General features: G+C 30.8%; 2 protein-coding genes across 5 annotated transcripts in view; both read left to right on the top strand.

Moving 5' to 3' along the window:
- Nucleotides 1-4,195, top strand: part of msR (myosuppressin receptor) — a 12,523-nt gene extending 8,328 nt beyond the window's left edge. For all 3 annotated transcript variants that reach the window (XM_013326614.1, XM_013326615.1, XM_013326613.1), the window contains exons 2-4: nt 542-1,402; nt 2,519-2,714; nt 3,982-4,195. In XM_013326614.1, the coding sequence (XP_013182068.1) occupies nt 617-1,402; nt 2,519-2,714; nt 3,982-4,142 (1,143 nt within the window). In that variant the 5' untranslated portion in view covers nt 542-616 and the 3' untranslated portion in view covers nt 4,143-4,195. The remainder of the gene's footprint in view (nt 1-541; nt 1,403-2,518; nt 2,715-3,981) is intronic.
- A 31,568-nt stretch (nt 4,196-35,763) lies between these two features.
- On the top strand, nt 35,764-52,275 carry NGR-A13 (neuropeptide receptor A13). 2 transcript variants are annotated; one of them, XR_001228453.1, is made up of 6 exons: nt 35,767-35,987; nt 44,393-45,262; nt 46,419-46,602; nt 50,790-50,956; nt 51,295-51,367; nt 51,692-52,275. XR_001228453.1 is itself a non-coding variant. In XM_013327024.1 (5 exons), the coding sequence occupies exons 2-5, from the start codon at nt 44,501-44,503 to the stop codon at nt 51,740-51,742; spliced, it is 1,164 nt and encodes a 387-aa protein (XP_013182478.1). In that variant the 5' UTR covers nt 35,764-35,987; nt 44,393-44,500; the 3' UTR covers nt 51,743-51,828. The 2 variants fall into 2 exon arrangements, 1 of the variants encoding a protein (XP_013182478.1); XM_013327024.1 differs by lacking the exon at nt 51,295-51,367 and having other exon boundaries at nt 35,764-35,987; nt 51,692-51,828.
- The last annotated feature ends 19,814 nt before the right edge of the window (nt 52,276-72,089 follow it).

Below are 72,089 nucleotides of genomic sequence, written 5' to 3'. Positions count from 1 at the left end.
GTTCGATAAATGGAATAATCGAGGTTGCAGTATTTCATCTTAACACAAATGATGCCCCCATTCTAAATAAAATAAGTTGAGTTATGGGTTATTTAGCACGAACGCGGAAGTGGCTAAGCTTGTGTTTTATATATCTTCATGAAGATTTATAATATTTAAATTATGCTGTTGTTTTGGTAATTAAAATTCATAATGTTAATACCAAATCTTTTTAGAGTTGGCGTATGTTCATGAATCGTTTTACCTTTCGTGCGGTACCTTAATCGTTTACCGGGAAGTTACCTTTGTTCACGCGGACCCCCGCCCCACCCCGGATACTGTCCATTAACAACATGCAAGTTTAATGTTAATAGCTACCGTAAAACCCAATGCTAATCCATGTGACCTCGTAGTAAGAGATTCATGCCAAAATTTATAAGGAAAGAAAGCAAAATGTTCACATAAATTATGCATCCTTTCCTTCTGCCTCATTGATTTTTTATAACCAGTATCGTATTGAATTAATTACATCTGTAATAAATTAATATATTTTTGTTCACAGAAAATGAGTAGAAGATTTCTCAACCCTCGGTTTGAACAGCTTAAAGGAATTATAAGTAAACATTGAGCAGAGAAAATGAATGCAACAACTGACATTATGGAGGCGTACTGCGTGCCCGGGGGGCGAGAGTTCCAGCGAGTCTATATCAAGGTGCACGGCTATATCGCGCTAATTATCTGCCTCCTCGGCTCTGCGGCAAACTCTGTCAATATCGCTGTGCTAAGTCGAAAGGAAATGATCTCGTCGACTAACTCCATCTTGACTGCTCTCGCCGTGGCCGACCTCCTTGTGATGCTCGATTACATACCTCTGGCTCTGCACATCTACACCACCATCGGCTCGGAACTCCATCGAAACTCATACGGATGGGCTGTCTTTGTATACTTTCATTCCATATTCAGTCAAACTTTTCATACTATTTCAATATGGTTAACCATTACTCTTGCAATATGGCGATACATCGCTATCAAGTTTCCGCAGAAAAACAGACTCCTTTGTAACAAACGTAACACCAATCTGGCCATTGCTGTGGCATACGTCGTTTGTCCCATAATTTGTCTTCCTATTTACTTCGCTATGGATATACAAAAAATACCAAACAAGAGTAACAATGAGACCAGTACGATTGAACCAAACGAGACTTCGAAGAACAACTCACAAGATTTGGATATAAAGTATGCAATAACAATGACAAATAATGAGGATTTGTTGACTGCGATATTCTGGATATATAGCGTTTTCATCAAACTTATCCCCTGTATAGTATTGTCAATTTTAAGCGTTTGTCTAATCCTTAAAATGAAATCCAGCGACCGAAGGAGACAAAAATTATTGAAAAAATCAGCGCTTTTAACTAACGAGGTAATTTGTAAAAACTTCTATGATATCGTAATTTTTTTGTAATATTTTTTTTTAAATATATACAATCTTTTTATTTTTGATCGCCTCAATACTATGATCAAATTAAAATAAAAACAAATAGACTTTTCTGTAAGTTACTTACTGTTTGTCTAAAAACAATCATTTCTAAACTAAACAAAAATGTATACAACTGGTGAAACAAAAAAATGTTCATGAAAGTAGTAGGTTATTTACAAGAAACCTTTTAGTCTAAATACATTTTCTCTATTTACATTACACTATGCTCTATGTCATACATATATTTTGTTGTATATTTTATACAGATATTTATATGCGGCCTGTTACGTATAATAGGGTATCAGGTGTAGCGGAAATTAGGTTTCCTCAATTTGTTCTCGTTAGAATATGTCATTTTTAAATCGTTAACAGGTACAGTCAGCAACAATTTAAAAATAAAATTAAAATGATATAAAATAAAAATCATGTCTTTAATGTATATCCATGCCATTTAATACAAAGGTATAAGATCATTAAAAAACGAGGTAAACATTATTATCCACATTTACTTTATTTAGTATTCATATCACAATTTACCAATTAGATAACAATTGGACTGAATCATCTGGAAACTTTATTTTTTGTATTTTTTGTATCCGGATAAATAAAATGTATTTTTGTTTCTGACTGTACAAAATTACCATTCTAAACATCTGTTTCACCATCCCTCTACTTTAATGGTAATGTTTTATTTTTGTTACAAAATTTTGATGACATGTTTTTGATAAAGTTTTTTTTTATTTTATATTATCAGTAGGCGACGTCATTACGTATATTCATATTTTTAATTTATACGTTAATCTATTAACGTATAAATTAAAGTTATTACAATGACCTTTAGTCCTCTGTCTGACAATTATCGTGTAAATACACATACTTGCTAGTGAGTTAACTGCGATTAAACCTTTAATAGTGTCTTCTCTTTCATACTGTCTTCTCTTTGAAAAAACAAAGACTATAATATGTATAAATAATCAACCAATAATGCAAGCGTGACACTTGTTGAAACCTTAATAGATAATTAATTATAATAATACTAAAAATACTTATATAATGCAGGGTGAAAAAGCTCGATTAAAAGAGGACTCCGGTGGTGGTAAACGCGCTGCCAGTGGTGGAGGACGAACGGATCGTACAACGCGGATGCTTGTCGCTCTGCTGGGGTTGTTTTTAGCTACTGAGTTGCCTCAAGCATTGTTTGGCCTCCTTACCGCAATTGCACCGCATCTTTTCCAAGAATGTTACTACTCATTTGGTAAGATAGGTTAACATTAAACTTATTTTAATTATTAAATAGAAGTTACCTTCAATAAGACTTTTTTACTACACTTAAAATTTAATCAATATATGTATATGTGTTTAAATATTTATTTTGTAGCTGTCAATTATAGTAATTAATGTAAAATGTTAAGGGAATTTGAGTATTTCATATTCAGAACTGCTGACGTGTTTCGGTCGTTACTATAACATTCACAAGTTTGTGTGGATTGGCAGCTTGTTTGCGAACGTAAGGCAACCAATTAACGCTGAGTTTTATATTTTTATGAAATTTTTTAGAACGTTAGGTAATATTTTTATTTAACTTTTTGGAAAAAGCAAGGCATGGTGAGTTACGTAATTTGTTACCGATATGAAATATTCAAAAGACTGCCTAGTTTTTTTTTGAGCGACATGCATAATTTCTCATTTACTTCCTAATATCTCTAGCTACATTCAAAAGGAGTAAATTGAGTTGGGAAAAGGACGATGTTCCTAAAATGCACTCAACAGACAAATCGTAGAAGCAAAATTTTTTTACGACTATTTCCGTCGTGTCTATATTTTTATAATTGTTTCTGCTGCTCTTAACTACAGAGTTTGCTTTGTTAATAACACAGTTACTAATTTAACTTAATAACATTTTTCGTTGCCAAAATAATTCTTACTTTATTGTTTTGACTTTAGACAAACGACTACGGGATATAATAAGTGAATTTTCTTCACAAGTTCTCAAGTAATTAAAACATTTTACCCATTCAGATCTCGTTAAAATATCACGAGCTCTTTTATAAATCATAAAATATTTGTTTAAACAATTACGAAGTCTAGAATTTACGCAATATACATTTTTAATTAAAATGTAAAAATCGTAAAGTTGTTATTGGTACCAAGACACTTTTAATTTACGTAAATAATATTAATATAGGTACAGTGAGGTATGATTCAGCTTAATTGGTTGTTGCTTTACGTGGTTTTGCCGTAATTTATTTAAATACTGCATGGTAAAAACAAAAGCAAAATAGTACATCTAGATAATGTAAAAATGATTAAAAAATAACAACATTCACTACTTTTAAAACTAACAAAGGCAAAGAAATAAATCTTTCATCTTGCTTCATAAGTATAATTTAAAATTTCTTCTTTATTCGAGTAGCATTTAGGAGAGCAATTATAACATCTGCCAACTAATATATCACAGGCAATACAATTAGATTTTACATGCACGTATTTTAAAGACAAATAGTGATATTTTGTCTCCACAGGTGAGGTGATGGACCTCATGGCGCTGGTGGGGTCCGCCGTGAACTTCGTGCTGTACTGCAGCATGAGTAGGCAGTTCCGTAACACATTCAGACGGCTAGCGCGCAAGTTGTTACCGTTGCAACGTAGGACTTCGGAACTGGGAACTGTGAGGAAGGCGTAGCAATCACAGTCCGGCCCTGCCACTTCTGTCACATACCTATGAACTGTTTTAACCAACGACTTTTGTAGTCGACATTTTTTTACTGTCAATTGACTCGTTTTGGTGATATAATTTTTTTTCGCTTTTTGGTGAAATTAATAATTTTGCAGTGTTGAAGTGAAAGTACGAAAGTAAGTGTTAGTATATTATATAACAATAACAGTGTTTCCGTAATGCATTTATTGATGGTAAAGTAAACTATTTGTTTTAAAAAAGTAATCGTTTAAAGTGAACTTGTTTTCACAAGTCAGCTGTGTCTAAAGGATTTTTAAATGTTAAGAAAAAAAATCTTATATACGAGTATTTAATTAGAATGTTAAAATATGTGGGATCATTGTCTATTAAATAAAATAAACATAATTTTATAATAATAATAATAATTTGATTATAATATAACATGGTGCTTATCTCTAAGTCAAATTATTTCCATTTATAACGGCGCTTCACATTATAAATGATCTGACTCCAAGCTTGGCTAATTAATTGCTAATTACACACATCAATGTATGCAACACGCATTCGTTATAACGATTTTAGTCTTAGTCTTCCTCCTTCATTGTTGTCCTCTTTGAACGTGTTCAAACAGGATACAAGGTGATATTGACTTTTGGACGCAATTGTTTATGGCCAATACTTGTCCAACATAGTCCAATACCGATTCACACATTGGCGTGTTGGAACCAAAACGATAAATTGTGCCGCGCGTGCGCCGGTACGATACTTATGTATGTGCAATTATTGGAATAAAAATAGTAATAATAATTCCTAGTCATTGTATACTTTTAGTTTAAATACGTGTCGCTTGGAAAAATATATATGTAAATTTAAACATAATCACTATATAATTTAATATTAATAACAATGTACATAATAGACGTAAATAAATGTAGTAATATAAATATCATGTATAGATTATAAAAAATATCAGTATCAATTAATTTTTATATATACAAAAAAATTCTGGGAAGGCAAAATACAATTTTAAATGTCGAGAAGTTTGTTTTCTTTTTATTTGTTTGGCATTTTACTAAGTATAGTGCAATTTTAATTATATTTTTTTATATATCTAGAGTAGATAACATCGAAAACTATTGTATTATAGATACGATTCAGTATTTACATATACAAAATAATAAAGCACTGTAAATATTTTGAGGCGAGTCAATCACATTTGATGTAAGATGTAACATGACCCTATTATATAAACAAGTTGCGTCAGTAATCTTGTTCAGATTTCAACGACTTGTAAAGTGGAAACAACCCAAAACAATTTATAAGTGGATGTAACAAGTTTAAGTTTGGGTTATGTCGATTATTTGTTTGCCTTTGGGTTGTTGTATACCTAATACTAAAAGTTAAGTGTAGTTATGTACTTTTATATAATAATAGTCATAACATGTGTTAGGAAGAAAATCTGAAAATGTCGCAGTGTATTGACCCAACACTAGCCTTACTAAAATGTCGACGTTTGTGTCCCCTCACTATTCATTCTGAAACTAGACTTTGTAACCAAAGCACGTCATTTGCGCCAAATGTTAAAATTAAAATTAAAAATAACAGATGTCGACAGTTTTAAGAGGAATTCATTACAAGGTAAACATTTTGAAATCGATTTTTGTATAATTACAATGTTAATTCCGATATAACAATAATAAAGAATATGTCTAAATATATTTTGTTTTAAATAATTATATTTTAAACTATTATATAAATATTTTTTTGCTTTTAATACGAATGATTTCAGTATAAAAAGTCATGTATGTTGCCTTTATAATTGTCAAGATTAAATATTGTTTTTTATAATATGATTTTAATATACTATTTATATTGGATCAGCCTATAAATCTTAGCATAAAATTTTGTAATATAGAGTATTTATTTATGAAGTAAAAATTAAAAACTAATACTGTCTAACAACGGAAATAAAAATAGATGTAACAGTGTACACAAAATTAGAATCGTCTTTGAACTTTTTTGATTGATGTGGATCTTTGTTGTAAAACACATGTTCACAACAAAAGAAGTTTTTTTTTTATTAGAGATTATGTAGCTTATTCTATAACTAGCATTTATTACTTTTTTCAAATATTTTATTTTATTATTTAGCGGAAAATTTATTGCAATTAAACTTTATTTTGGATATTGTAAATCTTTATATGGGAAGACTTATAGTGAAAAATACATATTTGACTGTAAATGTAGCGTCTGCAAAATATGTATTTGCTATCGAACTGTAATATAATAGACTATTCGATAACTTAAGTAATATTTTACGATTAAAGTGATTTTTATTATGGAGTTTTTTTTTGTAACTCATTTCATTATTATTTTTTATGAAAAGTAAATCTTTATATATATATATATATATATATATATATATATATATTTATATTTACATTATTTTAACCTACATTATTAAAAATCTTAAGTTAAACTAGTAATAAAATTACGCGTATTTTTATAAAAAAATATTTTACCATGCCTACACCCATTTGTTCAATGTCGGATGTCACAGTTTACTGAAAAAAGATCGCATGGAAAACATGTCTGAGTCCGGAAATTGGCATTTTCGTTAGATTTTATTACGAAAATACATATATCAAATATTAGCTTTTGCCAGCGACTTCGTCTGCGCGGAATTAAAAAAAAATAATGTATAGCTCATGTCTTCTTCTATACTTTGTTCTACATCTGTGCAAAATTTAATCGTGATCCTTTAGTAATAATCTTGAGACATGACTTAAGATAATAAACGATACAGACAGATTAACCTAAACATCTGTACCTCGTGAAGCAAACAAGGTTGATATTGCTTTCAACAGAGTATTTTTTCCTAACAAAAAGGGTAAAGTAGTATATCACGTAGCGTTGGCATGTTATACACTTACGGAATCCGAAATTTATCATGTCTTGCATTTCGAGGCATAAAAGTCTGAGATACGGCGGCGGTATGAAGCGTCCAATTTGATACATTAGGGAGATAGTTGAGAAATTATGCTCTGCTTGTTTGTAGTAGACATACTAATATATAACGCTATACGAATGTAACTACAAAAAATCCTACAACCCAGGTCTTATGTTATTAGTGTTACTGTTATATTTTACTTTACATGTACTTTATAGAAATATAGTTATTCTAATCTTACTAATATTATAAATGCGAGTGTTTAGATAAATGTATGGATGTTTGTTAAAAGATATCACCGACACATCTCAACGGATCTAAATGAAATTTGGCACAGCCGTAGAACATAGTCTGGAGGAACACATAGGCTACTTATTATTCATTTAAAATCATCGGACGAAATCGCGTTTGACCGCTAGTAGTTTAATAAATTTATAGTAACGTAGTTAAAACATATGTGTCGACGATTGCGTTTATAAATATTTTTAAAGTCTAACGAGGGACACCAAACGCATGAATAAGATAACGCACATAAAACGACGACGAAAAGGGACACAAATCATAACACTTAAGAGCATTTACGATTAACATAATGGTATTATCAATTTCAACATAACTGTCCATAAAATAGATATTTTAAATATCGGGGGTGGATGAGAAATTTCTAAAGAAATTATGTATTTATGTTAAAATGAGAAAACAACCTAACCTAACTTAACCTGTATATATTTTCATATGCGCCAACACAAGCACAAAACGACAACTACGGCATGTTTCGTTAAAAGAAGTTTTAAAATTATTTTATTAGACCTTTTTTAACGTTATATGCTTTCATTATTTATTTTCATATAGATTGGGCAAAGCTAAATTGTTAAATTATACGCATAATATATTAAAAACCATTTATGGATGGCACTAGTTTATCAGTGTACTTGATACTTATAATCCCAAAGTATCAAGTGAAAAAAGACGTCACATCTTGGCCGTGTTCGTCCCTCGTAAATCTTTTCCTGTGAGAATTTATTAATGGAGATATTCTCGTAGTCACCACTTACTTAACAGCAATAGATGAAAAGTATCCAATTTTGTGAAACGCGTTTCAGCCTCGTAAAAAGTTTTTAGGCCGCTCGGACTTTATCGCGGTTACTGTTTATTTATATTTTCTCACCCAATAGCGTCGGAAAAAATATCTTTATTTCATCTTGCTTAAGTTTTTTTTTGCAATCTATGAATATTTACATCTGTTTTCATAAACTCTCAATTTAATATAATAATATACATTATTTTATTAATATTATAAATGCTTAGATATAAATGTTTAGACGGATGGATGAATCGGTTGAAGGTATATCCAGAACGGCTGAACGGATCTCCATGAAATTTAGAATACATATAGAACATAGTCTAAAAGAACACATAGGCTACTTATTACGTTTTTTTTGTATAATAATTCCGAGCGGAGAGAGTCGCGGGCGACAGCTACTATTAAATACGGCTTTATTATAACTTTGATGCCTCGGATATAACGCTTAATTTACCGCTAAGATGCTTTTAATTTGAATGCTTATAAATGAACTTTGAATATGAATTTTGAGATAAGCCTACACAAAAAGATTTGTTTAAAAGATATCATTTCATTTTCTGTTTATGCAAATAAATAAAAATGACATAAATAAAGATGCCCTGCTCTTGTAATACTTTTACTCTTCCTTTTCCTTCATAGTGCATTTAATTGGATAATATTTTTTTAACAAAATAAATGTTGCAAAACATTGTTCCTTTAATAGGAAAGAAAAGACAGATCTCTGTCGCGACGTTCGAAGACTAAGATAAAGAGTTTCCATCTTGTACAGAGGCAACATGAAAATAATGCTTTAAAAATGTAAAAATATATTTGTCTCTCTTATCTTACCAATTTAGAGCAAGTCCCCTAAGTACCTTGATGGTAGGTAACATTTCTTAAGTAAATAACAGATCATTTAACTTTACTTTGAACTAAAAGAAAAAAAAATATTATGTCTAAAACGAAATTGACGCGGAGGAACACGCGGTCCCAAAGGTTACTGCTCATCTCTAATATCTCTTTTACTATTGCTTTTATCAATCTAATTTGAGAAAGTTAATATATCAAAACTCCATTTAAAATAACGTGATAAAAATTTGAACATCCATAATAAATGTAATACACTAATATAACCGTGTTTTATTAACAATTTGTAATAACTATGAAATATTAAGCTTAATGAAATAAATTAACAATATATTTGATGTTAAAGAAGTAACAAAGTAAAAAAGACAACGGCAAAAAGAAAAATCACAAAATGACAAATGACGGTAAAGCTCGGCTACGCACTGCAGCAGTTACTGGGTTGCCCTAACAGTTATACACAATTCATCAAATTTAAAAGTTTTGTATAATAAAAAGGTAATTATTTCCGCTTACATTCCGAAAAATTTAGAAGACATGACGCAAAAGTGTTTTATCTAAAGAATGAAAAGGAACAATTAGTGAAGTTAACTTTACTTAATTAGTTCATTGTTAAGTTCAAAGTAACTCAATCATTTTAATCGTATTCCGGTTTGAAAACTCAATTTAAATATTTTTCCTTTTTCACTTTCTTGAATCTTCCGTGGCAACGAACATTTGATGATGCCAACGTTATTAAACTTGCTCGTAAATAAATATTATGTTAAGATATAACAATGTAATGTAATGGAAATGCGTATATTGTAATTACTTGACTAGGTATTTTTTTCAGGTATAAAACGTTAGTAAATAAAACTCGATTTAATGTTTACCCACTAATATAATATATAACCATGTTATATGTTTTTCACACGCGTAAGTGTTTAGTTTGTATATTAGTTTACAATAATATCTCAGGATAGTTTAAATAATTTTATGTTTATCGAGATAGCGCACAAATATGCCGTTTATCTCGTATATGGAAAAATCCAGAGATCGAACGAAATCATAGTACAATCTTATGGTAATTCGATGTCTGATATTTTACATCTGTCGACCCTGCCTGTGACAGCTGGTGATAAAGAAAGGATGTGGTATTATTCTTTACACTTAAATATAAAACAATAAGAAACTTTACAATCACATTAACACAGTAACAGAGAAAAGTTATTGAATAATTTCGTCAAAGGAAATATTTTAATCTTAAAATTTCATTAATTAAAATTAATAACAGTCCGTCAGCAAACAATATTTTACTCGTAATGTGTTTGGCGCGTATGTACAGTCAGCTGCAAAAAGACCGTAGCAGACAAGATATGCCAATATATAGAAACTCCTAAAGTAATCAATTATATACACAAGTATAACAAAATTTGTCAAATCAAAAGGTACATTCACTCTGTACAAATATTATATATGTTTCAATCCTTGCTTGACCTTTCTTTATTCTGCTAGATTGCTGAAGCGTTTTATACAAAAAGGTGTTATTAGACGTCATTAATTTTCTCCTACGGAGTGTCATAGCTGATATGGTGATATATGATGATAACAAGACGTAAAGCTAATTTAATAATAGAATGTTGAATCTTCACAAAAGGGGGTTTCGTGAGACGTTTAATTATAGTGACACTTTAAAGCAAATTATGATTTGAATAATGAAAGCATTCTCGAACATGAATTCATTCAAAGTTCTCAGAGGAGAGCCACAGGACGTGCTCAAAGTTGATCAGTACCATTTCAATCATAAGCCTCAACATAAATACCATTTTAAGATAATTAAAACAAAGTTTTAATTGAAATCTTATAAAAATCTTATGACAAAAACAAACAGCAATTATTTCAAAAGATAACTTAATATACCCTTTAATAGATTTTATAGTCTGCAATATTTTGAATCAAAATACATTATGGGTTCGAAGTCCTCGCTAAATATTTCTATTAAATTATTGTTCAATCCAGTGTCATTGGTGGCGATGTTTTCTTTATAAAATATAGCAAGCGTATTTTTAATATCTGTCACTTTGTATTTTCTTTTATGATAAATGGTGCGTTATATATCAAAAATTAATGACGTATATATCCAATAACCGTGTTTAGCACATAGCTCGAGCAAAATATTTAAGTGTATATTTTATTAAATACGTCATACGTTAAATTGTTCTTGTTACAACAAGAATTCTTACATCTTACTTCATACTAATATTGTAAATGGGAATGTGTGGATGGATGGATGTTTGTTTGAAGGTATCAAGAGAACGGCTGTATGAATCTCGCTGATATTTTACATAGATAGATATAGTCTGGAAGAACACATAGGTTACTAATTATAATTTCTTTAATACGGCGCGGACAGAGTCGCGGGCGACAGCTAGTAAAAAATATTTATTGCTTTTATTGTGTTGTTTTTGCTATAAACGACATTTTTTATTTACTTTTCTTGTTTGATCTATTATAGCCGTAAAATATGCTCGTAAACTTTATTTGATTCTAATAATAATTAGTGTTATCGTAATCGGATATAAAAATAGATGATGAAATAGAATGTTTACCTTTTTTATTTCTTTTCAAAAAGTTTTCTAACTTTCTTTTTCTATTTCATATGTAATTTATATCTTTTGATTTCATTTTTTTAGGCTAGATCAGCCTACTCACCGATATATTAAGACAAATGTGGCGATAACGGTTTTACCAACTGATGGATTTATTGCCTTTTACATAATCCCTGTTGCCATATTATTGAGTGTTATAATTCATGCGGGATGCCTGGGTTTTTTCGTATCCGAATTTTTGTAACATTATTTTAACTAAAGAGATCTCAGAAATAAAAAGCGGAATCAATATTTTACCGATACATTGGAATCAGTATATATATTTTACCACTTGAGAATATTAAGTATTAAACCTTTAACTAAATTATTACTCTACAACGACGTCACAATATAAAAATAGTTACAAATGTTTTTTCTTTATTTTAAATGTTACAAAAACATAAAATTAAATTGTATTCAGTCGTAGTTTCGTTAGTAATAGTCGTTTGAAGCTGATACGTGTTTTCCCCCGATACTTGGTTCGATTTCTGCCTTCAATTTATTTGTGGACACAATGTCGCGACCAACACTCACTCAACTTCAATTGATGAAAAGTATCCAATTCAGTGAAACGCGCGTACAGCCGTGTAAAACTTTTTTTAGGTCAATCACCACCGGTCACGGACTTGAATTGTTGCTATTTTCTGATGTTAAGAATTTTAATCCTATAAACGTTAGGGACAGCGTTACTTTTTCAGTTATCTTACTTATATTATAAATGCGAAAATGTAAATGGATGGATGTTGGTTAGAACGTATCTCCGTAACGACTGAAGAGATCTCGCTGAAATTTGGCACAGATGTAGAGTAGAACATTGTCTGTAAGAACACATAGATTACTTAACATATATTTTTTTATTTCGCGCAGACGGAGTCACAAGCGACAGCTAGTTATGAGTAATTTTGAAGTTTTCCGTTTGTACGTTATCTCAAAAGTACAGTCGTATGATAGGATTAGGCAATAAATTACGCAAGCGGACATACATAAGTATATGTAAACGTCTCTCACGTAATTTTTAGTATATACAATGTAAAATAAAGTAAGGCATAAACAAAGTAAAATATATAAGAAAAAACAGAGGGAAATTATGGCCGAATTTTTGTGCCATCGTCACAATAAATGACTTCTCTTTAAGATTTCCGCTCGTTTTGAAGATTAGTTGTCGGTCAATTTACGATTTTTCTGTGATTTCAATACGCCTCGAAATCGTAATGCACTTAACGCATCGCAGAAATGCTTTCAGTTTGATTGCTTACAGACTTAAGTAAATCTGTTTTCTAATCAAGGTTTAAAGGGAAACGAATCTTTGGGCAATTGATTAACCTAAAATAAAAATTTTATCTTACGATTGTGCCTTATTCATTTACAATGTTAGGTCTGTTTATATTATCAAATTATTGTTACGAAAAAAACAATTTTGTCACGAAAATTTCATATCATCATTTACATAAATAAATGTTATAAATTCACTTTGCCTTAGAATTTATTGAAGAAAAACCCTGATGTTACATCTTCACTGAAATAAAAGAAAATATCCAATTTCGTGAAACACGTTATCACTCTTTGAAACTTGTTTAAGGATGACGACCTTACCCTACCTTGACTCCATATAGAATTGTCTCAAATTCGAAATTATTTATATTTAGATGTATTGTTGCGTTATCTACTAGAAATCGCCCGCGACTCTGTCCGCGCGGTATTAAAAAAAACTTAATTAAAATGTCTTCTTCCAGACTATGTTCTACATCTTCGTCAAATTTCAGCAACCGTTCAGGAGATACCTTCAAACAAACATCCATCCACGCATCTATCCATCAATGGATGCATCCGTCCATCTAAACGCAAATGCATACCTGCAAATTTATAATATTAGTAAGATTTAGAATTTTTTAACGTTCAGCAACATACCTAATGATTTTTCGTGGCCTAACTTTTACTAACGATCCGGTTATAAACAATACAAACGAGTTCGGTATAGTGTGACCTCATTACAGTTGAGCCGGACTCTCCCTAGTGTATTGCACAAACCATAAATAAAGCATAGACTTTATATTTTTTTTTCTTGTTATAGATGATATTCCAAAACGTTTTTTGCAACTGTATTAGTTACTGCCTCGTGATATGATGTATATGAGAACTTTTTACTAAAATTTCTCATGTCTTAATCTTGTTTTTTATAAATCGATCTGTTTGTTCGTTTTAAAATAAATTTTACTTTAATTTACACGGGTGTTTCTTTAGGATTTCAAAGTTAAGGAAGATCGTAGAGTTAAAACATGATTATCATCCTTAACGTATAAAGTCGACGGAAAATAAGAAGGAAGGAAAACAGCGGTTGGATTTTGATAAACTTTGGAACATAATATAATAAAGTTAAAAGAGAAACTAAAAATATTATAAAATAGAATAATGAAATAAGATTAGCACGCACTTTTTGTTTGATGATATATTTACGACTGATTTTAAATAGAAAAAAGGAAGAAATAATATATAATGTTCGAAATATAAAAATTATAAGTAAAAAGTATAAAGAGGTTACGTATGTGTCGGCAACAAGGTGGTAGTAATTTGTGTCATACTATTATATTAATAGTAGTAATGTATAAATTGCATGAAACATTAGAAAAATATTTTAGAAACAATTAATTTTGAACAGAAATGAACAAATCGATAGTGAAGTTTGCTCTAACGAACTGTGGAACGGCATTGGATGTTTGTTTACCTAACAGAATTGCTTGAAATAAACTGTTCCTGGGTTTGTTTGTAGTCGGCGTCACGTCTGCGTCGCCTGGACCCCTTTCTAAAGTAATAAATTGAATTATTAGTTTTAATTACCTAAGTAATTGAAGCTGTGGTTGAACTTCTAATATTATAAATGCGAATGTTAAGATGGATGGATGTTTGTTAGAAGTAATCTCCAGAACGGTTTCATGAATCTCGATAAAGTTTGGGGTATATGTAGAGGATAGACTGAAAGAACACATATGCAACTAACTATGTTTTTTTTTTAATTCCACGCACACACAGTCGCGGGCAACAGCTAATGGTTAATATAAAAAAACGACCTTCTTAAATCCTAGTTTAGCGTCGATGTAGACCTTAGCACAAAATGGTTGACGAGTTGAAACTCAATGTTTAAATACTAAATAAAAACGTACGACGACGCAAAACAAAAGATAGTAAACAGGAAAGGAAGCTTGCGTCTCTATTTACACGGCAAACAAATGAAGGGATTCTAAATTAGATTTTCCTCTGTATCAAAGTGACTATCTCCATTGTGAATATTACCAGGCTTTACCCTTATATATACATATATAAAAAATTTATTACAGCTATTATTGTGACACTCTATCGTTATTAAGGCAAATTTTAGTACACATTTATAGAGATGACAAAGTAAATATTTATTGACTCGAGAATCGTGATTATCTTTATTATAAGGATGCAATAAAGGAAGAGTTGATCTCAGTAAAACATGTGTACCTATCCTACTTACGTACTTACTAACCTTTCGTAAAGTAGATGGAATAAGTGAAAAGAGTAATAAATATTTAACAAACAAAAGCCACAAGTATTAATGCTTTATACATATTTCAAATTAAAAAAAAAGTCGTATAAATTATTGCCAGTATTAAATTAATTATCAACATGATAGATTTGTAGTTTTTTTGTGTTTGGAATAATGTTAAATATATGATGAAGTAACGTATCATTTAGGACGAATTATAATTCGATCTACATCAGAATTAGATGATTGATGGTGTTCATAAGCATTAGTACTGAATCGTTCATCATTGTGATCGACGTAAGTGGCCTGACAAAAGACGTGTCCGTTTCCTTAGCTTTACAAAAAAGGTGAATATAGGAGTAGGAGTACATCGACATATATCCTACAAGCTGAGGCTTACGACTCCGTCCGCACGGAATTATAATACTAAATTAGTAGTCTATGTGTCTTCCAGACTATCTTCTACAGCTATGCTAAATTTCATCGAAATCCACGAAGCAATTCTGGAGATACCTTCTAACAAACATCCATTTATCAATCCAAAAATTGTCATTTACAATATTAGTAAGCTAAGGTTACCAGATCATTTGTACATAATAAAAGTTCAAAATCTCTATTAGGCTTCAAGCCACAAGATTCTTAAAACATATGACCTAGATAAAATATTTGTAAGATAACAAGAAAGTAGGGCAGTGTAACTTTCAGTCAGAATTATTTGGTTGGCAATTTTGTTAATTGATTTTCTTTTATTACTACACTAGAAAATACACGTTTATTTCACGACGGCTTCGTACAGCTGTACTGATTTTAATTAAATGTCAACAATGTGCTCCTGTTACTTGTGACAAATTAAGTACATAAGTACATTAATTAAATAAGCGTGTGTAAATTGTAATCATACTATGTATTATGTACTATGAAATACAATATAAGCTCGATAAATTTAAGCAGCTATTTTTATAATCGTCTAATACAGTGTCAAATTAGGAGAAATGGAGCATAGTTATCTTATTGTTTACTATTTTTGTTAAGTTTAGTTCAGTATTAACTCTTAACTCGTTTGAGTAGAATAGGACTTTTACTTGAAATTGTTGGCAATGCATGGAACACCAACTACGTATATATAACTACGTGTATTCGGACCAGCGTATTCTTAATTCATTTACCATATTATTTTATCAATTTGGATTTTCAATTGAACTTTCTTTTATCTACTATTGAATTTGGTAATTAAATTCTAAGATATTTATCTCTATTTAAAAGACAAAACGCATGTTTTATATTTTAAAAGCGAGGGAAAGTTTTTTTCTTCATTAAACTACGTGCAAAGGAAGCTCGGTGCTGAGTAATTAATATCCATTGTTTGTGAGCATTTGTAGGTTTGCTCAACATAAAGAAAACAACAAAAAACAAATTTAATTACAATAAAAAGAAATACAGATATGAATTATATTGTTATAAATTTTTAAATATGTTACAAAAAGTTGTATATCAATTGAGATTCCCAGTAAAGATTCAAAGAAATATTAAAAGTATTAAGACCATTGGAAGTTGTTTAAACGAGCTATCGTTTGAAAATAAAGAAAAGAAAAGAAAGAATAAAATAATTTGTAACGCAACGCTTAAACTTCTACGATCGCCAAAGGTATATAACTTTTTTAATTTCCTTAACAATTCTTTTTAATGATAAATTACTTTGAATTAAATAAAAGAACAATGTTTTACTTTTGAGTACGACATACTTTTTGTTGAATTTGTGTTTTATTTTTTAAATTTGTTTTTAATTATACGTTTTTCATGCCTGCAGATTATGGACTACTTTTTGTAATTCTTTTCTTATAAAATCACCAATTTAATTTGCTCGCTTTTAACACTTATTCACACAATTCGTCCATACTTCTCTGGCTTGGTTTTACTATTACCCAGAAGTAATTCACATTGATTCTCATTATTATAAAATTCCAGGTGTAAATTTGATTTATACCACGTATGATGATTGAGGTTTTGTATAGAAAACAATATTGTAATTATAAGTAAAGTTGTTTTCCAGATTTCATGAATGATATGCCGTTTGCATAAGCCTTTGTACTATAGCCTTGAAAGTCAAAGACGGGCCTTGTATGGTTTTGTTTACGGCTCTTAGAAACCATTTAATGTCTATCCTTTGATGCTTTTGTACTTCGTTTAAATAAAGGAACGGCCAAGAAATATAATTAAAGTTGAACAATCGGCATTTCATCGTTTAAACTAAAATGGAATTCAACAAAAGATTTTGTTTTTGAATGCAATAATGTTTGAGTTTTCAATGTTTTTTTTTATAGGAGAAGGTGTCAAACGACCAACGAATCGCCTAAAATTATTTGATCCGACGCCCATGGACATCCGCAACGCCAACCGCAGATGTGGCCTTTAAGGAAGGTGTACGCTCTTTTCTTAAAGGCATGTAAAGTATAAGATGAAATATCTAGGTAATCACAAATTAAAGCATAAAATGTGCTAAATAACTTTATAGAGAAATATATAATCTGTGTTATTGTAAAGAGTATGCTGTGCGTTTTGTGTTACACATATTCACAAAAGTAATAATGTATGAAAATGGGAAATTTTAAGGTAAGCTTAAATATATGTAAAACTTTTCTTTTATATGTCGACGATATTTAAACAAACCTTCATAACTGAGTTTTCTAAACCAATTTCAAAAGATGACGGTGCATGTTTGAAGGAACTCGCTTTTGTTTGAGAATAGAAATTGAAAGGAGAAATTAGATTTGTGTTATGATAGCCTTTCTTCGTTTTAATAAAATTTTTCAATTTCATAGACAAAACGCGCTGTAAATTTACTTTAATGAGTGGAAAATATATTTTTGTTTTCTTTCTTTGTTATTCTAAAACTGTAGTGAAGACGAAATTACTGAGATTCTAACTTAATTTCTATGATTCATTTTTATGTTTTTAATGATTATTTTGTATTATTAAAATCGATTTAAATAATTCTAACTAAAAAGTTTACTTGAAAATTGGTTTCATATATTTTAATTTTAAACTGATTTTTAATTAGTAAAAACCTTTTTCTAATGCTATTATTTATCTCAAATCTCTATCAAGACCAGCTATTTAAATATAAATTGTTTTAAATATTTAATGCTAATGTAAAATAATTCGATTAGTATTCTAAGCATACACTGGAACATGTTTCCAATGTTTGGATTTGAGCCAAACTTTTGGAACATATTCTTTCGAAACGTTAAACCGCACTGAGGTAATAAAAGCATAATAGCATGCTCAAGCGTCGCTAGGGTCTACCTTTCTTGTAATAAGATCAGAGCTCTGCACATATGTTGTCAAATTATATTCGTTTGACAATATTTTTAATTTCTTGTGCTTAAAATGGATAACAAGAAATTGCGATTCACATAACTTTGCATTTGCGGCATTTTGCAGCGGTGATATTGCCTAAATAACGCATTTATGAAATTCAAAATTGTTTTAAAACTGAACTCTGATTACACTCGAATAGATTATTATTATTAAACTGCTGAATTGCTTTAAATCGATAATACTTTAAGAAAAATAATGTCTTAATAGAAAAAAAAAACTCATATCTTATTTAAATAATCTTTTATTAATGGCCTTAGTTCAGTGATTATTGAGCCTGATTGTAAAATAATAGTGTTCCCATTGTTACACTGTGTCGGAACTGAATGTTAAGTTCACTACATTTCATTATTCTGTTTTTAGGCTAGATGGCAGTGAGCGATATTTCTTCAGAGATTCTAGTATTCACTGATGAGATGTCGCTAGTGAGATATCATTTAGGAGAAAACAAAAGCAATATTTTCAAGAATATTACATTAATATCATAATTTCTAAAATGTAGTTTTAGCTCTAGATTTTAACTGAACCGATGAAACCAATACTTTTTGAATGACATTAAAAAAAATTAGCAAAACTAGTAAAACGCCTCGGGCCGACTTATATAATAGATTATTTTTAATTAACTTCAATTTATATTACGTATCACAAGTTAATAAAGGGTGGAATATTAACATATGGTTCTTGTGCACTCGACAGGTGGAGCCACAAGATGATTTATTACAACTCAAGTTCTCAACTATTAAATTACGCTGAAATTTCTTGGACAAGGTTTAAGTGTCTGATCCTTAATACGCTAGTTATTATATGTGTATGATTAATAGCGTAGTTGAAATTCAAAACTATTTACAACTTAGATATTTATCGGCAAGATATTTTCCATTAACTTTAGGCGATGTAATATACAAGACTTCTTAAGCAATACATGTTACATGTCTTCATAATAATTAATTCATAATAATAAACTAAAACTAACTTTATTTATTAGAAAATTTGAAGAAAAGGATTTCAGACAGATATCTCTTGAACAGGAAGTTATAACCAAGCTTACAAAGAGCTTCACCTATACTATTTTACATTTAAAGTAAGATGGAAAGGAAGAGAATCGTAGCGAAGTTACTTTTTACATTATTAATGTATAAATTCATAAAATTGATTATAAGAAATAAATATCTGTCGTAACTTTGTTCAAGAAATTAGGTTATTTTGAGCTTGACAGGATTCTTTGTGTAGATTTATTGGCATCTTCCATTGTTTGGTGTGAGGTTACATAGAACCAAAATTATTATAGAACAAGATATTTGCGCTTGTCATAAAACTTTAGGTTTAAGAAGTATTAAGGACTTGAATATTGCTTTACTTTTATAGTGTTTTTTAATGCTCTTAAACTGTGAAAATATTTTCATTTATTTCTAAGAAATTTTTATATAAATTAAACGTAGTACAAAGTGTAGTTCGTAAACGTAGTGCAAATTAAAAAACTCTGTTTTAATTGAGTTTCCGGTCATTAGACTGGTGGTACATCACTACTGAGCTTTGAAACCAAATAAGATTCTATTTTGCCAACTAGACATTAGGCAACCCTTATCTCGTAAGATCATGTTAAATTTTCGCCATTCCTCCCGTCAACCCTTTTCCTCACATATGTTAAACATTTGGAATTATTTTTTTCCATTTTAATTTATCTATCGGTGTAAATTAATAAATAAATAAAATTTGAGACTTAGACCTTTTCATTAGTGTTTGGCTTTGTTCAGGAATAAAGTTATTAAAGCAATATACCTGTACTGGATTCCCCGCGAACATTTTTAACGTATAGATTAAGTTAACTATGTTCAAATCTTACTGCAACAAACCTTACCTATATTGCAAAACGTGTACAGTGGCGTTTGTTAGCGGTATATTTAAAGAAATGATAATTTCAACGCCTTGAAACAGTTTAAAAATAGCGTAATCATCCCAAGAGTTTTAAATGATTGTTCGTTCGACGGATACGGTGTTTAGTTCACTACAAATAAGCTTTCTTTACTGTAAGTGGAATAGCGCCAGTGGAGGCTACTGTACATTTATAACAGTCACGTTTTGCTTCCACTGAAGCGTAGAGGTCTTATAAAGGTATTGTCGTGTCGCAATTTACTATACGGAGCACTGATTTTAGACAATGTGTCTTTGTCAATATCACTGACAAGCTGTAGTGCGAACGTAGGCCCGTGAAGCTTACTGTGCCCTTAGTTTACCTGGCCTACTGAAGGTAACAATTACCTATTTACAACGTTAGATAGTTGTTATTATGAATAATTTACACCACTATATAGCTAAGCTAGGTATCACTTATCTTATTACTAGTTCATACATGTCCCCACAAAGGGGAACGTGCCTATCCCGTGGCACAACCACTCATAGACTACGTTTTGCATAGAGTGGCGTAATATTGCAATTAGATGTAGTGGCACTTACCAACTCGATGTCCCGTTCACCGCCTGCAGGTGCTTGGTCACTCTGTCGGTGTCGATTGAGTCATGTCACAGTCACTAGCAAATAGTCTTTAGACGCCGCTTTGGTGCCCTACTGATGTACCCCGATGCACAGCTTCCCGTAAGCACGTTATAGACGCGTCGTCGAACGAACCAAACGCGAAACCGTAAATTCATTAGCGACCCCGAACGTTAGGAAACCGACATGTCCGATGTCTTTCCGCCTCACTTCCGACCACCGATGCTAATTGTCAACTGTGTACACTCGCTGCCTTCCCCGCACAAACCCCCGCAGGCCCCGCGCCCAATCGTGCGGTGAGGGATTTTAAACTACCCACTTGTACGGGGAGAATAAAAATGAGACGGGGCTAACCTAAATTCAGCCGTGTATGCAGAACCGCGAAATTCAAAATTATAATTTAACATGACGTATGTATTTAACATCGCAACTATACCGAATATGGGGATAGTACTAAATACGGTAAAATTATGTATGTCACTTTGTTGCCGCAATAATAAATATTTTATTTAGATGTAAATAAAATTTTAAAATTTTTAATTATGTTAATATTTATCTCCGCACAATAACCTTTGCGGTACAAATTAAATTAACCCTCCATCATAATTAAACACCGCCAAATGTTCCTGCGGTTTGCTTAATATCCCATAATAAAACGATCTTTAATTATGGTCGTAAAATATGTTATTAAATTTTCAACTCTGTGATACAAAGGATGAATTGTACAATTTGATACTAATCTTAAATTTGTTCTAAAAACATGCTTTCGATCAATTGCTGATTTATTTAATAAAAAAGAGTAATATCAATAACAAGACTGCAAATCATTTGATTTGTTCGAGCTAAAAGAAATTAAACTCGAATTATTAATTTCAAATATATCACAATAGCTTAAATTTTTTTTTAAATTTTCGAATTGATTTAATTTATTCAAATCTATATACTTATACCAAACTAAAAATAAAAGTAAATAATGGAAAACATCTATATATAGCTTTTATTTATAAAACGAATTATTTAATTCCTGCAGCTTTGACTGAAATGGTTTTTTCTACCAGTTTTCTAATATACATTACGTAACCTAGAAAAAATTATATAAGCCTAAAGAAAATTCTGTAAGAAGGAATTCTGTTGTGTCTTCGCCGAGTAGAATATTTTCCGATTACGTAGTTGTCTAGGATTCGCAATATTACTGACTACGTTTACATAGGACACGAAAGTATTGGGAAATTTGTAGTAACATTTTGCGATGTGTTTTGAATTTAAAAAGCGAATTTATCCAATTTCAGTACAAGGAATTTTCAAATAAATATACTATGGTTATTTGTAATAAATGCAGTGAAGCTTTGCTGAATTTTCTCACTTATGATATATTTAGTATGTTTATCGTTGTAGTTTTTTTTTATTTAAAACGTGCATTAGCACTTAATTACATCATTATATCATAATATATTTTTTTATATCAAAAGGTGGCAAACGAGCGAGCAGCCACCGCAAATCGCTGAAATAGAGAAGTGACTGCTGCCCATAGACATACGCAATTGCATATGCGCTGCCTACCTTTAATCGACGGAGAGGATGCACAGAAAGAAAATATCTTCCCCTTCCATGCATCCTCTCATCCGTAAAGTCCACTTCCACTTCCCATCCTTTCCTTATAAAGAAAAGGATGGGAAGGGAAAGAGGACTAAATTAGGCCTCCGGGACGCACACTCATCAGATGAAACGCGGAATTGCTTCCACTTCACGTCTGTCTTCTGTGTGGTCGTGGTATTTCACCGGGCGAGCCGGGCCAATTCGTGCGAAGATGTTAAAGCGGGCTTTACCACTGTTATAAAATATTAATATTAATACATTCATTTGATTTCGAAGAAAAAAAGATCCCTAAGATATTCATAATTATTGTGGTTATGAAGCGCCACAAAAATCGATTAAATTTAACAAAAAAAATGGGTAGCCATGTTTTTTATATGAATTTTTATTTACATACGATGTAAATAAGAATAATCATTTTCTTTATTCGAGTGGGCAGTTTCTATTCCTAGTCGTTGAAATTGAAGCATTTTTATGCAAATATTCCAAGGTATTTGTCATTTATGTGATAATGCGTGTTTGTTTGGAAACAATATACCTATAAATGTGGAAATGCCGTCTCTGTAGAACTTATTATTTCTTACCCTCAATGTCTGGTCTGAAGTTTTATTTACAGAACAAAACGATTTACATAAAAATTCAGCACAGAAAATTGTATTTTATGTAAATTGTTTTGTCTCGTTCTGTGTCTGAATAACTGCATGAAACGACATTTGTTATTGGCGAAAGGATCAGTACGAATCCTCGTTGTTGTGCCAGACGCGGCAATGTTCCATGAATCCAAAATAAAATATTATAAAAATACTATGAAATTATTGTTCATTTTTTAGAACTACATATTTCAGTAACAAATTGATTATCTATTATAAATTCTTAAAAACAGTCGACTGTCGAAGCCTTTTTAACGGCAATTATCGTTCGCAACGTTTTTCTAAAAAAAAAAAAAACACTACGCATTTTATCCCTGCTATATTATTAACCTCTTATGACAAAGTAAGTATTATTTCGCAATCTTGTTCGTGTTGTTTTAGTTTGTATGATTAATGAATGCATCCATCATATGGTATTACAGCTAGAATTATTGATGGATTATTATTGAAAACGTTGGTAACACCAATAAAGAGAGATTAAACTTATGCGGTCGTCAAACACGTATCCAAATAATCTTGTTAAAAAATTTACAACGCTTAAAATGTATAAACTATGATAAATTAGTGTATAATAAAAACTCTACTAACTATAAAGATGCAAAATTCTAGTCGTTTATGAAGAAATTTAAAGTAAAGAATCTTGGTAGAAAATTGTAAATATAAAATTCCGTAATATTGCTATGTTGAAAAGTTGACAGCTAATAATATCGCGGTTCAGCATACGCAGTGTAATGTAAGTAAGCCCTCTCAATTTTTGTTCTCTCGTACAAGTGGGTAGTTTAAAATCTCTCGCCACCACTGTCGGACGCGGTGCCTGCGGGGGCTTGTGCGGGGAAGACAGGAGTAGACACAAATGAGAGTCGGCATCGGAAACAACGAAAGTTGGACGGAAAGAGTTTCGCAACCGAAGTGTCGGTTTCATAGCGTACAGGGTTTACGCCGCGATTACGGTACGCAGTGCAGCGGGTGCATCAGCAGAGCAGTATCGCGGCGTCTAAATACTATTTGGTAGTGACTGTGACTATATTAAATCGACACCGACAGAGTGACCTGGCGCCTGCAGGCGGTGAACGAGGCATTGAATAGGTAAGTGCTGCATCATCAATTTACAATATTACGCCACCCCCTCCAACACGTAGTTTAAGTTTGGTTGTGCCGAGACCCGACTCGACATGTATGGCACATGGTTTTAGTAAATATGTTATGTGTTTTCTGTTTACGTACTGAAGCCATTGTTGATGATACACATGAGACCAACAGAGAAAGAAGAATTAATATAGAAATAATCTAGAATTAATCTGATAATATTTAAGAAACTACTTCCCGGTTTAATAAGAGGACGCAATTTGTAGGTATTACTTATCTAATAATATACCATTATGGTACAATATTAACTTCAATAAAAGAAACCGTTATATTACTCTTATAAAACCGCTTTAGAAATTGTTCTGGAAAAGAAATTTTTTATAAGCGCCTTATCTTTTTCACGCGACTGGTTCCAGGAAAATAAGTCCCATCACTGCGCAAATTACAGTATATTTATAAATATTCACGTAGGAGTATATCTGCATAGCTTTCTTCGATTTTGAATTGAATAACGTTGAAAGCACTCAATGTTACAATTTATAGAACTGTGAATATAAATCACGATATCAATTCTACACATATTACGATCATCCTATATCTATGCTTGTCTATGATAACTTTGTTATTTACATATTTAAGACTCCTCGTCTTTATAGTTTTAACAACAATGACAATATACAGAGTTAGAAAAAGTTGAAAAGTGTTACGGATCAATATACACAACAGTAAAGTTAGATGTTTTCGTAGTGTAAGGAATCGTACGCATTTCCCTTGAGCGTTCGTTGAGCGACAGAGAAAGTTTCGAGTATAATGTATTGTGGAATTCTAACTATTTAAATGATTTTGGTGCTACTTTGACCACTTGAACTCAGTGAAAGAAACTTTACCAAACAGTTATTCTTGAATTGTCGCGTAAGGTATTTTTGATCTGTCTGCCACGTTAGTACAATTGATACGGTTGATGTAAAAGACTTGATAATAATTTGAAATTAAAATGGGTCGTTGCTAGGACTTGAAAAATATGAAACACATCGTTGAAAATCACATCGAAGTGCTAAGCTCTCTATAACGGGTCATTAAGATAATTACATTTTAGTCCTTGGTAACATCTTATTTCGTGAAACTAAAATAACAATTTTACAATCTATAGAGTAGTGTAGGAAACAAATCCTGTATAATACTAACGAAGTAATTGGCAAAATATATTTTAATTTTTTCAGCTATTTTATATCCAAATGTTAGAAATTTTAAATTTTTGTTATTTTGTCATCCATAAAACCTTTGCATTACGCGATTCCTTACTCTATCTAAATAAAAGCGTATACAATACTCATGATCAAAGGCTGCAATATACATAATATGAGATAAAAAGAAAGCGTTTGGAAAGAAAGGTTCATACGCAACATCGGCGAAATAGGAAGACATAGAAAAGAACGGCAATGTTATATAAATTCTACTTTTGGCAAATTTCCAGAATAGAGACAATTGTATGACGTCTTGGAATTCAAATTGATGTAAATTGTAATTAAATTATTCTTAGATAAGTTTAAAATTAAATTAAAGTTGATTGACTGCTCGTTGTTTGTTTATATATCTGGGCAAAATTTATTTAAACATGAAATATTTGATACAGACAAAAAATGAACTCGATGTTAATGTTCTGGAAATGTTTAAATTTTCAAAAAGTTTAAATTTTAATGTTTCCGATATTTAAATACGACGGTAGCTGTATAAATGTCAATAATTTTTAGGAATACAGAGTCAAGGTGTCCTTACAGTATAATTCTGTCTTATTATAGATAGGTCAATAACCAATATGCCATCAACCTGCTCTTGTCTCTACTAGGTTCAGCACAGTTTGTATTTCCTTCGGTCTTCATCTACCTTAGTAGTATTCCACATCAAATCTCATTACAGTATTATATATGACATCATAAACTCTCCGCCTATTATGTACATATCACGCCAAGCTTTTGCTTTTCAATTTCTCCATTACTGTCACCACTTTCAAACTTTCTCTAATATGTATTTTATTTTAATTATCAAAAGAGTTTTGCACATTTGATTGAAATTGTGTTCAAGTTATAAAGTTGGATTGCGTTATTAAAAAAAAATAAGGAATTAGCTAATAAATAGAAATTTTCATTTTACAGACCTTATGTATTTAAATTATTGAAGTTTATAATAATCTTAGTATTACATATATAAAATTTAATATAAATTCACATTATGGAAAGCATTACCTACAGTTATCTGTAGTCTGAGAGAATTTTGTAAAGTTACTGCGAAGAATCCTCGAGGGATGTTTTACTTTACATAATGTCACTTCTTCAAATAAACAGGAATATTTGTAAATATTTAACTTTTCTTTAAGGAAAAAATTGTGCTTTTCTTGAGCTTACCCAATTTTAGGGGTGACTAGGCAATAGTTGACCACGGTGTCGCAGTGCGGGTTGGTTGACTTCACATATATCATTGAATTTTTCGCCAATATGAGCGATTTGCATCACGTTTTCTTTCACATTATGAACGTTGAATAAATGTATATATTAAATTCGTAAATCGAAAAACACTTTGGTACATACGGTTATCGTACCAGGATGTTTATAGAGTACGGTCCGGTCCGGTCCGGTCAAGCGGTTAATAACAGCGCCGCCGACGCTTTACTGTACTTTAATGGTGTTAATTTCAATGAACTCAAACATCAAAGTTATAATACGTTGGTACTTTTAGACATTATTAGTTACAATCCTTTGGCGCGAATGGCGCGCTTTCGTTACAAAGTCAAGTGTCAGAATGATTGGTGAGGGGACATTGACATTTTAGTGAGGCTAGTGTTGCGCCAGTACACCGGCACAGTGTCGGATTTTCTTCCTAACAGTACTAACCATACTGGTTATAAATGTATATAATTAAAAAAAAATACAAATTGACAATACATAATATATTTATTTTATGAGTATCTGCGAAATTCTTTCTTCCAGTGTGCCATGTCAAAAACCTTTACCTTTCCATTTAATATTTAACTTTCTATATCGCTGCCCTTGTTAACTGAATATGTCTTTTATTCTTTTGTATGACAATTTTCGTTCTTTGAAGTCATGAGTACATTATTATGAGAATAATTTATTTCAGTTTACATAATTATTTGCGTTGTACATTCTCTTTATGGAATAATTTGATGTGGAAATTTTTAAAGATAGCATGTTGTCTTATGTGATAATGATTCGAATAAGTACAAGAAAAAATATTAAGCTACAAAAAAAAACTATTATATTAACATATGTAACCTGTTTTAATAACGTCATCAAGAATAGTTTACAACACGTGAAACTAATTCATCAAGTCATATCTATACGCTATTAATATTTTTCGTATCTATGAAAAGTGGTTTGAAATATTGCAAAGCTTTTGCGTCATATAAAAATGATTTATCGACGCCCAATACAACTTTAGTCTGGTTACTATGCTTTATATTTTAAGAAGATATACCATCACTAGATAGAGGCTAAACAGATATAAGAGGCAACAAATCTTTCTCAGTCACTTTTATAATTACCAAATTGCAGTTGAAAATATTTTGATAATTTGAAAATATTGATTAATTTAATAAGCCTGTAAATTACTTTTAACTTTAGGCTGTTGTCGATTGTTAAAAAGGTTCTTGACAGACAGACGGACAGACAACATTCCACTGAAGAACAGAATTCCGTTTTTTTTCCTTTGGAGGTACAGAGCCCTAAATAATATAACTCACTTCCTATTAAACTGACTTCCTATTCTCAAAAAGTTGTTATGGAATATAGAAACTACAGTAAAATAGATCGACCGTGAAGCATCCATTAGGTCTTTGTAGATTTTGTCAAAGCCGAGTAAAGCCTAACGCTATTGTCGTCCTGTCTAAGCGCTAAGCGCTTTTAAAATTTTACAAAAGAAGTTTTAAAATTTTTATATTATGCAACAACTTTTGAAGAGTTCAAAAAGATAAAGTAATATTAAAAGCATGTTAGAATTAAAGAAAGGGCTATTTTTTAATTCTCAGTTTAATATCTCATTTATATAAGTTATTATACATTAATTTATTATAGAGTAAGGATAGATTTAACAAGATTATCTACCGCAATTAGACCATCAGCGTAGATTTCCTTTGGGAAATCAACACTAAGGATCTCCTTTAGTAACGAATCTGAGACCAAAAAAATGTACATAATAAATATAGGAGCATAACAATTTGATGTATACACAGGACAATCAATTACTGTTACCCCTTATAAAGTCTTTAAATAAAATCTGTTCCTTTTATTTTATTGTACGTAAAAAATGGTGTATATTCGGTATACTACAGCTATACCGGTATTATCATTATACTAGCAGTCGCCCGCGACTCCGTCCGCGCGGAATTACAACAAAAATTAGTAGCCGATGTGTTCTTCAAGACTATGTTCTACAACTATGTCAAATTTCAGCGAGATCGGTTCAATCGTTCTGGAGATACGTTCTAACCAACATCAATCGATTCATCTATTCGCATTAATAATAAGAAGTAAGATACGAGAAGCATCTTATTTGTATCTCTTTTAAAATGACACAGTTACTTTTTTGAACTGCGTACACATCTTAAGTGCCATTGGCAATTGCTATTAAATTATTTAAAAAAAAATTAAAGAATATTTTCAAACAAAATAAATGGACGGAATCATAATACATATCTCATCTGCTATATTCAACTTCATAAAAGAAAGTGTCGGCTGACGGCGTAGCGTGGCGGAATGCAGTGACTAGCGTTTATTTTTGCCCAGAGGTAAATTGTAAACATTTTTGTTTATGAATGCTGCTTGCGTTAGCTAGAAACTAAGATTTATTACAGCATAGAAGGGCATCATGAGCTAGAACAACTGTAGTGAGCACGGAATAGAGACATAAAGCACAACATAAAATACTGCTCTGTATTTTTATTTAAGACCAGAATGTAAAGCAAATTCAATTACAAATACAATTGTTGTACGTATGTTTGTAATGGTTTTTTAAATTAATAAACAAAGCTGGTACAGAGAGCGTTTTTTTAAATTGAAATCATACTATAATAATATTATAAATGCGAATGTTTTGATGGATGGATGTATGGTTGAAGGTCTCTTCAGAACGGCTGAACAGATTGAAATTTGGCATACATATAGAATATAGTCTGGTAGATGACATAGGCTACTAATTCTTTTTTTTTTTAATACCGTGCGGACGGAGTCGCGGTCGACAGCTAGTGTACATTTACATATGTTTTAGGATTGAAAACGGAAGAGCAATTTTAATTAATTGCATGAAAAGATAAAAATAATCAATCAAAGAGCTTTTAAGAGCTTAAATGTGAAAAAAGCTTAATTTTTCTTAAATATCTACTTCGAAATTAAAATTCACCATTCATTTTCATAATTGGGGAAGTAAAGAATTCTAAATAAGAAAATAATACCTTACTACTTGTATGTAGAAAATTGCTTTTGTTACACTCTACAATAGAGATAAATTTTAGTTGCTGAAAATTTCATAACTTTAAGATAACTCCAATAGATATTCTAGTAGTTGTGTAATAACATTGACACCCATATCATTCCATCTGGATAAATATTTGTATGAGTATACAATAATAGTTTTCGTATACATTACAACAGTGGAAATTCTCAGTCAATATTATTATTTCACTGATAGATATACAATTTTCTATCCCATTGAATAATTAAATTGTTTCTATCTAACATATATATTGGCGTAATTAAATAAATATATGTCTGTCCAAACATATTCATATTTTTATGGTGTCTTAAATTGATTTCATGTCGATTTTATTAACGAAAGAATTCGGATATAAACACAAAATCAATAAAATGTGGACAAATAAACGTGAGAGTTGACGATCACTTGACACGATGAAGTCGAAACAGTTAATAAATGTAACAGTTGTATTGAATCGTTCATTCATTCTATTACTCATGTGCTGATACATCACTATTGATACTGAGATTGGATTGTTTTTTTTTTATATCACGCCTGTCTTCTGTGTGGTCGTGCGAGCCGGGCCAATTCGTGCGAAGATGTTAAAGCGGGCTGTTAAAACTGTGGTTTATTCTGTTGTCGTAACTAGCAAGATTTACGTTTTTTCAGATGTACTAGATTTATTTATTAGCACTGATCGAAAGTCAGGCCAGAAATCATATAAACATTAATTATTTAACTAATCTAACTAAATTCTTAATTTTAACGTGCTTACTAATGTGTTTTAAGATATTTCTTTAAATTATCTATTTAAAACGTTTCTTGCAAAGTAAAGGCCATTTCGAACATTATTGGTAATTAAGCTGAAGCCCTGTACTTTGGTGAAGCACGTGTTCGAATCAACATTACTATTTTTAGTAACATTTATTTATGAATAAGACTTTTATTAAGTGTTTTACTTAAGTTATTTTATGATCTTTTACTTATGTAAGGAAAATGAGTATCGATTTTTTATTATCCAGTTACGCAAAATTCCGATATAAAAGATTTTCATACTTCACCAAAGAAGTAGTTTATTATAAGGATCTTATTAATTTGTTTATTAATTAGTAAATATTCATTTAATATATAAATATTTACTAATATTTTTTACAAAATAAGCGACCCTATACGATCGGACAAAAAAATATCCAATGTATAATGAACTCCGAACTAGTAAAGTAGATTAAACAAATATTACACTGGCCTTTGGATCAGGATATATTGGATTTGCCCAGAGCTTTAATGCCGCCCATACAATTGTTTGCTAATTAAATAGCACTTTGTGTAAAGATCAAAGTAAAACGAGGGTGAAACTATTTGATGTAAACAATTCCTTTTGTGGAATTACATAACCTGTAAATGTAAAGAAAAGACATTACATTTCGTGATTTTTTCAATTATTTATGTATTCTTTATTAAGCTTCTCAGAGGTAAAATATCTGAGGGTGAATATAAGTTATAACAAATATAATCCGAAGAATTTTACCTTTATAACATTGTAATCACAGACTTATTAAAACAGACGCTTGTAACAGACATGCTTAGGTCATAAATTTAAACACAATTTTTTTTCCAAATAAATCAATACACAATAAATGATATTGACAGCCAACTAAATGTTTTAATAGAATTTCTCATTACTATTGAATCCGACTATGGATGTTAAAGTCAATATATTCGATCTATCAATATAACAAATTTAATTTCTAGATTTTAGATATATTTATTCAAAACTACCTTAATTTATCAAATGGACCTTTAAGGCCTCACAACAAACAAATGCAATATTAGCTATTTAAAGGGGGAACGCTGCCAGTATCTTCGGAACCTTGCCTAAAGGGACTCCTTTTAATAATACATTTTAGTTAATTATTCGTTTTTAATATTTTATTTAATATTATAGATTTAAAACTCTTCATTAAATGCAATATTAATTTGGTTCTTTACTATCCCTTTGATATATTATCATACTTAATGATTTAACTTTACTGTTTTTTTATGTCGTTCGCATAATTTTCCTCACTTTTCGCTTTATTGTATTACAGCTATTGGTATATGTTACTTGTAAAAAATATTTTTAATTATCTATTTATACATAAATCAAGACAATATTAATTATTTTCGCTAATTGGTTTTGGAATTATTAACAAACATGAGATTAAATTTCAAACGCAAATAGTACTTATCTTCTATTGTGAAAATTATTAGAATTTACATATGAAGCTTTCTTTGAATATAAATTCTAAGAATACATCAAGAGATTTTCCCTAGTTCAGGCTTAGTACTCAATACGTTGACAGAGACGTGGGAATACAAGAAAGGATTATTTACATATACTTAAGTACATTTTGTTTATCAAGATAGAGACACGTGCGGTATCGTACGATTGTTAACTCATCGTAAACCGCCGTTGAGGATAATCGACAGACGCAATTCAGAGTCCATTGATCTGGCAAATTCATCTCGTTCGCGAGGTTTTAGTAGTTATAACTATACTCTTTGTGTCTACGAATTGAGTGATAATGTTTATAACTTGATAGTCTCGTATAAGTTAATACGATGTACGACAATAGAGTTTAATTTAATTGCCCATTAGATGATGTTCTACGAAATGCGATTGTCATGCGGCAGTAATCAAACCAATCCACCTGAATTAATCTGGATGATTGTGTAATCTACATAACGGAAAACTTAATTATGTAATGAATTATATAATACAAAGTTATATAATAATTATTGTGGTAAAAACGAACAAAGAAACCATATGATTCGAAGTGACATGACAGCTAAGAAATTAATCAATAGAAAATAGTAATCTTACTAATATTATAAATGCGAATGTTAGATACTCGTAGATGGATAGATGGTTGTTTGTTTGAATGTACCTCCAGAACTGCTGAACGGATCCTTCTGAAACGGCAGGCTACTAAATAGATTTTTTTATAATTTCGCGCGGACAGAGTCACGGGCGACAGCTAGTACATTAAAATAGAGAAAGTAAGGTCTGCATAAAAATAGCCAGTAACATATTTATTGATTTTCGAAACAAATCCACGTTATTTTAAATCAGTAGCTCGTAAAAATACTATAACTATCAAGGCAATAACATTTGACGAGTCGAATCTCTTATTTTTGTTTGGTACATGTGACGGAAGCTGCTATTGCGCCAGCTAAATTGGACCATTACTTCTCAATAAACGAACTATTGTCTCCCGTCTCCCTAGACTAAACAAACCTGATTGGTCGTATAAACTTCGGGATCAATTCTTCAGAGACGAAATTTATTTCACTTCCAAATTTTAACCATAAAATACGCAATTTAACTTTTGTATACGTGAGGGAACTAAAAACAAACGCTATATTTTATATTCTCCCAATTTTTAGATCCATTTAGGTATCTTTCTGAAACTTTTCATAAATAAAAATCCTCATGTAATATGCAAAGCGTTAAAAGTAATTTGCAGAATATTGAAAGAACAAAGTAGTAGGGAATTTAACCTAAGCTTTAATTTCCTTTTATTTTAATTTGTGCTTAGTTATATCTTAATATTAATGTCAGTGTTCTCATACTTAAGTTTAAATTTACGAATCTTTACTAACGAAGAATCCAATTGTCACCTCGATTTATGTTAATGTTGAACGCTATGTCAATTTAGTTTATATTATTATATCAATAGATGGCGGAACATATTATTAGATTACGATATTGATTTATTTGGTATGTTTATCGACTTGCCGATCGCATTTAAATAAAGTTGACTCGCACCAAGATATAACCAGTGTTTCATTGTGACTACTCGATACTTCTCCAGTGAGAGGGAGACCTTTTTGAGATTGCTTTACAGTTAAAATACACATACGTAATGTATGGATCGTATTATTACAGTTTACAAAGTGTTTTACATAAATTCATTATAAAAAGTTTAATAACATGACACTTAAGTATAGAATATAAATATTATTATCATTAATTTTATGCTTAGATTTATATTTACAGTCTGCTCTTGCCGTTTAGTATGTTCATGATTAATATGCCACACGTATGAATACGACGAATGTTACTCCGCGATAATAAAATGTAATAATAAATAAGAGAAACCGGAAAATACCGGATTCTCTTTCGTAAAATCTCGGAATTGAACGATTGACCATACCATCGTAAAAGATAACCCTAACACGAGACGATAATTTGAAGTCATAACATTTAACATTATCTGTAATGACTTAATTATTCTAATCTAATTCAATTAATAATATTATTATTAAACAATAATAATTAATAAAAAAATACATTTTAAGGAAGAACGCTTTTCTTAAAAGATATAATTCGAAATAGGTAATTGTGGATATTGCGAAATGTCTAAGTGATAATCTACAAATAAGTAAATGGTCTTATCCCTTCTTTCTTCATAACTCAAATGGCTTAGGTTTAAATGCCCGTCGTAGTAAATTGTCCAATATTCACCTTTTAATTAATGTAGAACAAAAATATCCCGTTAAATCCCAAAGTCACTAGTTTGTAATGTTACAAAGTTTTAGTTTTGAACAGTTTTTTTTGGGATCGTAATAATATTAACAGTCCAGAAGTGGGGCTATAAATTTTCCTCGTCTCACGCATATGTCGAGCGCACCAATAATAACTATCTTAGCCTTGGGTTTATACTGTTGAAACACGTATCCAAAAATATATTGTCATCTCTCTTATTAACTTTTGAAGAAAGAGAGATAAAGATATGTTTTCGAATAGATGAAACGACAGTGGAAACTCAAAGTTATACTATGAAATAGGTGTCTTAACACACCTTTTTCATATACAGAGAGTAACAGCTCAGAATTGACATATGGTTGAGTTCCAGTGTGTTTGAATGCAAGAAAAATGGTTCATCTAGAAATAACTACAGATACATATTTAAGACAAAGAACGGTCTTAGTATAGAGTATTATTTAGTTATTATAGATTATATTGTCGTAATGTAAATTCATGTAAGAGAATAAAAAATATATTGCTTAGTAATATTTCCTTTAATGATCGTAACAAGTCTGAAAGTTAGTGTTGCGAGATAGTTCATGACTCGATTCACTGAATGAAAATTGTCTAATATTAGGTACGAATGAAAAAAACAGAAATGTTTATTTTCCCTCGGTCTACGAACGGGCAGCTAAGAACATTTCTTTACCATGCCTGGCAATAAAGCAGGTCAACGATGCGATGTACTAACGTATAAAATAATCTGAACTTATCTAAAAACCTAACGAGATTCGAAATAAAACTGGCCGCAGCATTGTGGGTTTACGTTTCGTTGTAACATATATTTTCTGGGTTGGCATGTTTCAAATAACTAGGATTTCTTATAAAATAATCTTTTTTTTCTTCGTAAATACGAAAAGGTGTCTTATATGCTTTTGACAATAAAAGTTATTTAACTGCAAACATATAGCTCATAGATTAGCAAAGGCTGTAGGAGATTACTGGAACAATTTGTTTACCTAAGTACTGTACATAAAGATATACGTAGTTGTTTGACTCTCTAAAACTTTGGTCCCAATTCGGTCCGGTGATAATCATTGCTAGAACAAATTATCATTTCTCGGATTATACACATTTTCACGGCGTAACTTGTCCATATTTATATATTCTAAGTTAATATTGGGCTGATGGTCCAAGTCTTCCTTGGTACACAAGAAAAAAGTTTACGGTTTAACAATAAGAATTAGTCTCTTGTCTCTACAATTTACTTTAAACCAAAACCTTTTGAAACAATTCACAAAAATTTAAACTGAAAATATCTTTTCCCCGTATTCTAATTTCAACACATGATATAGGTAGGATAAAATAAAGCGCTATTATTTTTCGCGTTCGCGGGTTTTTCTTTTGATATGGCGGTCGTGCGGTTATAATGTGGGACCGTCACTGCTCCGCCTCCCGCGGCATAAACAGCAACAGTGCAGACTCGACCGGCAGCGTTACTACACGTTTCCGTCCCACAAAACGAACAATCGCAGTTATTTAATATTAATTTATTTTACCAAAGTGACAGATTAAAAAAGTGTCATTTAAAATCAATTTTAAAGGAAGAAGGAGGAATAACTTGGACATGTATGAAGTTTACAAGTAACTGGTAAGTTAGAATTGTTTTTTCTTTTTAAAATATTTATTATTCCTAACCTCCTTACCGGTAAATTTCATAAATAGTTAAGGATTTATTAAACAACTAATATGCTATTTATGTAGTTTGTGTCTTTTTATAGTTTGTGTTTGTGATTAAGTATTTAGATTTTTATTATTATTTTTAATAATCAATAATTGTTTTTTTGTAAGTAAGGAAAAGATTTGCTTGCAATTTTATGTTTACTCATAATTGAGATTTCTTTTGTCAGTACAATTTGTTTCGTGTTTTTATACATTTTAATATGATTTAAGCCTATTATTTAAATTAAATAAACATTTTGTCTTCTCTTAATAGTTTTAAATTACTTTTAATTTAATTTAATTTTCAAGTATAATTTTGTAGTCAAAAGTACGGTCCGTCTCTTGACTCTTTCAAAATGTTTTCATATATTTTCTTTAGATCTTCAATTAATTTTAATTCAATAAAGCGCGTCTTTAAGTGTACTTAATTATTTATTAACGAAATTTTAAAAACGTTCTTAATGTTTATTGAGTTTAAGCTTTTTTTAAGAAAAGAAAACTGAAGCGTTGGTAATCCATTGCTAATCCAAGCAGGATTACCTAGTCCCAAATCTTAAATCTAGTTATAAAACAGCTATTATCACAAACGAAAGCGGAAGTCAAATGCGGGGAAATTGACTTTGTTCGCTTCCATAAAAATTAAACATTATTTTTATTGTATATAGTTTTTAAAGATTTTATTTAAAATAAAGTAATTAGTGTTCTTATTTTTGGATAAATAAAAATAGAAACTTCCATTAGTCTTTTTTACCCTTCTTTTTTTTTGATTGAAGGGAAATACAATTTTGGTAATTGCATGAACGTTTTCATTAATTAAAGTCGCTATTAATTCTACAGTGATATTTTTTTGATTTTGGCATTTAACACATGACAAAAACTATATAATAAAATAACGGTAAGTATTATTTTGAGACTACAAAATTACTTGTAACTCATTATAAAACCTCTTTCCCACTAGTAACTGGACAGTGTCGCGGCTATCCGCTGAGTCGTGTTGAATAACAAATATTTTTGGCTAATAATAAAAAGTAGGCTCCCATGTCATCATAGTTTTCATAGCTATCAAAAATTCATTAATTAAGGTTTCATTTCGACTCACCTCATACTTGGTAATGGCCGTATTTTTGCCAAATTAATCCAATCCATTGTTCTGTCCGCCATAACCTACTTTCATTATCATGAGCTACTATGGATGTAGAGCTGATATGGATAGTTAATACAATGTTTACTTTTGTATTAACTTTTTATCATAGATATATTAGTAAACTGTGACGTCTTTTTTAAATCTTTGAGTTATAATCAAACTAATATTATAAATGCGAATATTTGGATAGATGGTTGGATGTTTGTTTGAAGGTATCTCCGGAACGGCTTAACAGATCGAATGAAATTTATATATAGATGTAGAACATAGCCTAGAAGAACACATACGCTACTAATTAAGCTATTTTTAATTCCGCGCGGACGAAGTCCAGGGCGACAGCTAGTTAAAAATATGAAGTGACTGATTTTCTCTTTTTAAAAAAGCTCGTTAATTAGTCGGGATATCTCGGTACATAGGAAGTAATGATTTTATAAGCGCAATTAATTAATTTGTGTGTCGTTCTTCAAAATATACATTTTATTTATAAAACACTACTACCGTGGATTCGATTCTACGTAAAAGTTTAATCCGCGAAATGATTGAATTTCTATAAATGCATATTTCCAATGTTACAATGAAAATTTTGCGCATTTTAATTTTAATCTTACTAAGATAAAATATGAATGTTTGGATTTATGGATGGATGGATAAATAGATATTTGTTATAAGGTATCTTCAGAACGAAATTTGGCATATATGTAGAACATAGTCTGGAACCATAGGCTACTATTTAAGTTTCTTTTTAATTCCGCGCGGACGGAGTCACTGGTGACGTCCAGTTCAGTATAAATTTAATTTTCCTTTTATTTTATCAATGTTTTTATGAAATCTGGTAACATTACCACGCTTATGAGGGCAAATGATTGCTTATCATTGTCATAGCAATATCATAGTTACCTACAAAATAAGCCGACCATATAAGTACTAGGGATTATACGACGCGATACCATGATCGATGGCTGTTAGGAAAATAATATTAGCCTTTGAAAAGATTTTTCCGTGAAGTGAGTTTATTGCATTTCATCCATATAGACATGTACAGATTTAAGCAGAACGATTTTATATATTGAAGATACAGAGTTCGACAGAGTAAATCGATGTTCAGTTGACGATGAACATTCGCAATAAGCAAATGAGTTGCAAATGCCTCTATTGGTCATTATTGTAATATCATCCTGTATCTACTGTTAGATATTTATTTCTTCTTTGTTACACTTTTAATGGACATATTATAATAATACAAAATCAACAATTATTAAATAATCTTATATAAAAAATTATCGTGTCACAGTATTAGTTATCATACTCCTCCATAACAGCTTGACCGATTTTTATGAAATTGGTCTGAGAGTCGGCTACTATATTTTAATCCCGCACAGACGGAGTAGCAGGTGATAGTTAGTCATTCTGTAAAAAGATTTTCTCTGAGAAATTACTGCACCAGGGAAAAGAAAGATGGTGTATTATAATAAGTCTTTGTCGCGGTCCGTGCCTGGAGCCATGCCCGTTTCATTCAGTACCATTTGAAGTCGAAATAAAATGTTATTCTTTAATAAAATGTTATCTTTTGTATTTGACATTAATGTAAAAGACCTTCATTAAAATTATATAACTTTATTCTATTATCTCGTTGTTCTATGTGAAATAAATCTACGTTAAAACAAATTAATTGTCATAGTTAAATTCAAAAGGCTAGATCCAGTAGCCGTTTTCATACTTTTACGACCCATGCGAAATCATCATCATCAGCTATATGTTCCCACCGAGGGGCTCGGAGCCTATCCTAAGGTAGGGGTGAGTTAAATCTTTTATAGGGGGTAATTTTATTTATTTAATTTCAAACTGACAAATTCATCAAACTCGGGTTAACGCTCACTTATAATCATCCATTCATTCATAATTTGAAATTTGATTGATTGCCTTGGGTCGATGATCTGTAATTGTATTTGTTAGTAATATTTTCTTCATAAAATAATTTCTTGGAGTGACATGTTAAGATGCTATAAGCCCGCATTCGCACGAGCGCTTTTTTCGCTGCGTTAAAACTAGGCGCTAGCGGCTCTCAAGCGATGAACGCTTTAAAAATACTGTTGTTTCCTTCACACAGTGCGCAAAATGCGTTGCGCGATGACAAAGTGTCGTGTTTTAAAAACGTTGCTGTATGAAAAGTTATTTTGTAAGTGACTATCCATTGTTTACTTTGGAGAGACATAATAGTTTTTGAGGCATTCACAGTTTATTCTATTATATTTGAACGCGTTTAAACGCAGCGTAAAAAAGCGCCCGTATGGACGCGGGCTAAACTTGCAAGATTGTCTGTCGTGGGTGTCTCATTTTGCGTCAAAGAATAAATATATGAAGACGTGGTTCTCCGTTGATTAATCCCTTTCTATTTGCAAACATTCTGATAACAACAACTAATATAAACGGTGACTTATCACACAAAGAAATGAATGTGCTATTCTGAGATACGGGTCAAGGCAAAATTAAATTCTAGAAGTAATGGAGAACAAATTCTAATCTGTAATCAATAATAAGCCAAGGTATTATATTAAGATTATTTTATTCGATATTTATTATTAATAAATTTAAAATTGAATGATAGACGATAAAAATAGTTTAACATATTTTTACCGCTCCAAAAAAAACACTATTAATCGAAAACTTCCTTAAGCCTAGAATTATTTCAAGTATGTTTTGTGCGTAGATGGCTACTTAATAATCAATTAATCAATATTATGATAATAATTTTTTTGTACAAGCCATGTGACCATTGCCTTGAGGAGGCAGAGTTAAACTTATTAGTAAATCGTCTACGTCAAACATTTTCCATTAGGTTTTATAAACAAAAAAAAATCCTACGCACAAATATAAGCAATTACTTAGAGGATAAATATACGTGTTAAAAGCCAATAATATCAACATCTTGGTAGCACGACGTCTGATGTTGTAATATATGAATATTTAATTAATTCATTTGGTAACATTTAATTTGGGCCCGCGTTTAAATTACCCATAAGTTAAGTGGCTCACCACACGGCTTCGTGAGCATTCAAATAATTACTTTTAATTATCGAAATTATACGTAAATATTTATCTTTGTTTTGCTATTGCAATTGCTACTAAAAGTAATACGATATCATAATATAATTTTTACATTTTTGGTTTAAATATATTTAAATTTTACGAGATAATTTAGCACATGGTAACAAATGAAACATTATTTCAATGTTTAAATGAATAACGCTTAATGTAACACAATAGGTGGCGTTGTAATATAGTTTGTAGGAAAACTCAATAACGTTTACGACATTGTTTCCCATTGTATTATTACACACCTGTGTTGATATATAGTTTCCAGATTGAATATCAAAATATCTAATCACTTATTATGAAAATTTAAAGCTAGTCCAAACGATAGTTAAAAATTTAATTACACCCTCTTTTCTCCATCTTATTCATTAGTAAGAAGTCAGCTCAAATGTCATAGCTAAGTAAAGAGTCAGTTAACATTAGTTTAACTTTTCTTCGTCCAAAATAAATACGTCTTTAATGACTGCTGCATTATATATATTTCTAAGAAGTTTCGCAATGCAGCTCCGCATCAAAATACAAGTCGTCTGTTTTGTATCTAAGTCCATCTCTCACTTTTACTAAGCCGCATCCATTAATTATCCACTAGACGTTTCGACAAAGAAAAAGTTTTCGCCGTCAGTCAACTATTATCGGACTTTGTATATTTATTTTGTAAAGTACGAACGAGTTTGCTGTTAAATCATTCGAGTTTACTGACGTCGATTGGAGAACATTTTGAATAGTTCGTATGGTTGTTACTAAGTGGTAAACTACACATAAAAGTATTTATTTTTTATTTATATTCACATTAAAGAGTGATATAGGTCTATATAACACTCGGTACAACATAAATATTCATCTTTTGGCCAGCAATCGTTTTTAAAACAATAAGCATTGTTTTAAAACGTATGTGTTATGTCTAACAATATTATATAATCATAGAAATTATTCTAATTACTCCAAATTTTATTGCTATTATTACGTGAATTATTATAGGGATCTAAATAATAATTAATACTATTGTAAATCGGAAAAAAGGAATAGAAAGTCCTATATCGTTACCACCGCGGCACAGGACCGGGCATTGCGGCAATCGATGGGGGAGGCCTACGTTTAGTAGTGGACGAATCGGGGCTGAATATGATGACGATGATGATGATATCGTTACCATCATCGCAAGAAAACATTTAAAAAATTTATAAAAATATTTGGTAGTTACTCCTTCAAATTCAAAGCGGTTTGCTCTTTCAAAGTTCGTACAAAGGCCTGTGTAACAAAAAGCCAAAAGGGCGAAAAAGTTTATGATTGAAAAACTTATAACTTTGAAGTTGTTATCAAGTGCCAGAAGGTAAGATAAATTGTCTAATTTCTTATTGAACACAAGATACATATTGACATTAAGTAATTGATAAACTTAGCTTGTCCTTGAAGTAGAGCTTCAATATACAATAAGTGTTTCGTTTCGCTTTTTTTCAATCTTATAGAGTATTTGGGGACAGCGAATTATTTTGTTATTAATGTTATTGTTAACAACTCTTTTGCCGAGACTACCATTCGCTTTGTGCATGCCTTTAGCGTTTCATAAAGGGTAAACGATATTAAAAAATTTCTATATTGTTTGTGGTAAACAATAAATGTTTGAAATAGTGCAGATCGTTGAATTAAATGTAGATATTAAAAGATATTCCAACAACTTTGAGAATTGTTTAGAAAATTAATATATTTTAATGTTAAAAAAAAACTAAAAGTATTATAATAATAAAGATTTGGAGTATACAACCAATGAGGTAATGGCCTTATTATGAAAATATTTTTCTCTTAAAAAAATAGAATTATTTTTTTCTGAATGATATAAAAGGGACTTTCTTCAAGCCATTAACTCTACAAAATCAGTTTAGTAGAGAATATGAACACAAAGACTGGCGGCATGTAATTGAACGTGAAATAAATTACATTTCTTTAATCTACTGTGAAGATAAACATTTTTGTGTTCGAGACATCTCATAATAGTACCAAGGTCTAAAACAAAACAATGACGGCGTTTATGTACCTACAAACATAAAGGCGTTGCTCAAACAACTGTCATGTTAGTTTCGCATTACGGTTATTAAAAGAAAAAAAAACATTTTTTGTCTAAGGGAAGAAGGAAATTGGTATAAGGTTACAATTTTTTATCATTAACCGTTGGTTTCTTAGACCAAAGTATCTGTATTAAGCATATCGTCATCCACGTCATTACTATTACTAACAGTGTATTATAAACGGGGACTTTGGTCTCGGAAATCCACGATAAGGGAATTAATTGAATGTTAAATGTTTCAAATGAAAGCAATGACATAAAGTAATATGACATACATACGCTAAAGCACTGAGCTATTTAATATACAAGTAAAAACCATAACACAATTTTTTAAATCGTAGAAGATCAAAGCTCAGTCAGCCGGCTAACGATTCGTTTCGATGAGGCGGCTTACTATTCCAAAAATAAAAATGTGAAATATAGTCGACAAACAAGCACTGTGTAGCTTTCCATGTTCTAAAAGAATTCAAAAAAACATAGTAGCTGTGTATATCAAAACTATCTATACGTGGCGATGCGCACTATTAAAAATACGAATAATTTTTAATAATAATTTGACTTTTCTGTATGCCTTCAAGGTTCTTGATTAGCAACCACAATAAACGTAGAAGCGTAGGTTGTCCTCCCATAAAACAAACCTATGGCTTGAAATAATTTACAGAATTTGCGAAGAATAACAATCTCATATGGCAAATATTGGTCTAAAAATTATGACCATTTCTTTAAGGCCGATTTTAGCCTTTAAGCGACTTACGCAATATACAAATCTACCTGTTTAAGATCGTTGCGAAAAACACGTCGCGATTTTAATATAGCGGAGCATATATAGTTCACATTTTGTATTATACATTCGTCTCAGCTCAGTCACTATGCCTGTACTGATCGAATAGACGACTCGCGTCGACGATTCAATGTTGTGCGTGCAGAGCGCGCGGTACGCGATACCCACAACGAAAGGATCGGACAAGAGTATTTGCGATTTGTGTAGCTTTATGTACGAAAGGCTTAGTAAATGGACGATGGCTGAAGAATACAATTACATGTATACATGTAGTCTTCTTAAAAGTAAATACCGCAGGGACCTTTTTTAGTACAAAGGGCTGTCGCAATATAGAAAAAAGGTTTCACAGTTGACACTAATTCAAAATGTGAGGAGAATGTAAAGGTTGACTTGTGAAATAAACTCGATCAATACTTTTACACCATTGAGGATTTTTGTGTACAATATTTTAAACATTTTTTTTTTAAATTTCTTAATTACTGCACTGTTATGTATCAAGTGACGTTAATTTATTTAATTTATGTAATTATTTATTAAAATTGGTTTCATAAGATTTGTGTTTTTTGTGAGTAATGATCCTTTGTCACGTGCCTTATTTACTTGCTTAATGAATTCAAAGCTGTTGAGATTTAATTATTCCGTGACACTGATGCCGACGGAGGACAAACTCTGACCGTGGCTGCCGCAGATAAGACTAGTTATTTGCAACTCATCAGGCAAGTGAGAAACTGATAGTAGAAGTATATTATCATTGCATACAATGCATATTAATTTAAACATTTACACAGTATTATAGACTATTTTATGCATTAAAGGTTATTTTGGAATACTTTAAGTCTTATAATCATCACCAAGGTTATTGAGGAGGATAAGCAACTACTTTCTGCAATAACGTAACCTCAACAAAGTTTTATGATATGCAAAGATGGTACATACTTAAGGCGATAAATTGGAAGGCCTCACATCTCCGATATGTTTAAAACTCACTGACTAGCGTTTCCATTAAAAACGGCTTACGTTCATACAATTTCTATTTCGAAGAAAAATGTCTATTCGTTATAGTATAAGGATCTTACTTTTCATTTGAGTTTATTTACCCTTAAAAACATATCACGCACCTTCATTTGTACTTATTTATTTAAAAAAAAAAAACTTCAATTCCGAAATTGTTTGGCACTGTTCTTTAAAACTCTGTGGCAGATAAAAATGTGTACAATGATCTTATTGAATTCACTTAACATTTCTTTGTTACAGGTAGCAGATATGACGTGGACCGAAGCAATGTTCAACGTTAGAAACTGAAAATGGATATGACATTCACACCCTGTCCATGACGAGATGTGAGATCTGGCGCGCGCCAATATGGCTAACGCGACCGACGCTTTCTGTGTGCCCGGCGCCACGGAATTCAATAAAGCTTACAGCCGATTGCACGGATACATCGCTATTGTGATATGTATCATAGGATCAGCCACGAACTCTATAAACATCGCAGTGCTGAGTCGCAGGGAAATGATAAGTTCCACGAACTCCATACTGACGGGCCTCGCAGTCGCCGACCTCCTTGTGATGCTTGAGTATATACCATACGCTCTACACATGAATATTAAAATCGGCCCCGAAGTAAATAAGAACACATACGCTTGGACTGTCTTCGTCTACTTCCATTCCATATTTAGTCAAACATTTCATACTATATCGATCTGGTTGGCTGTGACGCTTGCAGTATGGCGGTACATCGCCATCGCTTTTCCTCAGAAGAACAGGACGTGGTGCAGCAAACAAAACACCACAATTGCCATCGTTAGCGCTTACGTGATATGTCCCTTCCTTTGTCTTCCAATTTATTTTGCAATGAATATATCCCAGAATGAAGTGACGCCTCAGAACAACTCCCAGTTTGCCGAAGACTTATCATTGCCACATAATAGAACTGTGTACGTGTTAGAAATGTCAAAGAACAAGGAATTAGTTACCGCAATAATGTGGATATACAGTGTTATATTAAAACTAGTCCCGAGCATAGCTTTATCTATATTAAGTACGTGCTTAATTTCTAAATTAACTACCACAGAGAGAAGAAGACAGAAGCTTCTTAAGAGATCGATAGTTGGGCCAAATGATGTAAGTGTTGATTATTTTTTAACCCTAACTAAGAAACACATTACTATTTTACAACTAAAACCAAAGAATATAAAATATAAACCTAGTATATGTATTGTTTACTTTCTTATCATCTGTGATACCATAGTTATTTGTATTGTTATTGTTTGTCTCACATACTTTAAGAAAATTGCTAGTGTCGTATTAATGTCAAACGTACCAATTTCGTTAAATATCGGTGTTGTTAATTTAACACGTTGAGCGCGACGCGTATTTCTAAGACAATCCAGTTCAGGCCACGAGCGCCGCTTATACGCACTGGTATTAAAGGGCCGATGTTTCCGATCGCAGTACAAAATAGTTTACATTTTTAACGTTATACCTATAGGCTTTGTTTCAACACGTTACGCGCCAAGTATGTTTTTTTTTCTTACCGCTTAGCCCGCTCAGATAAAATTTCTTCGAAATGGATTCGTGGCCGTTATTCTTTTTGCGACAAATCAGTACATTACAGTTCAAATATCACTGAGCGTCAAACATCCTAAACAGAAAATCTAGTGTCAGCCACCGATGGCTGACATGGCGCTCAACGTGTTGAGCGTGGATCCCCATAAATGCTCATTCATCCTGTACAATTTTAAGGATTTCAACATCCCTTCTAAAAGTATAGCTATAATCCACTGTTATATGTTTTGTCAGTGATGTAACCCTCGTGAAAGATACTCTACTGACCTTGACCCCAATTATTTTCACGAAATGAGTCTTATTCCCAATCTTGCTAAGCTTTTAATGATCATGCCAGACTGAATCGTACCAACTGTCGATAAGAATCATCTGTACGCTCTGTTTGGCACACGACTCGATATCTATAGGTATTTACGTAAGTGTACTGTCTATTTTGTTTCATTTAGATTTTTTCTTTATTCTTAATTCTTTTTTATCACCGTAATAGACGTAACGGAATTTTTAATAACTTTATTGTTATTGTGTGTTCTTTGTTTATCGTGTATGTTTGATACACGCATTGACCGAACCTCTTCCACGTTCTTTTGATTTTATAAAATCATTCAGATCGATAAGATTAATTATTAAACTATACGGTTGGCTGTACCATTACGTTCGAGAAAAACAAAAAAACGTCTGTCTGATCAGCTTGTACATTATAATTGTTTTTTAGAGTGAGAAGCAGTGCTTGGCAGAGGATCCAAGCGCAGCGCGGCGCTCCAGTCGCACGGACCGCACGACGCGTATGCTGCTAGCTGTACTGGGTCTGTTCCTCTCCACTGAGGTCCCTCAAGGTCTCCTGGGACTCGCCAGCGCCCTCGCACCAGATTTCTTCAAAAGCTGCTATAGTATGTTTGGTAAGTATTTTTATAGAAGGTGGCGAATGCGCAAATATGCAGTCATAATAAAGCTGCGTGAACAGAGCCCATAGCATTTGCAATTCATTCAATTTCAACATTTGCAATAGCTTAAAAGGTCGCAGTTGCGTTGTCGTTCTTTAATTATAGAGGAGAGAATGTTCATAAAAAATAACAGATACCGTTTATTTATTGTTTATGCTAATCAATTCTTTGAAAATCCATTGTGTTCGAAATCAAGTAGAATATGTTTTGACATTTTAACAAACAAAGGTATTCAAACGTCAATGGTAGTTTAAGTTTTGTGGGAAAAAATAAAATTTTAATATCTGTGTACATTATTATTATAAACAGATGTTTTTAGGGTTCCGTAACCCATAGGAAAAAAACTACTTATAAAAAAGGCTATAATTTGATAATAACCTGGAAAGAATTTCTGACAAAAATATATCCGTACAAAGTACAAAAAATTGGAAAGGTTTCTTTATTACATTCGACAATGTTAATGCACTCACTCGTAACAAAATTTAAATAGCACTGAGCGAGAACATTAAACGATGTGGACACGTTTTATTGCAAAAGTTACAACACATATAGTGCAGTAAATGCACTCAGAGAAGAGGTTTTAGTTGTTTCAATTTTATAACACTACACTTACACTGAAACAATAGCTAAACGAGCTTAGTGTGGATTTCGACTGCAGTGCACTAAAATTGTCATATTTTGTCATCCCTCACATGCTCTAAAAAAAAGGAGACAATAATATGCGTCACTGCAAATGTCTTGAGAGTAGGAACCGACAGGTAGACCCTTCGTTCCCAAGGGAACGTATATATCTTCGAACTAATATGGTATCCTTGTGTTGCGAGAATCCTGTTTTGCACGCTCCCTATATCGTTGACGACAGTCGTCTATTAGAACAGTACAGGCATGGCATAGTCAAATGTATGGAATCGGTCCGCCATTTCAAAATCGCAGGGACTTTTTTCAGATCTTGACAGATTATGAGCGCTTAGTTTTGGCGAATTGACTGAAATTGACTGACTTGAATTCGTGTTGTGTAAGTCGCTTAAACACTAAGATTGCAGAGTTTTGAAGATTTACGTTGGCTTGTGTACAAAGGGCTCTACATGTTCTGTTCGTACACTAATTATCAAGAAAGTATAAAATAAATTAGTATAGTATGAATATTATAGACCATAGAACGTTGGACTATTATTAATACTAAGAAAGTTTCTTTTTAACGGACCGTTTTTTCCTCTTCGCATAAACTACAAGTACTTTCTTTCACATAAAGCTACCAAAATATATCGCAGTATTTTTCGTTTCTATAAAAGCTTTCAGAAAAAAGTTGCTTTCAGGATATTAAATCCTTTATAAAGGCTGCCGGCATCACAGAAATAAGAAAATATAGCTTAAACTGGTACATAAAAGTTGTAAATATTACATCAACTCGTTAATTAACGATGCTCCAGTTGTAGAGTTCCAGTACACGTTTATTTCGAGAAGGAAATATAAGACTGATAATAATGTAACATGTAAGCAAAGCTAATTTACACACGATTTTTTTAATGCTTAATTAAGTGCATTAACTAACTAAAACTGAGACAACCATGAAAACAACACGAAGGAAGAATATAACTAAATACAATACTCATTGGATTCGTAAAAAAAATTATATGTATCTGATTTTATATGAGACGATAAGAATTTTATTCTCTGAAAATTGTTTCAGTTTATCAGAATAAGATTCACGGTGACCTTGTATCAACCTTGTAGTCGGAAAGCAACTAATGTTGACTAACTCTTTAAATCCCTCGCTGTTTGCATTATTAATGACGTAGAAATGCGAAAGATATCGTAAGACAATGAAAACACATTATTTGTCTAGACGTCCGATATTATAAATGGAATATCTTAATCAAATTCTGTATTCTAGTCTACAGTGACAACGATATTCATTTTAAAACTTATCTCGTGTTCTTAACCACAATAGGATTAGAATAATATCGGAGGATAATAAAGGGGATTAATATTCTAGTTAAATTTGAAACCAATGCATAGGAAATCAGAGCATGCCAATAATCGGTTGGTTGTTTGTAATAGGAATCGTGGTTTAGTGCAATCTGTGAGTAGCGGAGCGAGATAGCCGGCACATGTACGATTGAGCAAAGTTGATCGTTGAAATGCCGTGACATTGCAGAAGACAAGCGTGAAATATAAGAATATCCGTCTTTTCCGGGTGAAGTGACGGAGGCCTAATTTAATATTTCTAACCTGTCGTATTAGTTACGTTTAATTTTCGTAAAGGCAATGAATACTAAAAAACGTTTCTGAAATCTTTCTATCGATAGATACATTCAGACTGAGGTATTGCTGGTCGTGGGCCTCCCCTATTGATGACCACGATAACTGTTCCGTATCACATTTATCTATTGCATATTATTTATTGCAAATTCCTGTAGATGGCAGTGACCAATATCTGGAAAATCACTTTTTTTTGATAACTTCAAAATTGTCCATAGGAAACAGATAAAGTTATACAAAACATTTTTATAACTTTGTTTTCGGACAAATAGCAGTATTATGATATACATTAAATGTTAATTATGAGACGCCTACGGAAGTGGGTCGCTCATCCGATCAATTACGGCACATAGGTCCCACGCCTCAGTAAAGACGGGAAAGAGTATATAACGCCCAAACATAGTACAGAAGCGCGTGTAACGAATCCGTGATATAAATATATGTGATCGTGACACCTAATTAGTATCTTCTAAGAATTTTTTTTGTCTAAGTAATATTATTATGGAGAAAATATAACGAACACACTCGTATATAAACGTAAATCTGAATAGAATATGTAACAGGAAAAAACAAAGGAACATTATAATACGGCCAGTTTTCATCAACATCGACAACACCTAAGGAATAACAATTGAACTGTTCTTGTAAAGGAAAAAAAAGGACAAAAAAAATTGTTTATTATACAAGTTAATATCAAAGAAAATCTTTGAGGTTAATTTTATACCCGCATTTTCATAGGAATAAGTAACTATTACATGATGCTTTTAGATAATTTATCGTGAACAATAAATTTTATATTTATTTTGATTTTCCATATGAGTAGTACTGAATTTTATAACAATACGTATAATTTTTCTACATGATGTGTCCAATACAAAAATAACAGCGAAACCCAGTTCATATTTTTATAACAAGACCCAATATGAATTTCAAAATAACTCAAGGCTTTCGTAACAATAAGCAATAAATGGAGACCATTACAGATAAATACATTTATGCGATTTATAGTCACAATATAGGTAATGATATTCCATTGAATATATTTATATATTTCTAGCAAAATTCCGACACATTTGTGTTTAACAAACACAAATAAGTAAAGTCTCGCAAACACAGTAAGTTATGATTTAATTGATTGATTAAGTTATACTAAAATAATGTTAGTATTATACTAAAATAGTGTAGTATTATTGTGTTGTTTCGGGGTTTCAATTTACTTACAATTAGTATATAATACGTGTTTCAAATATCATAAAGTACGGAATCATTAAATGTTTTTATTTCCAAGAAGTAGGCAGCTCGGGCGATGCTTTCGTCTATAAATAAAGCGCAATTAATTAATGTTTGCAAGACAGGTAACTACAGTGTTTTTGCCAACATCAAATATACAAAGTAATTTTTTAATCATTAATATTCATAATGGTATAAACGAATCTGAAATTAGCTAACAGGAAATTGTCCATTAGTCAAAGTAATGCAAAATCATTTTTCATTAAACTAAAAGCAAAAGGTTCAAGAAGCGTTTGAACTAATCTTAATATTAACAGATTCGCAATTGAAAATCCATTCTTTTCTCGTGAAATATGATTAAAAAGAAAGTAGATGAATGGTTAAACAATTATTTTAATTGATTATTTTTCACTAAGGAAAATATTGGCAGTCAATCGTCGATAGTGTAGTAGCCACTTAGTACACATTTAAATCCTCGTATCTTCTATTTTTCTTTGTATCCTCTATAAAATTTACTAGAGAAGCGTATAGAAATTATTTGAGAAAGAAGGAGAGAGACAAGTTGGTGCAAATTTAACTCCCACTGCTGCAGTAGAATTATTTTATTTCCACCATACCATTCCAATTAAACTCTAGGCTTACTTTATCAGGTGACCTTATGGACGTGCTGGCACTGTTCACGTCTTCAGTAAACTTCGTGTTGTACTGCAGTATGAGTCGTCAGTTCCGATGTACGTTCGCTCGACTCGCGCGTCGCATGCTCTCCGCGCCCGAGGAACCACCTAAATCATCCAACAAACACGAGCCCACCACACAGGTAAATCACAATACGATGCCGCTATCATTGTGAAATACAACAAACATTCTTTATCAACAATTTATCTAAATTCCTACCTATAAAAACAGGGCTGATGTACACGGACTACTTTAAGTTGTTATTATTGGCAGTTTTAAGCAATCGACGTGTTGCCGACTAAAATGCCGACAGCATCCTTATTGCTTGAAGCTGCCACTACCGACTTCTATAAGTTGCCTGTGTATGGATACCTTTATGTGATTCCTATATCGGTTTGTTTGGCAATCAATTGTAGAAGTTTATTATTTTGTATAATGTTTGTTGTGTCGAAGTCAAAGTGAAATATTTCTATTCCCTAGGTCACAGGGCCACTTTAGCGACAGATGCCCGCCCTTATTAGGGTGGTGGAGGAGAGCGTTATTTAGTGTCAAGGTAATTTATTATTGTATTAACGGAAAATAGAAAAATTAGCAAACTCTCGCTGGTAACAAATTCCTTAGACTTTTAAATGTTACAAGTTTTAAGAATAAATGCTAATTTTAGCACGTTTGAGAAGGCGTTTGAAAATTATCACATGTTTATAACATAAATTTTTTGAACGCCACATATTCAGGGTTTTGATATTTATTTAATCCTCAAAACTTTCTGTAGTTAAACGAATCAAAAGCCGAATATCTTTGTACATTTATGTAAATTAGATTGTAAGAATAGTGTTTTTGAGGGCTAACTCAATTCATTTTTAATTTTCTTTTTCAGATTTACAATCAGCGAAAACAAGAAATATATCTTAAAATTTCGGTTAGGTAGTCAAACAAAATTGTACATACCTTGACACTGTAAATAACTATAAAGGACTTTAGACTATATTATTAAATTTAAAGTTAATAATTGTACGTTTTATCTTATTATTATATTTTGTAATCATCGAATTAATATAAAAATAAAATATCTATTAATCTGTACATATAAATTATTTTTTGTGATTGTAATAATTGTATATTGTAAATATTGTACATATGTAAATAAGATATACTATGTATAACATATAGTATATACTTGTAACCCTTAACGATTTATAGTCATTGTTAGTAACCGCTAGCTTTCGCGTCCAATGAGCCAAGACGCGAAAACTAGACGTTGCGTTTTGTAAATTTTGTACTAATGAATCAATCTCTAAGTTATATCTTAGGGTCCAAAAGTCTTATAACTATAGCACTAGACCTATACCTATACCTAGACTAGTACTTTATAAATAATTAATTTTTATCGTTATGTAATGTTTAATTAATCACATTTTCTACTATTATTAATTTAATTATCTGTAACAAAGTCAATTGAATTATTATTGACTGAATTATTAGTAATTATATAAATGTTTGTTTTATTTCTATCCCAATAATTAAGTGTTAAAATTAAAGTAAAGACTTAACTCTAAAACATTTATTTGCATATATGTACAATGTGTTACAATTTTACATAAATGTCATGACTAAAGGTATTTTTCGGGCTTCATTTTATAACCGTATTAATTCTAAGAAGAAAGATTAAAAGTAAAGAGAATTATTCGTCGTAACTCCATTTAGCATAAAGCTTACTTAGATTAACCTTTTATGTTATTCTCGACTCTGTATTCCACTAAAAAGCTAATGCGTGGTAACTGACTGCTGCCTTAACTTAAGTCTCATTGCAAAGAGAAAATTAAACTTATGTACTTATGGTTTATCATAGTTATTTTTACCTAGAGTTTATGTAAAAATAAATATTTATAGCACACTAACTATCGCCGGCGACTCCGTCCGCGTGGAAAAAAACATAATAGCCTATGTGTCCTTCCAGACTATATTCTACGTCTATGCCAAATTTCAGCAGGATCCGTTCAGCCGTTCTGGAGATACCTTCAAACAAACATCCATCCATCCGTATTTGCATTTGACATTAATTAATTTGAGTCACCACTAATATGAGCGCTTTTATTTCATTTGAATTATTCAATATTCGCGGTCGCATGTAAAATGAGTTTAGTTGTTTATTTAATATTCGCTAATAGCATTTCTCATACTCGTGTTATCTACAAGCTAAAGCCTTGAATACATTTGGAATGTTCATCTTCGAGTAAATATTTTTTTCGTTCCATTAAAATTCGTACGCACAATCAAAAAATAGAACTAGAGTGATGTTTTTTAGATAACTATTTCGATATACGTCTTTATATTTGAAGCACCGAAATACTATTCCAGAATGTTTTGAATTTTTCATATATCAGAGTGAAAAATTTGTATAAACATAATGGTATAATAATTTCTTTAAAAAAAATAAACGCGATAAATTTAATACATTGCGATACAGTTTTTATTAAACCAATAGAGTAAGTAATGTTAGGAAAAAAACCGGACACTGTGCCGTTGTACTGGCGCAACACTAGCCTTACTAAAATGTTGACGTTTATGTCCCCTCACTAATAATTCGAACACTTGCTTCGTAATGAAAGCGCGCAATTCGCGCCAAATGATTCTAACTAATAATGTCCAAAGTACATAAGAAGTTTTTCTTCTAACGGAATAAACACATTAAATCAATGCTAAGTATTGATTTTTTGAAATCTTTTTTTTATTTAATTTAAGTGTGTCATGCCACGATATAATTTTAAGGTCAGCGTGATAGTGATACAGAGCTCGTTGGGAAAGCTGCGGGCTATGTATTTTGTAATTCAAAGACAAATAAGTACGCGCAAATACAATGTGTTACACAACACGCTGTGTGACTAAAATTACTTTAGTAAGTGCTATGACAAAATTAGAATTTTAAATTAAGAGTTGTTGTTTGTTTCAACTAAGCCAAATTGAGATTATTCCAGTTACGTTGGAATTTCATTTTTAAAAATTATAAGATATTATAAAGTTACGAAATTAATACACGATCTACAATTATATTCAAAAATAGTATTACAGCAACAACTCAAATTACAAATAAGATAACAATACATTATAGAATTTTACTTGGAAACTTTGTATATAGAGTAATAGAAACCAGAATGTAGTAAATAATTTGCGCGTGGTTATGTTAAGTACTTGTTTAGAGAGAAATCGAGCGATTTTTAAAAGAAATATTTCGAAGTAGGAATCAAACATTCCTTCAACAGTACTTGAAAAGGTCTGAGCCCGAAACCTCTCCAGTGTCATCGTTGCTGTGAATTCACAATGTGGCTGCCATCGAGTGGAGGGTAGCACGACATAATTATAATGGTATAAATAAGTTGCCAAGCTTAAGAACTTTAGATTTATCTTGAAATGAAACTCAAATTAAAATTTTGCAATCCAGATTTTTTCATTCTACGTACGTGTATCCATATAACTTTATTCAAACTAATTTAGTGTAAATAAAAGAAGTAGATTTTTTTTTATTTCATAAGGCGGCAAACGAGCGAGCGGCTACCTGAAATCGCTGAAATAGCGAAGTGACCGTTGCCCATAGACATACGCAATTGCATATGCGTTGCCTACCTTTAATCGACGGAAGAAAATATTTTCCCTAGAAATTGAGTATTGATAAAACTTCAAGGGTGTATATAAATTGGAAAAATTGCTCTGCGTGATTGGGAAAAAATTGCCAATAGCAGTAAACAAAATAGGTTGCCATAGTAACGATAATTGTTAGCCAATGGCAGAGGACTTTGGTGACATTTGAATATTTGCAGTTTGACATTTTCAATTTAAAGTTTTACGTGATGTAAACTATAAAATAAAGTTTTTCAGTGTAACAAAAATGAGTAAAAACAGTTAGAAAATATCAAAGAAAAATAGTTCAAAAGTGTCAATCGTTATTGTTTCATGTAGTGCAAATATTGTATACGCTGAAATTTCATAATCACCCGCACTCTTGCACAAAGATTTTCAAACAAAGTGCTTGAAAGAATACGTTAATCCTCAATAGATGGTAAGTATATTGTTGTTATATTTTATTACATAGCTGGATAATGAGTTCTTTATGATTTATTAGAAACTAACAATTTAATGAAAAAACATGTTTACTATGAAATTATAAGTCAAAGTCAATATTACTGCTATAGAAATAGACAATGTAATATCGCTTAGTATATAACAACATATTTTTTAAATAAATTTAGCAAAATTATTAAGAAGGTAGTCGGTCTTAGAATAGCTCGGACGAAGCCGCATATAAAGAGATAGTATAAACTAAAATGAAGTCTGTTAAAAACGGGTATTATGCGAGGTGACATTCTTGTTATAAAAGGTTCAATATTGACCCAGTTTATAAAAAAAAACTTATTTTTAAACATTTAACGTAATACTTTGCGGACCGAAAAGTATGAATACGATTTTAAGATCACTTACATATGTAATGTTATTTAAATCAAAAGTACCTAACTTTATCATAGATAATATAGGCCCAGATAGAGCGGCTACCACTTTACCACGGGATCGAAAGATACGAATTATTTTATCTTTACACATGATAGACGATAAAATTGATATTAGAAATTCTGGTTCAATTTAACAGTCATTTTTTAGGAAAATAGTTGTTTGTAACTCTAATTTGTACGTTTAAACATGTTTTTATTATCAAGTATGATTTTTAAAAAACAAATAATATGTAAAATGAATTCAATTAATTATTCAATATAGGAAACTCATTATACAAGACTAGAAATACGACTTAATAATTCGACCTTAACATATATTTAATATTGTACTTATGTCGATTATTAAATACTAAGATAAACTAAGGTAAAATACTTGTTTATTTACTGTACTTAATTATTTTGCTACTATAATTGAATTATGTAAAAATAAATATTTACAGCTCACTAGCTGTGATAGTAGTCTATGTGTTCTTCCAGATTATGTTCTACGTCGATGCCAAATTTTAGCGAGATCCATGCAGTGGTTCTGGAAATACCTTCAATCAAACTTCGATCCATCCATTTAAACATTCGCAGTTATAATATTAGTAAGAGAAACAGTTATCATTTTCTTATTCCCCACTGAATTTAGACCACCCGAACGTATTTCCAGACAATTCATCAGATCCTAAACACCAGTATATGATGACAACTTAATGCTCAATAGATTATAGCTCTATTTTCCGTTAGTGTCTCAGCACTGGATCTGGCATATTGCCAAACTTATAAAAATGTATTATTTTTGTCGATCATTTGTATTGTTCACGGCCCTCCATCGTATAAAATTTTATACTTAATTGCAATCGTTAATGTGTATTATTTCCTTTTTTTTTTAAATATTAGCAGATTTTTTTGTAAATTTACTAATATTTCTTTACCCATTCCAACTAAGCTCTACGCTTGTGCTAGGATATGGTTTACGACAATAGTCGAATGGCGGGATTCGAACCCCCGACCTCGTGGTCGAAAATCCGTATTCTTAGGCTCTCATTAGGCTATTGACGCTTCAAGACAAAATTTATCTCCGGGTTGTTTTTTTTGTTCTGTTTTACATTTTTATATTCCATATATTAACGTATTTTATATGTTGACTACGTCTTTACCAAACTAGGTCTCATAATATTCACATTTGCACGTTTACCACCTTTCTCTAAAAAAATATATCTATATTGTAAATCAGTTCTAGGCAGATGGATCTAAAGTGTGATAACTCTATTACCTAACATCGTAGTAGTATTCATGAGAATATCGATTTTGACTACTAATTTAATTTGGTTGTAGTAAGATTTCCTTCATGTATTTGCAACGCATTTCAATATGTCGTTGTACTTCACGCAACCGATATACGCTTTTGTTGAGGATTTGTACAGAATTCATGTATCAATGCCAATTTCAGTTTCAATATCTGTATCAGTTCTCTACAGGACTTTATTATATTTAATTTTGACCAAAACAATTTTTAGCCTATTTTAATAATCCGCAAATAAATGTCATATTAATGTGTGAATATAAGATTTAAATTATTGTTATTTAAATTCTGTTTAAAATATGAAAAACGTTAAATTAATTCGACCTATTTATGTATGTGTTTTGCGCATATAAATACTTGTCCGTACTGGGAATAATGTCGAATGAAAAATTAAAGCAATTTACTAATGAAATAGGTGCGGTGGTGTGGCGGGACTGTATACCATATTGTTATATGCTTATTATAACTATTGCGAATATTGAACATAAATAGCTAAGCAACAGAAATACTGTGATAGTAAAAAGTTAGCCTTGTTCTTCTTCATCGTTGCAGTCTTTTCAGACTGGCCGGGGTAACTGAGACCCGCTTTATGAGCCGCTGCCACTCATCACTAGCATCTACCTTTTTTGTACATCGTTACAAGTTGACAAAATTCTATTGTTATAATAAAAATTTATGATCGGCATATTTATTACTACTTAAAGTACAAAACGATATATTAAAAAGTTATTTAAGTTCTCCAACAATTATATTAATTGCCTATCCTTATAAAGTAATCCACGCCTTGTTACTTTTGTTGGATAATAATTCTTGTTTGACAAACTCGCTGAAATGCCATTCGTTTGATACAATTTCACTACTTTCAAATTTGGTTAAAGAGTTTGTATGGAATGTTTTTAATGTTGGTTTTATAACTCTTTTATTTGGTAGAGTTACCAATAACAATTGATAATTTTCTGACTTAATATGCACATGTCGATAATCTTTGACATTCAAGCGACTCTAATTTTACCAGATTTTCATTTAGATATCGTGTTAATTGTTTTATAGATAACGCTGTTCGCTTTTTATGATAATGCTCTCTAAAAAAATCAATTTGATCAGATAATGCATGGATTTTTTTTATATTAATATCAGTGGGCGCATAACTACAGTTACCCATGGTCGAGTATAACTGTTTGTTGGTTTACTTCAGTTAGTATTAAAATTAACATAACGTGATTTCCAAATAGCGTTACACTAACAGACGCTAAGCTATCTCTGTGACTTTCAAACATAATGAAAAGGATTCCAATAGTTAACAATACAAGTCTTATGACGGTGGAAATTCGAAGTTTTACTTAATCCAATAAAGCTAAAATAATTGTTATGGACCCTAAAACATTTCAAATTAGTTTACCTTACTTCGACTAAAAAAAGACATATGTTTAGAAGATCTAACATAAAACATGACGAGGCTAAAAACAAAACACAATGAGGTATAAAACGAAGTTTACAAAATACATTCTGTTATTAACTGAACTTTAAAGCCTTAATTAGCTGGTAAATTCTATCTATTGTAATATAATGTGTTCGTAATTTGTGTTATATTAGACGAATTGAGACTTTGTTAACCTGAATCTTTCAACTCTAAAAGTGGAGGAAAACATTGTCCAATTAGTCAACGAGTTTGGTAAAACATCGCAAAAGCTCAAAGTGTTGCTCAAATTACTTAAACTGTTACGTCTCTATATTATCCGTAACAAAGTAAACCCTTAAAAGCCTCGGGCACTTTCAGTTGTTTAGGTTTACACTTGAACGGTTCTATGCCAAAGATGTTTTCAACTTTATTTGAACATAACAGTATATTAAAAATTCAGTGTTGATTAATTTATTATTTTTTTTAATCGTATTAGCTCAGGTTTTTTTAAGTATTTCAGTTCGTACATTTCTATGCTAAGGCAAAATCGTAAGTAACTCAATTATAGAACAGTTTCTATCTATTCAGTAACTCGACTCTACTAGAGTGGAATCAAATGTCAAACACTTAGTACTTGCTCTGATCAAAGCTTAACTAATTGTATAATCAATTCTCGTTGTAAAAGCTTAGATTAAGGAAACTAAATCTTGTATAAAGGAAGCCTTAAGCTTCCTAATACCCACTCTCAAGTGTCAAAACAAATTCGCTTTAGATAATACCAAAGTAAAATACTCGTTTAAAATAGATTAACGATTACTTTTATAAAATTTAATAAATTGAATCAATTTCATTAATTATTTTACGGTTTGACAGCTACTTAATTTGATACAGAAAATATTTTAAGATATTCTCTTGCAATATTAAAATTAAATCGGGGATTATGCGGGACATAAACAATATAAGTATCCATCCAAACAAAATGTTTCATGGCAAAAATTGTTTATTTTACAGAAAATAATGAAGTATTTATGAGTTCAAGGAACTTTTAGTTTATTTTAAGCGGTGTAGTGTTAGTAACCTCACTTTTAAAATTGGATGAGACGTAATAAATTGCTGTTGTGTATGTGTCGGTGTCCGGCGGGACGTTCATTACGTCGCAATATCTCAAGAAGACTGACCACTTCAATACACAGGGAAGAAGTTAAAAAAGGTGTGTTGTAGGAATAAATCTTTCTCCTGTAACGAAACGGTAGATAACCGAGTTTTTTTAGCGTATAAATTTTTATGAAAAGGCTGATAATTCACTATGAAATTTACGACTTAAAAAAGATTATGTTTTTAATTGAAATAGATAAATAAGTTTTAAAAAGTTAACTAAAACTTTAATATCCATTTCCCAAGCTTTTGCAAGTTTAGTATTGCAATAAGCTTTGAAAAATGTTTCCCAGAAGAGAAAATTAATTTTAATGTTAAAACATTATCAAAAATATTTATTATATCGTTATATATTGTAACTTTATAATATACTTTATTTCTATTTACTAAAGTCAATTTACTAATTAATTAAAATTGACTCACTATCGTCAGTCAGGTAAAAGAACTATAAAGCCTTTACCATTATTCAGATTTAGAGGTAAAAGACACAACAAGTGTAAATGATATTAAGTGCGAAATTCTTTATCCCTGCACTAAGGTGTTATCTTGAACCTTTTTCTTCTTAAGTACAAACGAAAATATATGTTACCTAAATAAAACTTCCTGGGGTAAACAATATTTATTTACAGGAAAACATTACCTACAGGTAAAAATAGAGAACTTTTTTAAAATTCTATTACTACTACTACTACTTAATCTCATTTAATATTGATTCCGAACATCGTTTACTATTGCTAGTAGTTGTAGTAGTAGTTGCGGTTATAGTAACGGCGTTAGTCAATTTTAACTATTTTATTTTCAACTAGCTGTCCACCGCGAGTCCATCAGAAAGGAATTTAAAAAAGTAGCCTATGATTTCTTCCAGACTATCTTCTATATTTATGCCAAATATTATCGCGATCCGTTTAGCCGTTCTAATTTCAAACAAACATCTATTAATCCATCTAAACATTCGCATTTATAGTATTAGTAGAAGTAAGTATCAGTACAATAAAATACCTTATATTTTCTATGCATCGTATATTCCCAAAGAGATCTCACTTAGTCCGGGTCACGATGGACAAGCACCAACTGACCTCTACTTGAATCGCTTTAAGTGACTTCCCGTAACTAAGTACTTTTGTACGCGGGATTCACATAAAGTTCGTATCTTTTTTCTGTTGTATATCATAATAAAAGTTTTTCTTTTGTGATATTTGTGCTTTTGCGTTATCAAACTGTAATAAACGAAAACTTATTATGTTCGCTTAAATGCGATAATTGTAGGATTTGGTCGGATTTAGCCTTTGCCCTTGATTTAATAAATATATCTGAAATTGATAGAGAAGAAATAAATCGTGAACCGAGAACAATTTATACTTAGAAAACAAGTAAGTAATTAATCTTAGTTTCTTGTCAAGACCTAACAAATTACATGGTGCTAATTAATTCTTGTTTAAAGTTAATATTTTGTTCTGTGATTACAATATTTAATACTTTGTTTCTAATAACTTTCATGAAATATAAGCAGATTTGACTTTTGCTTTTGGAATACGAAATTTTATAAATAAAAGGTGTTTACAATTTACAAGATATAAAAACCTAATTTATTTTACAAAGTGTAAACATTTCGTACAAAACACTAATATCAAGATGCTTTAATCTAAATTTTACAACATTGTTGAAACTTTAAATATTAGTAAGATATTGATAAAAATTTAGGCAAGATATGAAATAGCTTAATCCCATCCAAACTATAATGCTTAATAAGGCAAATAAAACAACGATTGAAATAATTATAAGACGCTTTTAATACAAAATGCTATGTGAAATATTACTTTATACGTATTTCGTAAACTAATCTTCATTTTCTTAAATTTTCTTTATGACAATTTCTATCATAAGGAGCTTAAAACTTATAATTAAATATCAGCTGTATTTAAGAGAGCATCTGTTCGTTCAGACGAGACGATTCAATTATTCTGTCGTAATTATCTTTCCACTTTCTCAATGGACCTCTCGATGTAGATTCAATTTACATATTTATATTAAAACATATTATAGAAAAAGAGTTATAAAAGTAATTGATGTAAGAAAGAACAAGGATCGGTAATTATTAAGTAAAACGATTACTATTATCAACATGAAATCTCAGCTTATCTTTGCCATTCGAATGTAGGGTTAGCAAAAGAGATAGAACATTGAATTATTCTAGTATAATATACTATATTTTACATCGGAAGTACAACATCTGGGAACAAAGATCAAAGTACACATAAACCTTTCTGGAACACTGAGCTTGAAGGATACAGCTGTCCGCAGTTACGTTGTTCTAAATATAATTGATATTAATAGTTAAAATATTAATTAATTTATACAAATAAATTATGAAATAAAATCTTGTTTACCCAATTAACATAACAAAGATCTTTTTCGGTGTTAATTGTTTTGGAGTAAATTAAATTTTATAGAGAAGTAATTAAATAATTTCACTCAAGCAATTTCAATGCCTTCAACTTTTATTTAAAAGTACTTCTATTTTTGTGTACTGTACAACACAACTGGGTCTATATTTTTAGTAAACTTATCTTTGTCGGTAATGTTTCAAGAAAATTCTCTTACCCTAGGTTTATACTACCGAAACATAAATACGAAAATCTATTCTAATCTCGCTCATTCTTTTAGAATTAAGAGTCAACATTTTTATTATGTACAAACATTTTCGCAATGGAAATTGACGGTATTACATCACCTTTCCTTATAAAAGGTTACTTTAGAAAAATTAATCATAAATCCTTCAGAAATACTTACACCGTTATCTACTTTGATACATAGCCGAAGAAAATTGATTTCCGGGAAACGTTGACAAGCTTATACGGTTTCCATCAAACAATTTCAAAAAAAAAAACAAACACCAAGTATAAGAAATCACAAGTACTTTTTATAATATCCATAAAGTTTCATTTTGCTAGATTAACGGAAGGGAAATATGTTTATGGTTATGTACGAATATGTCAATGAATTTTCTCCTCATTATGACTTATGACTCAAAATGGTCTATTTTAGATTTTTAGAGTGAGACCTCTTTATTGGCTGTTTAAGGTTTTATTTGTAAAGCCCTTTTTGCTATTTTTTTGGTGGATAGGAGTGTGTCAAAAGCATGCTAATCGTAATTGATTGCTTTCATGAAGAACTCATTTCCATATTGATTAGTGAAATAGCGCGAATGAAATACGGGTGCTACATAGTTCCCTACTGACCTACATCCGACCTACATTGATAGTAGGAGCTACGTTTGCACTTGTCACGTGCGAAATTGTGTAATTTAAATGATATAATTAAGGATAATTGTGTTCAATGATTTGTTTCGTGTTTTACATTGTCTGTAAAGTTTCTACAACCGCCAGTATCGCGAACGACGAACTTAACGAAAGCTATAAGGAAGTAAATAAATATATGAACAGAAGGTTGCTCTTAACATTTTATTTACATTTGGAAAGGTTTTCTTTTCGGAATGGTAACGCGACGTTGATAGATTACACGTATTGTCATTTTTTTTACGTGATTTGACAATTAAAGAATGAAGATAAATTATTGTCAGTTTTTTAAATACATTACTTGTAAACTAATTAAACGAATAATAGTTCAAACATACGCACTGTAATTTTCTTTATCAAACTAATTTAGAAATAATTTAAAGTCCGTAAGGCACATAAGTAATGTAAAAGAATTATTATAATTTCTTAGAAAAAGTACTTTTATATTCGCAAAATTAACTCTATTAACGCTTAAAAAAGTATTTTTATGTCCTTGTTTAATGGCCGAAGTAGCACCACTTTCGCAACAGATATTAACAGCTGTTGCTTTTGATTTAAAGCGAAGTTATAAGGCATATATGTTATGCTAGAAGCGCTTACTAATATATTATTTAAATTGTTCTTGTAATTGCAAACTAATTGACTTTAAAATAACATCGGTATTCCATTTGCAAATTTAGGGAATCCTCTCACAGCTGTCGGATCAAGATAGCGGCGGATTCAATTTACATTTCATTTTAAAACCCTACTTGATTTTGGTTATAATAGTTATCTACTCCGACTGTCTCTCAGTCATCAACTTACTGTAGATTTCTTTACTAAAACAATACTAAGGAAGACTCCTTAACGACCCTGAATACGGCACTCTGACAGCGCCTACATAAAGTTGATAAGATTTGCGGTAAAAGATTTCGAAGAGAAAAGAAAGAAAGAGACAAAAGCGTGTTTTTAAGATTATTGAATTGATTTTACATATTGTTTTTTAATTTTATTTAGTCTGAGAATTTAATTTAGTTATGGCGTTATTGACCCAATACGGCTAGAAATGGAACGCCTACGCTAGTGATTTCTGCCTACAATATGAGATTGCATTCCCGGACGAAGTAATTACATTTTAATACGATGATTAATATGAAAGATATATAAAAATCTTTTGCAAATATAATTTATTATCAATAATAATAAACAGTCTTTAAAAATACTACATTTTTTGTTATGATTTTGATGAAAATGTCGGATGACGTTTTCAATGTTATTCAAGTCGCATAAAATTTCATTAAACATGTTCCAGTCGGTTTGACTGTCGTAGCTAAAGACGTTATTGCTCAACGAACAACTGTGATTTAACACAGCCATTGACCACTTTATCAAATGGTTTAAAACATCAGCGTCAACCGTCTGATATAATTTTTGGAATAGTAAAAATGCAAAGTTCAAAGAGTTAAAGGTATTTAGGCTTCCAAACGAGGATCGACAATGTAGTCAGAGAAACGGCAAGAAACGATTTTACTGCCAATTTATTAAAGAATGAACAACTTAAAAATATTTTTTTTAACCTCATTAAACTTCATTGAATGTATGTAAGTCATTAAGTTTATGCGTTTATTTTAAATCATGAAAAGGTTTTTATACTTGAAAATTTCATTTAAAATTTTAATTATAAGTACAAAACTTAAATTCAATGGCCCTTTAAAAATTCATATGCTCTTTGAATTTTTGTGAACAACATTGCCGCGTATACAAATTACACTATCAAAAGAACACTTGAAGAGTAACTTTGTCCACAATCACGGTCAAGCGTTATGGAAAGCCACTCAAAAGCAAACTTTTGCCCCTTCAGAACGAAGTCGACCGGCGATCCTTTTTATGTTTGTGACACAACTTTGTACCTTTGTAAATACACAGCTTATAATAATAGGTAAAAACAAATACATTTTGTAACAAACCAATTTCTTTTTTTTAAATATATATTTTAGATTATTTGCTTTATATTCTAAGAAACCTATCGTAACTAAATAATTAGTTAATTGATGATGTTTTTTTTTCTAAATACTAGCAAATTTTTGTTAACTTACTAATATTTCTTGTACCAATAAAACTCTATGCTTGTGCTAGGATATGGTTTACGACAATGGTCTAATGGCGGGATTTCGAATCCCCGACTACCGACCTCGTTATCGGAAATCCGCACCCTTAACAATTACGCTATTTGCGCTTCAAATGTTTAGTAATTAGATCTTTGTTACGATTTAACTGTTTAATTAGTTTATTATTATATTTAAGTCGCTAGTTGTCAATAAATCAAACAAGTAAACGCAATATTTTATGAAAACCAAATCCCCGTCCATTTGTTAGTCAGTTCTCTCGAGATAAAGCAGACATCTTGTAGCTGTAACAAATGCGTTTTCGCCTGAAATAGTCAGACGTATCTGTTTAGCTTAAGGCGACATCGAATTTAATGCTAGACCTAAATTACGGTTGACAGTCAAGCCATACACTAACTTGAACTGAGAATATTTAGAAATGTTTTAGGCAGCTGTATCGAAAATGTTCTGTATGTTATAAACATTTTTAAAATTATACACAGCCGTAATAAATCAATCCATCCAAAGTTGTCAGGCTAAGTACCATAATTCTTGTTTAAAGTTATTTTTTCTTATCAAATTAAAAAATATACATATTAAAAAGTTTTTTTTATTTATAGGTACTCTATTTAAGGTATTCTATTTAAATTGAATGAACGTAAACCGTTTTTTTTTTAAACAAATTATCTAAATAAAGATCACATATAAGCTATAGTCAAATTGTAAATTCTCTTTAAATAGTGATTTAATCACTAAATGTGGCGAAAAGGGTCAGACAGGATTTATTACAAAGATGCTGAAGGTTCAAAGGTCCGCACCTGAACCAAAATTTACGGTTGTTTTGACTAGAGTTGATTGAATTACAGCATGCTAACGTGATTTATAAGCGATCTAAAACACAAGCTTACACAATTTGAAATAAATAGAGAATTGAATCCAATTAAAAATGGCTTTTATTACTCCTTAATAGATTTTTATTGTCACGTTTTGTAAGACTAGATTTATTTCTTCTAAAACATTGCGTGATCACCTTTTTTAACTTTAGAGGCTCATAAATTTGAAATGAGATATTTAAATGAATGTATGACAAACAAATTATCCTGAAAGACTAATTTCCATTAATAAACACTGATACTATGAGATATGAATATCGATGTTTCAACTGATTTAGAACATCGTCTTGAAATATTCATTAGTTAAGTTTCTCAGAGAAGATTTAAATTAACTTTGTGATTATACATAGATAATGAGACCTCTCAGAAGTTTGCTGTCATTAATTTAATTAATATTTAATTAAACTTCCGCTACAGTTTTAACTTAGCTACTTGTGCTGTGAATATCAAATGAGTTTTATAACAAAAACTGACTTTTCTAGTGGAATCTTTACCTTAGATGCTTACTTATTGTGTAATAATTATTAAAACATCGAAAAGTAATAGACAGGCCAAGGTTAAACCACTATACAAAAATTAAAAGAATTCTTTTATTTAAGAAAAACACGACGTCAAAATAGTGCTTAACTAAAACGAACTCTTGAATATAATGAATGACACGGAAAATGTCAAGTGTTTTAAAAGCGAATAATTTAACACGATATAAATTTCAAGCATTCACCCGCGACTCCGACTGCGCGTGGTTAAAAAAAACTTAGTGCGCCAAATTTCATAAAGATCCGTTGATCCGGAGATACCTTCAAACAAACATCTATCAATCCATCTAAACATTCGCATTTATAATATAAGTAAGATTTAAGTTTGAATTCAACGTACATTTTTCGTATTCGTATTTCGTAAATAATTGAATACTGGTTATTACACATTCCGATAATTAAGTTGTCTTGTTACAGCCGCTATATAACTGTTCTTCGTATGTAGGAATACATATCAAACATGCCTATTAATTAGCAATCTGTATATTAACAAGCTTTGTAATTCACGTGACTCATAGGAGTTTTTAACATAAATTAAAAATATACTTTTTTTGTTTGTACTGAAAAATTAGACCACAATTTAGTAAACATTACCCTCCTAAATAAGTAATAAACAATTTTTATTAAAATAAAATAATATTGAGTTACTTTGTATCTATGTTATAAGAAAATAAGATTAGTACACGAAATATCACTGCATTATGCAACTTCAAAGTTAATTGTTAAAGTACTTTAAGCTGAAAGTTAGCTTTTGTGAGCGTAAATGTCATTTATTAAAGAAATCTAATGTACTAAAAGCATAGACGTCACACTTAGTAACGAGCTCAGAGCTTTCAGAGCCTTCTCTACTTCATATTTACCTCGTAGCAGTTTGTAAATTTGAAAACTTATTTAATTTGTGATTTTAGTCTTTAGAGACCAAAATTTTAAATTTTGGTAATCTATGGACGTCAAGGTGAGTCAGCGTCTTAAAAAATGTAAAAAAAAACATAGTTTTATTAAAAATATTAATCTAACATAACTATTATATTTATAATATTCAATTCAAATATTAAATTTATAATAATTTGTAATAATTTACTTTTTCATTTGGGCGTTTGCATTATTTTTGTATATTTTTCTGGTGCAAAAGATGATTTCTTGTACGAAAAAGAAATACTTCATTGCTCATTTTAATTTAAAAATTACTGGTTTTATTTCGTCGCGTTGCTGCCTTCATTAAGACCACCAGCTTGGCATCTTCAACATTAATTGAAGTCTAGTGTGGTGTGTAGTTTCATAACTACTCTGCGTTATTTACTTTCAAGTCCTAATTAAATGTTACACAACTCATCAGTTAAATCTATACCATTTACCATGAGTTTCTGAGACTAAAATATCCGTTTAAAACATATTGTTATCTCGGTTTTGATCTCGGAAACCAATGGTTAGTATTTTCATGCTTGAAATATTTTTTTTTACTTAATACAAATAATCGTAGTAGTTTGATCGAGAAATAGGTGGAAAGCTTATTTTCAATGGAGCGGTACGAAGGGGATCTTATCAGAATTGAATTGACTCTCGAAAAGTGGTTGCCACTGAGCTCAATGGACCAGAAAATAGTAAACACGAGTAGACGTATCCAGAAATATATAGAAAAGGAAATACAATTGTACAAAAAAGGCGTTAGAAAAAAGTGAGGGCCTTGGACGAATATTTTTGACTCGCGCCTTCGTAACCTCATCGACAAAAGAGAAAATTCTCACAAATATTCGTGCTAGGCCCTCAGTTGTTATTTCATTTCAATGAGTTGAAAATAATATAAGTACAGGATTATAGAACAGTTTCTATTGTTATTGAGAGCATAGATTTTATTTAATTTCCGTAAATTTATTATTCCGTCTTTATAACTTCGCTTAAAAATACGTTTATAATCTTGAACCCAACACCGGACTTTGCGTGTTATACAAACAAGATTAAGGAAAAGATTATACATAAATAAGCTTTACAGAACATCGGACATAAACCACAAAAATATGTATTCATCCTAAAAACGTCGACGAGCGTAATCTTTCTGATTCATAAATGTCTTTATTAGCATTCCTTGAATGCTATGAACCAGTTTCTTTATTGTATTCAAGATGTTTTTTCTTTATAATCTGTTACTGGAAGAATTCCATTTTCAAAATATGTTTGTTTTCTTTTTTGCATGGACAATAGAATGTTTTCATTTTGACTAAATAAATTAACAAAACATTTTTATCGCAGTCCCTAGAGTGTTGAACGTAATTTTCAAAATGAAACGTAAATAGTTTCATCAACAAGTACGAGATAAGGAACTTAAATTGGTAAAGAACATGCAAAGCCACTCATCGTCGCTATTTCACGTAATTCTTTTTATGTACTGTTATTTTAAGTACTCTAACATAAAATAAACGACTGACTGGTCTTAAATATAAGAAATAAATCGGTACTGGGTTCTGGCTAAGTCAAAAAACTTCATCATAGTAATAAAAGCGAATATTTTAACTTTCCCAACTGATAAAACACAGTATAAATAGTGAAATTTTAGTGATAGATAAATGTAAAAGCGACTTCGTTAACTGTTTAAAAATGTTTTCAAATGCAAAATAAATTCATATGTTATATATAAGAGGTTATGAAAGTAACTCATTTTAAAACAATAATTTAAGAATTTTCTTATTAATATTTAGGGCTTAAAGAAGGCTTAGTTATTTCTTAAATGTTTGTGGAACAAAAAATATTTGAGTGCTTAAAGTTGTTGTTTGTTCCTAATAAGGAGAGAAAAAGCTCCTTTTTAATAAGCTTTCACGTGACGTTTTAGAACTCGCATGATATATTGTAGAGAATAGACCTTCAGCTTTGAAGTAACAATGAAATGAAAGTTATTCAACCCGACACCGCTCTTTATATTAAATTTATTTCGAACGTTATTTGATTTCACATTCAAGCATTTTAACGGGTTAAAAACGTGAAAGATTAAACATGGCAATTGAAATACTAAATCAATAAAACGTACAATAAGGAATACCTTATTGTCAATAATGGTTGGAATAATAATTCCAACCATTATTGACTTCATACTTAATGTATTTTCGTAATAACGTTTATTAAAAAGAAATCCGCGTTCAAACCTGCGAGCAATTGCTAGTTTGTAAGGAAAATGAAGCCGCATATTTTTTATTATACCCATGATACCTTTCCCTTTCAACAATGATACGACGAAGTGAAAAATTACATCCTTTTGTTGTCGAACTATTTTTTTTCTAAATAAAGAGATTTGCATGCTTTATTCTCTCTTTCATTGTCGGTTTACCCTTGTCTGTCACACTTAGAATATTAAAATAAATACGCATAAGGTGTATGAGAATATAAATTAAAAAAAAAATATTGATATAAACTTTTTACACCCAGTCATACTGTAAGAAAGAATTTTCTAGAAAGAAATGTTATGAATTGTCAAAAAATCCTTTGGGAAACAGATTAAAATACAACAATTTTACTTACGTATAATGCAACACTATATTATACTAACTGTCGCCCGTGACTCCGACCGCGTGGATGTCCTATACTACTATGACTATGTTCTATACGTATGCCAAATTTAATCGAGATCCGTTCTAGAGATATCTTCAAACATCCATCCATCCATCCATCCACATCACATCCATCTAAACATTCACATTTATAATATTAGTAATTTAAATAAAAAGCAGCTCTTCAAGGCATAAATTCGAAAAAGAAAGTTAAAAATAAAATGAATAAATAGTATCATATGTCCGTCTCCTGGCTCTAAGCTACCTCCTCACCAATTTTCAACCATATCGGTAAAGCCGTTCTTTAGTTATAAATAGTGTAACTAACACGACTTTCTTTTTATGTTATATGTTTGGTGATTAAAAAAATTAAATCTGTTCATGCATTTTTTTTAATATCTATTGTTGTAACTTTGATAATATATTAACGTGAAATAATTACAAAGATGTAGAGGTAGTTAAAATGTTGAAACTCTTTTCTTTCTAAAGTTTAAAATTTTGTTTGAGTTTCATGCATCAAAGTAATGTGATCAATACAGTTGTAAGGTGAGTGGTAAGTTTATATCAAGTTTATATTGATGTTCGAGTTTCTTGAGTTTTGAACTTCTTGTGAGTTATACTAAGAATAGAAAGAACAATGTACTTCTCACTTTGTATATAGGATTTATATAGATGTTGATTTCATTCCATACTTTGATAACAATGATTAATTTTAAATTACACATATTAGAATAAAAACGAAATAAATTATCTCCATTTTAATTTGCAATTGAATTTATTTTTTAATTTTAAATAAAATATAAATTTTTAATTAAAATTAGTTCCTTCCAAGTAAGGTTGGCGACAGGCCGGCCGTAAAAAACAAGCCAAACAAAAAGGTTTTTTTAAATCCTGCCATGAGTGTCTGTGCCGTCCCCCCGTGCGGGGAGAGGATCTAAAGCCTCACTTTAGATGATGATAATTTAATAAAAATCTATTTTCTTCTGCAATTTATTTATTTAAGTACTTTTAAATATTCCTATGATCGACAATACAAGTAATTTTTTTGACAGTGAAGTATAAATCGTTTAAAACATCGTATTATAAAATAGTTAATATTTAAAGCCGTCCTCTTGTTCGCAGTAATGTCGGAAACGAGCCTCTGAGGTACAATTAAAACAGGAAAGCACCGCGATTACATCGTTTTACGGATCATATAATTGTCTATACGACTGCTTGTATTAGGAAATTATCTTTGAATGTATGCATATTTTGTATTATATAACGCGTTTGTGCACCCTGTATATGACGGTATGAGCGAGCTCATTAATTTGCTGTAAACAAAAAAAATGTAACTTACCTACCGTTTCATAGCGTACTACCAAAGTGTCTGGACAAACCCGCAATGGGTTTATAGACACTTTTATTGTAAGTTTGTATTTTATTCCTTGTTTATATAATATAATATAAAAAATATAATATTTTTTTTTCATAATTTTATTTATTTGTTTAAATTAAATTATAAATTGATTATTGATTATATCTGATATTGAGAAATTAGTTGTTCTTTTTGCAGTTTTATAGATATCTGGCCAATGCTGAATTATTTTTTTGACATTAAAATCCGTCATAATGTCATAGAGGTATTCTGAAATCGCTGTAAAGTATCTAGGTTTAAAACAGAACAATTATTGAAATGTGTAAAATACGAAACATGACAAGAAATAGAAAATTGACCCATTTTTTCTCAGTGTTTTTGGCGCGGTTTATTGAGAATAACTCAAAAACTACCGGATAGTTTGTAATGTATCAAAAAATGGGACCAAATGCCACGCAACACCTTTCGAATAAAAAAAAGAATTTTGAAAATCGGACCAATAGGGACGGAGTTATCGACGAACAAAAAGAAATAAAACATACAGACAAATTGAGAACCTCCTCCTTTTTGAAGTCGGTTAAAAATATGGTATGAAATATGTAGCATGAGTATAAATTAATATATGGTATTGACTATATTTTCGTATCGATATTCTTCGAGCAATATTCGGCAATTGACTCGTAAATAGGAGCCTGATTGCGACTGACTCGATTTACATTAAGCCGCGATAATCCGATTCCATTGCTCTTTCAACATTCACTGCAATTGTATAAATTGTTCAGATAAACATTTACAAAAATACAAATATTCAAAATTTATCATTATATTGCTATGCTATTTCAATACAAATTTATTTGAATTTCATTTGCAAAGTATTGAAAAAGTTATGTATACAAATTTGTTTTATAGATGTCATATAAAAAGCAATGTGCAACTGTATAAAATCTGGACCAATATAAAAATGAAATACACACCTTTATGCAATTTTTAATTTTTCATAAAAAAATACTTCTTTAGAATTATCATTATAGAAACGTTTTATATCGTAAGATACATTACCATCATACATCGAAGTTGGAATCATAATAAGTAAAAAAAATTTCAACATTTTCCAGTCAGTTTCACGCTAGAAGCGACATTTGAGTTTACTGACAAACGATCGCAAGAATTTATTTCTTATAATTTAATATCTTCTTATCAAACCGAATGTAAATTGAACAGGTCTGAAT

The sequence above is a fragment of the Papilio xuthus genome, unplaced genomic scaffold (assembly GCF_000836235.2).
Source record: "Papilio xuthus unplaced genomic scaffold, Pxut_1.1 DF828780.1, whole genome shotgun sequence".
NCBI lineage: Eukaryota > Metazoa > Arthropoda > Insecta > Lepidoptera > Papilionidae > Papilio > Papilio xuthus.
Note: the sequence above shows the minus strand (reverse complement) of the source record. Positions and strands in the feature narration are given on the sequence as shown.

Bases quoted from the DNA above. Each gene is read 5' to 3' on its own strand.
- NGR-A13 (XM_013327024.1), top strand. From the start codon at position 44,501: ATGGCTAACGCGACCGACGCTTTCTGTGTGCCCGGCGCCACGGAATTC. The intron at 45,263-46,418 runs GTAAGTGTTGAT...ATTGTTTTTTAG, and splicing joins CGATAGTTGGGCCAAATGAT to AGTGAGAAGCAGTGCTTGGC. The intron at 46,603-50,789 runs GTAAGTATTTTT...TTACTTTATCAG, and splicing joins AAGCTGCTATAGTATGTTTG to GTGACCTTATGGACGTGCTG.